The sequence below is a fragment of the Lutjanus erythropterus genome, chromosome 3 (genome assembly GCF_056507025.1).
Source record: "Lutjanus erythropterus isolate fLutEry1 chromosome 3, fLutEry1.hap2, whole genome shotgun sequence".
In the NCBI taxonomy this organism is placed as follows: Eukaryota; Metazoa; Chordata; class Actinopteri; order Lutjaniformes; family Lutjanidae; genus Lutjanus; species Lutjanus erythropterus.
The window spans coordinates 24,444,641-24,514,597 of record NC_139319.1 but is presented as its reverse complement, the minus strand read 5'-3'; the positions used below and the strand labels follow the sequence as shown (position 1 = coordinate 24,514,597).

The following is a 69,957-nucleotide window of genomic DNA, read 5'->3' as shown; positions in this document are numbered from 1 at the left end:
GAGATATTAAGGAGTATTATTAAATTCAAGGAGTATCTTATTGGTTAATCTCACCTGTACAATCCTGAGCCACATACACAGTCAGGTTGTGGACGGCTGATGTTTTGGCTACTGCTTTCCTGAAAGAAATGGCAGATGTTAAATTTATAACTCAAAGTGTGTCAACTATATAAATAATTTAAGGAAATAGCAAAGCTGACTAGTAAAAACAATGCCTTACCGTAGTATGTGTGCAACTATAGAGGGGCCATACCAGTCTCCAGCCTTCTTCCCTGAACTTTTGCTGATTTCCACCAGCTGGTGAATCCCAAAAGGTGCAGAGGGCTGGTCCCCGAACCAAGTGACCAGCCTGTGGTGGATGGGCTCTGCCTGCCTGTCTCTCACAGATTCAGGTCTCTTCTTCTGGCTGCTTCTGGGTGCCCGCTCCCTTGGCGGGGACTTTTCAGGGGTGTTGGATCCTCGTGGAGAGCCAAAGGAGGGGATGGGGACCCCTCCAGCTCGGGCTGGGGAACGTGGTCTGAATACCTCGAAGTCCACGTCCGTGAGCTGCTGAGCATCTGGCCAAGTCCAATCTGCAGAATACAAAGCCTGCACTTAGCAATCAAATAGAACCAGGCTAAAGGTCTTCAGTCTTTAGCTTTAAACAATTAGAAAGTAAATAATAGTATGAACACACAATGAAAAAAAAACTGAGACAAAGCAGAGAAGAGGGGCAGCACACAAGGAGCCACAAGACAGACTGACTGCAATGAAAGGAAACAGAAAACCGAATACATGAAGCATAAAAATGTGAGTTTAAAAAAAGATAAAAGCAGAGAGATGAAGAGCAGCAGAAAATCATTACGGACAATGAAAACTTCCATTTTGAGATATAAAAAAGTGCAAAGAAAACAGGAATTAGACAAACAGAAAGGATGAAAAGAGGTCCAATCTTATGTTAATGCCCTGGATGCAAATACTGTATTTTGAAAATCTCAAACAAGACTGTCAAAAACAAAAGAGAATTTGTCAAATCTGTCTGATTATCCATCACAAGACAACTCAATCACTTTGAATTTAAAGAAGTACTTGCTTTCTTCAGAGAGAATGCAATAATAGTCACACTACTGTACTTAAATATTCCTATCTTACTTGAAACCTTTTTATTTACATTTTTACATTAGCATCTAACCAGACATGCAGAAAGCAGTAAAGCGCAGAGTTTGTACATATGTATGGGGATAGATAACAGTAAGGGGTATATATAAATAGGCTAAGACATATGCAATATAAATGGTATTATCTGTATGAACAGAGTGAAATGAATACAGAATACAAAGATATACACAGCATGTGCAGCTGGTATAGTAGGTGACTGCAGTTTCTCTAGGTGGAAGTAAAACTGTGTGTAACTGTCAGAGAGACAAACCTCTGGGCATCAAATGAACCAGAAGTCCCTGTGCCAGCAGCATCTGCCCACTGCGCAGCATGCAGCCCCAGCCGCAGTCTGTAGTCCAGGTGGAGCCCTCCAGCTGAGGGAACTCCCTCCTGTAGGTCAGCCAAATCCTGGACACGAAAGCCAGACGAAACCGCTCCACCTCGTCTGAGAGGAGGTGAAAGGATGGGAAAAAAAAGAGAGAACATGTGGGAGAACTCTTTTACTGCCTTGATTCAAACAAACTGTTATCTGACATAAGATTTGTTTAAGTCTGCGAAATAAAAGGAAGGGGGGAAGCTGTTTTTTTCAGTCCACTGCTTAGTGTTCTCTTATGTAAACCGAGCAGCCTTTCACAGGAAGAGGGTTTTCACCACTGTGGTTTACCAAAACACACATCACTACAACACCTGGGATCTGCTCTCTTTCTAGAGTGGAAATACTGCTTCTACTAACATGCAATTTACCTTCGCTGTTGAGCAGATAGGAGTGTCCCAGGACACTGACTGGTGAGATCTTGTTGAAGGAGGTTTTAGACTTAACAGTCCAACCTACAGAGAGAAGCAGGGAAAATATAAGTTGATAAAGTAGCCTCTGCAGAAGGCTGATTGAGTCTTTGTTCAAACTCTTTTGTAGAACACTGACCATGAACTAGAAAATTTTGCCAGACTTCACAAAATATATACAAGAGAGAGGCACCACCACAGTCTTCCTTCAGGATTTTGAGTACCAACCATATTTGACATTGTTCCACGCTGACATCAGTTTGGCTTTCAGTTTGTCCATCTCGTCAGGCTCTCCAGTCGCCTCTCTGCTGGGATCTGGCGTCTGTGGTGCCCTGAGACCGAAGCTGCCCTGCCGCTCCAGCGGCTGCCTCCGGCTCTCCACCAACTCATCCTGCATCACTCCCCCTACGTACTGTGCTGCGCTTGGGGAAATGGAGTTCATGCCTCTGAGTGCTCAGAGCGGGACTCTGCTGCTCCTCATTGCAACACAGAACTGACAGGGAGAAAGGAAAACATTTTCCTGTTCAATGTTCTGTGAAGTTATTCCTTATCTGATTCAAGGGTTTAAGAAAAGAGGGTGCTGGATGTTGTATAGCTTGTAAGGCCCTCTGAGGAAATTTGTGATTTTGATCTAATTACAATATAGATAAAATTTACTTAACCTTTACTAGTTACGATCAAATGGCTCTTCTACTAAGCCAAGTATTAGATGGTGTTGTTTTGGGAAACTTTGTTGCTACATTTTTTCCAATCTCTCACTGTCCAGAAGGCAGACAACTTTAAAGTCAGGTCGATATAATAGGAATGATTCAGTCAAGATTCACTGATCTGCTACACAATTCTTTGCTCTTTTTCATTTAGTTTTTACCGAGATGGTGACTGGAATGATATTACAGATTAACTTGTACAGATGCTCCAGGTGATGCTGATGAAGATCGTTGGAGATGGTTGACAGCAGAGCTGAAAAGATTTGTCAAATAAGCGCACTGTTGCTTGACTCAGTGTTCAGTGTTTGGTGCTTTTTATTTTTCTTTTTTAAATGAGAGTGACTAGATTCTAAAGAGTGTTTAATTTGATTATAATGCAATTTGAATATGTAAGATTTGCAGTGGGCATTTTTCAAAATTATTTTCTAATATTATACAGTAGGGCTGAATGACATACCAAAAAAATGACCATATTGCAATTATTTTGACAGATATTGCAGGATTGTGACTGTGGAGTCACAGTTTTAGTGAGAATGGTAATTTTTGCAATTCTTTGTCACTGAAGAAAATATCAAGATGATGATCATGTGATTTTTGCTTAGGTCTATACCAAATAAGCTGGCCCCTTACCTCTGGGGCATATTATTTGTCTCTACATCTCATTTGTGGAGCTCCACAATACTTCATTCATAACGGTATACTATGAATGAGTGTGACACATTTGACCTTTATCATAAATTTGGATAGTGCACTTAGTCATATTGTGGTTTTGATAGTATTTTGATTAAATGTTCAGCCCAATTGCACAGACTAAATGACTGATCCATTTATCAAGACATTCTGAAATTAATCAACCCTGAAAACAAATGTTGATTGCTGCCAGTCTAGAAAACCTAGAAATTATATAGTCAAACTACTTTTCCAAGGCTACACACAAAGTGTCATGCTCTTTAAATCACACAGTTGTGTTACACTACAAAGAAAACCTGCACCACAACCAGTCTGTAAGCAAAAAGCAAATTCTCACTTCCTAGAAAATATAAATAAATACAACACTGTCAGTGTAAACGTAAGTCATTTGTCCTTAACTCCAGATTTCACAATACACAAATCACAAAGGAAAGCACCAGAGACTTTTCCATTCTGGACTGAAACTGATGAGTAGTAGTTTCAACAGGGAACAGTAACCTTGTGTGTAGTCACTGATTACACTGATGGGAACATTTCTGCGAGAGAAAAAAAACCCATCATGTGATTAGCATTTGACAACCGGCATGTCGGCTTTCTCAGTGTCTGTGAAAGTCATCTGATTATGGTGGCTGTCATTAATCATCGTAAATCAACCTGTCAATACAATTACTCACTACAGAGAGGAAAGAAATCTGTCTGTCACGACGCTAGTAATTATGTCGCAGGATCGAAAATAAATCAACAGACCTACTGACCAACATTCTCACAGCAATTTAAATATGTTTGTCTGGTCCCACAACGTCGATGTAAAATTCGATCCAAGTAATCAAGTGACCGCTGTACCTGTTCACCTGCTTTAAACATCGCTAAAGCTAATTCACTAAAAGAAAGATTAACAAGCTAACAGATACCCACCTGGAATAAATGCCGGTTAAGCTGGTCGGTACTTTGTAGTAGGTTGAATCATTTCCTCCCTTTTCACGCACGACTGCAGTCTTTACTCAGAAATTTAGCGTATAAACTCACTAAAGCTCGCTAGCTTTAGCATTTTTAGACGCTAGCGCTAGCCCTCGGCGTTAGCTATGCTACCTAGCATTCAAACCGGTCTGACCAAAAATGTTAACGACCTTTCAACAAAATACAGCTGACGTCAATATGGTCGGCATTCCTCCATTCAACAAATCAATCTAGCTAATTTATACACACTTTTGTTGCGATGATAATCCAGGGCATAGCGGGTTTTGTTTCCCTTACCGGACCAGCCGCCGCTTTAGCATCTCCCTCTGACAGCAGAGGGCATTTACTTCCTGTTGTCCTTTCCTGTCGCCACGCCATTGGTTGAAGTAATCACCGTGAGAATGCTGATTGGATAACATTCGAATAATGGACTTTGGCAGTGTGGTATTGGCTAATATTATGTAATCTGTAACCTAGGCTACCAATACATGAAAGTAAATAAATAAATAATATATCTTTGTGCAGAATTTCCTCTTTTTTTTCAAATTAATCATTGTTTTATTTTTTATTTTTATTTTGTATTTGTATATTTTTGTATGATTAGTGATATGAGTGACAATCAGGTGCTACATGTGTGCTACATGTTTCTCTCTTTTCTTTTCTTTTGTCATGCCACCCTTAGGAAGTCAAATAAATAAATGAACAAACAAACAAACAAACAAATAAGTAAACAATACAGTTTCACCCTTTAATGTAAGTTAAACTTGCTCAAACTGTTATCCAAGGGAGATGACTGGTTTACACAGTATTGCAGTGTTTGTACAGCAGTTATGTTTACACCAACAGTATTTTAACTATTTAAACAGTTTATAATGTTTTAATATTGAAAACTATACACTGTCTTGATAATTTTAGTTAATTTTCTCTGCATTATTTTAGCGATTTTGCACAGTCTTGTGCTGTCTGTCAACATCTTTAGGCCCAACCAAACATTTCACATGCTTGCACACATTCACTTCATGTAGTGGTGTGTAGGTTTATATGTTTATGTAGTCTTGTGAAGGTCTGTGTAGTCTTAGTCGGTCTCGTCAGGTCTCTTGTGTTCTATGTAGCACCATGGGCCTGGAGGAGGTATATGGTTTAAATGGTGATAGACAGCCCACAGTGACAGCTCTTATGATATATAAAAAGTGAAACCCAGAGGATTAGACCAATATATATACTTTTACTTCCTATCTATCTTGTACTTCTACCTTTTTCTCAGCAGTAATTTGATTTGTCACAGCAGGAAAAGGACAGGTGCTACTAATAACATTAATACTGGCTTCACTACAGCAATTATTGCTTTGCAGCAGCTAATAATGTTGCTTATACACCTACACCTGTCTTTGACAAGTCTACATGTTGTGGAAAAAGGTCTGTTTTTTCATATTTTGTCCATTTGATATATTATTAAGTGTAGATTATTATTCCTCATTTGAGGACCGATATATTGTTTGAATCTTTTTTCTTCATTGTGCTTTTTCTAATAATTATCTATGTTTATCTTTATCCAGTCATTAATCTGGATTGCATAGCTCTTATAGTTTCATGATATATATATATATATATATATATATATATATATATATATATATATATATACACACACACATAAATACCAAAGACCAGAAACAAATATCATGAAACTATACACTATATACATATATATATTTACTATCATGCAATCATGTATTCTTCCTGCTGTTGTTATTTGAACCTGACCTGTTTACAGATCGCCATTTCTGCCGTTCAGTATCACACTGATGATTGCTTAGAGCTGAAACATGTTTGTGTTTTTTTGCCCACAGTAAACAAGAAAACTGTTTGTCAGTGAGTGCCAGTAGTTTGAATGCCTTTGATGTTTTCTCCTTTGCTCAACCCCTGCTTGGGAAGGAAGCCATGCAAGTGAGCCAGAATGGACAATACCAACATCCTGAATGGGAAAAACCTGAATGGAATACAGCCGTGGTATGTTATTTGTTGCAGCTGTTATGACATGTTCATTTGTTTCTGAGAAAATGGGCCATTCATTTATAGTTACCTCCATGTATACTGTAGCTGAAACAGTGTTTACTGAGATAAGATTATATTAGGGCTGCTGCAGGATATTTATTAGAGATTATGTTTTTTTTTTTAAAAAAAGAGTGAGAATTGGCACAATTTGGAACAAATCTCAGAATTTTATTCCACATACTGCACTTCAGGTGTCTGCATTTGAATCACATCTATCACAAACAAAAATGCCCCATGGTACAAATAAATACACTTTCAGTGAACAGAGAAATGTGGAATGTTTTTATACTTGGACTTTTGTGTTCATTTGTAGAATCCATATTTGTTTACAGTATATTTACTTTTTCTTCAAAGTACCTTACAATACCAGCAAATTAAGATTCTTTTTCCCAAATAAAGTGCATTTATACTACTCTCTGTCAATCACAAAAAGAAAAAAAAAAGAAATCGTCAAACATGTAACACTAGTATAGACACTACTGTTTGGGAAATGGCCTGAAAGTGGGCATAATAGCTGTATAAGATTACATTACAGTTAGTTTTCTTAATCAGGTGATCGGAGCTGACCTGATGACTCATTTATTACATCAAGATATAAAAGAACTCCCTCCTGTCAGTAGAATATATAAGACAATATATTTAAAAATGTTAATCCCTATATTCCAGAAGATATAATTAACAGTCACGTGAAGAACACAAATACAGAAAAGGAATAAAATTCATGTTTCAAGTGTTCGTTTGATAATTACTGCAAATATTTAGTCATTAGAAACATAAATGCATATTCAGTTACCCTATGGCTGCAGTAGTTCGGTGGTCCGGGCTTCATTATAGAAATTCTCATCCCAGCGGGTTATTAATGAACATTTTATGGAGACATGTTTAACAGTGGGTATTTTGAACCACTAGAGGGCAGGAAAGTACAATGCTGAATTAAAAAAAAACCTCAGTGTTCAATGCATGTACTGTATGAGTCTTAAAAGTCCTTGTCAGGCCCTCAAAAAATGTTGGATGTGAGGACTAAAATCTATTTATGTTGCAATTGCATTTCTTAATACAATAAACATGCATTAAGAAATGTTTTTTTTAATATTAACGACAGGTTAGAGACTATATTGCCATCACCACGCAAATGAAATTCCCACTGTGTAGCTCTACATTGCTTTTAACCACTTCCAGCTAATTGCATTGTTTTGTTTTTCAGACAGGAAAAACAAAACAATGATGCCAGAAAACACAGAGCAAACTCGAACGTTTATCAAGTTAAAATTATTGTTTAAGACTAAAGTTCTAACTTGAAGATAAGTATTGGCAGTCTTTTAACTTCTACTTTGGTGTGAAGTTGCTGTTGTTGTTGAATCAATTTATATTTGTAGAGATTAGACTAAAGAATAAAAGTCATTATAATCAAATCACTGTCAGAAAATCAAAAACTCCATCTAGATTGTTTTGGTGTGAGTTGCTGTGTTTGGAGATATTGGAACTTGATGTCACTCAGCAGGTGATGCCCAAAGTGCCAAAAAAATACATTTGAAAAACTCAGCAGCCATCTCCCTTTACAGTTAAAGAAGATGTTTTGCCTCTCATCCAAGAGGCTTCTTCAGTTCTGCTTACTGAAGATAATCCACATAACTTGTTGCGGTCTGTTTCATGTAAGAGCTACTTTCTTTCTACCAAACTACATCTGCCAACCACATCAGAGCACTCGCTAACTCAGTGCTGCGTGACCGCTCAGCTGAGCACCACAAACCAAGTGCAATCCAGTTCCAATATATTCAACCAATATATTAAAGAAAAAACAGACATCTCTACAGCTGATTTCTCCAAAACTCTGCAACTCATGCTAAAACTATCTAGATGGATATATAGCTCCAGAGGAAAAGGAAAAATATGTTTGTTTGATTGGGGTGAACTGTCCCTTTAACAATGCATCAAATCAAAGCTGGATTAAATCATTAAAACACTTCTTTCTGCCTCATATCTCTCCGTAAATCAACTAGAAGCGGTATTAGTGACAGCCATGCTCACACACAGCTGTAAATGGTTTGCATAAGATTATGTACACTGAGAATAAAGATATGAATACGACCAGTGGGAGAAATAAAAAGTTGTTTTTCCTGTGAACATTTTATCCCTCTCAGCGCTCTACTCGCTGAGATTATTGATTCAAACACCTTTATCAGTATGTTACATAGCAAAATGTGAGCATTACATCAATCAGTCTTGACTACCTAAATTGTACTGTAACAACACAGTCATTCTGATTATACTGGAGATAACCTTGATTTTACAGCAGCAGGTTCATTGTGATATACTTTACCATGCCCATATCCACAAACCCTACCTCAGCTGTAGAGCCCTTTAACAAAATAAGCATATGCTACATCCATGACTGCCTGCTTCACCTGTTTTGGCTCAAAACAACACATGGGTTCACTGTATATGTGCTTATAATTACATACTACATCCACAAAAGCAATCACCACTGTGCCGATGTGATTTGTTAGAGCACTGAGAACTGTTACTGGATGCTAAATGCTGTCTGTTTATTTCCAGTTTGGTTTCCGTGGTGACCCTTGCTGAGTCAACCGTGCTGAGTGTAATTACCCCTTGAAAAGACACACACATGCTCACTCACTCTCTCACAAACACATTCATATCCTAATTCACAGACCACAGGGGTATAGATTTAAATGCATGAAAATCAGCTGCTGACACTGCTGCCTCCTGTGTTGATGTGCGTGTGCATGTGTGTGTGTGTGTGCGTGTGTGTGTTTGTGGAGGCAGAGGGAGGGAGAAAATGGCTGTGGTAGCCCTCCTGCAAAGATGAGATAAGCGCTGAGCCTGAGCTCTGTCAACCCTGCTTTCCTCTGCAGCAGGACACAGCCTTCAAGAACCATCAGAAATAGACCCAAGGTGGCTTCACACACACACACAAAAACACACACACACAATCCCTCGCGACAGACAGAGCCGAACAGTGCTTGACGTGACATCCGCTGACAGAGTGCCTGCTTTGGCTTTGTCTGACTATGCACATCGGCTCGGTAAAACTGCTGGATGAAGAAGAAATGAGCTTAATCATCTTGTTGCTTGCATGCTTCACCCGTCATATCCAAACTGAGGCTGTGTGTCATTCGTGTTGTTTGATGCAAATATTACAATTTGCCTCAGTTCATCCCCCCTGTTTCATTGTCCTGTTTGATAAGCAGTAAAAGTAGGAGAAAAGGGCTGGTTGAAAGACAAAATAGAGTGACTGGATTTGGTATTCACAGTATTCAGCATGTTTTGATCGGTAAAGCACTTTTTGACCTTCTTGTACCTATTATACATGTACAGTACATACCATATGACATGCGTTCACATAGACCCAACACACATATACATCTGATAAAGTGTTCCACGTCACATTAAAGGGATAGTTTAGATCATTTGATGTGGGGTTATAAGAGGTATTTATCGATAGTTAGTGTATTAGTGACAGTAGATGGTGGCTGACATTCCCCCAGTTTGGGGGGACACCAGAATGAAAGCTAAGCAATGTACCACTGAGGACAGGGTCAGCAACAAAAGGTATTTAAGCCACTTAAAAATATCCACCTAAATATATATATACATATATACATATATACATATATGTATATATATATATATATATATATATATATATATTAGTTTAAGTGTATGCTATACTCAGAATATTTCCACCACTTTACTTTGCCAGCAGGAAGCATTTTCTGACAGTAAATTGACATTATACAAGCTAAATATCACTCTTTCTCCAAACCAACCCAACTCCATAGGAAAAATCAGTGATTTTACCTTGCAGAAAATGGAAGCTGCTAATCTACCACTGCCTTAATTTGTTAGTTTGTTTGTGTTATTGTGTGACCTCAATGAATCCAAACTATGCTTTTATAACACTGAAGTCTGAGATTAACACAAACAAACGAACAGCTTGCAACTGTGGTAGTCCAACAACTCCAGTGTTCTGCAAAGTAAAAATATTTCACCTATTTTACCATTAAGTTGATTTAGAGAGAGTGATATTTGGTTTATATAACTGCTGTTTCCCATAAGAAAAAGCTGTCTGGCAGCAAAGTAAAGCAGTGAAAATATTCTAAATATAGCATAGGCTTAAACTGATATTAATTATTTCATTAGGTGAACCTTTTTAAAGTGACTCAAATACCTTTTGTTGCTGACTCTGTCCACATCAGTTCATTGCTTAGCTTTTGTGCTGGAACCCCTCTCTGCTGCTCCAAACTGGAGGCATGTTGATCAGATCTACTGTTAGTAGTCCACTGACTATTTATAAGTTCCTATTATAACCCCACTTCAAATACTCTGAACTATCCCTTTAAGAGTCTTCTTATTAAATACTTTATAATAGAAAATCAACAGATAATGCACCTTTACAGCAGATTATTTTCTCCTGGTTTTAAGTTAGAATCAGTCATTGATTGGAATCAATAAATAACATTTCATATACTCTGAAACTGGAATGTACAATGTTTTTAAGTGCTTGACTCCTGTTGCATTGATCTTCCAAAAAAGGCATCTTTTTTTCTACTAAAGTCCCATTTAGGGACCCCATGGGGTCACATTTTCGGCGGGCTTCCTCCTGTTGCAGCCTTCTCTAGTGGTGAACCAGCGGGACTCTGGGTCACAACTGCAGCCCCGACAACCACTCGACCTCCAGCAGCAGTGTCAGACTTTCCTGCTGCGCTTCCCTGCTTCTCCTCCGCCGCCTTAGTCTGCTGCTCTTTGCTCCTGGCCCCCTCCTGGGAGCCAAGCTTGATTGGCCCAAGGACATTTTTGGCCACGGTGGTCAGCTGGCTCACGAAGCTGGTCTTCTCGCCAGGGGAGACGGGCCGCGATTTACAGAGGGAAGGTCCGCAGAGGGAGGGGGTGACGGCAGTCGGGGAGGGAGAAGGAGAAGGCGAGTGCTCCTCCACTACCTCCAGGCGACATTTGTCTTCCCAGTCGAGGGTTCCCCTGTAGCAATTGACAGCCCCAAGTCCTTGCCTCACCTTGCCGAGGGAAAGCGGCTGGCCATGAGGGGGGACGACAGGAGCGAGAATGCGAGCTGGGAGTTTGGGGCTTTTGGAGCCAATATCTGGAGTCCTGGAGTCACTGCTCTCTGCTACAGCCTTTCTAAGGCTGTCCCCCATCCCTGATGGTTTAAAGGTTTTGTTCATGCTCAAAGGACTTGCTGTCACAGTCGCACTGATGCCAATGGATTTATCAGAAGTCGGTGCAGGACTCTTAGTGTAGACAGCACTAGATACACCAGGTCTGCTCTTATTTTCTTCCTGTTTTGGTTCAGTTCTGCCCCCTAGCTGCTCATGGGGATCTTTACTACTAGATAACACACCTTTGGCTGCCTGCTGTTTTGCAGTTAACTCTGCTGGACTCTTTTCAGGTGCCCTCTGGCCACCTAGACTTGCTGTAGTTTTGGTGGGGGTGCTTGGAGTTGTAGCTTTAGTTATTTCTGCACTTATTCTGGAGCTCAGCCCAGGCTGTGAGCTCAGGGGCAGCTCAGTATGAGGTTTTCTTGTTAAGGATGACGGGGACACTGTGGCTCCAACCCGACTCAATCTCTCCAGGACCGCCGTGGTATCAATCTCCCTCTCTTTTTCCTTCTCCCTCCCTCTTTCCCTCTCCTCTCTCTCCCTCTCCCTCCCTGCAGCCAGCAGTGTCTCCCTGCTGAGCGGTGACTCCTGTCTCCCCAGTCTCCTCACAGGCTTCAGGATCCCAGTCTCTGGGGTGGTTGAGGATGAGGGTAACGGTGGAGGATTAGGAGGCAGATTCTCCCCTTCTGTCTCCAGCAGGCTCTGGAGGCCAAGCTCACAGAGGAAGGCGTCCTTACGGTACTCCGAGTGCTGCACCTCCAGGCTGTGCTTCCTCAGCGGCCCCCCCAGCCCGCCTGTAGAGCTGGACTGGGTCAGAGGTGACCCCAGCTTCTCTGCTGACTGCACCCGTTTGAGAAGAGGTGATCGAGGGGGTTCTGCACTCTTGGGCCTGGGTCGCACCACCGGCGGCGAGGAGTGGAGTTTGGCAGGGAAGGACTGGGTGGTGTTGGAGCTTCCCACGGTGTGGCCCGGCAAAGGTGGTGGTGAAGACTGGGTGGGGGAGGGAGTGTGGGCGAGAGGGGACAGGGGGATGTTACCGGCAGACTTACAGCGGGCAGAGCGATATTGACGGTGGAGTTTAGGGGAGAGGCCATGCAGGGAGCTGGGCCTCATGTGCTGAGACGGAGCAGGGGAGTTTGGAGTGCTGGAGGCTGGGGAGCTGCTCTGAGAGGAAGCACCTGAAGGAGAACAGACAGCAGAAAAGATCGATTAAGTTATATTATCTCAGAGGAAAAGGCTCACTTTTGAAAAGTAAGGACAATTTTGGCTTTAAAGGCAAGTACAGTTTCTGTCTTCAAAAAGCTCACGCTATTTCTTAAATCAATTTGGATAACTCCCAATTCTATGTTCTAAAATTAAAGTGCTTGAACAGGAAAATCTTTCTAATGCGAAGGGATCTCAGACCATTTCTATTTGAACACTTGGGTAACACTTAATAATGTACTATACGACAATAGATTATTGTAACTGTAATTAATAAATGGTAAATTCATAGTTTATTTAAACTAAAGTTAATTGTAGTTTTATTGTTTATAAACAATACTATTGTTAAATGTATAATAATAAATAAAGTGTGTTGGTTGCATGGAAGCGGAGTTGCTAGAGCATTTGTCCCATGTTCTGTGAGTCCTCTGCAGCGGTCGTGGGTTCGATCCCAGCCTGTGGCCCTTTGCTGCATGCAATCCCCCTGCTCTCTCCCCCTTTCCCATCACATATTCAGCTGTCCTATCGGTCCCCTATCAGTTTGTTAATGGTTAATAAATAGTTTGTAAACAATTTATAAACACTATTTGGATGACTACTGTCATGGATTAATCCTTTGCCCATACATCAGAAGAAGGAAGTACACAGGAGTCCAGTATGTCTTACGCTGAAACTGGTTTAATAATACTTGATCAAGGAGAATGAAGGAATAAGAAGTACACAGTTGGTATTGATGTTCCCTTCAGTTCAGTTTCAGTCCTCTGAGATACTCTTTAAACATTCACAGACAAGGTCACGATGAACCTATGCCCAAATAAGGTCAGACTCAATACACTGAATTAGCCAATTGGTCTGCAAATCCAAATGCAGGAATTATGAATACACAAGGTCTGAGACAAGGTCTTCTTCATTCAGAGAGACAAGACAACGCCTCTCCAACCTCAGCCGCCATAGCAACACTATCAGGTTAGTTTGTCTGTTAAAAGTTAGTGTAAGTCTCTCAGTGGCTCCAAGGCCTTAGCATGTTGCCTAAAGATTGGAAAATGCCCTAGCTGCAACTGATGATTATAAAACCTTACATACATACCTTACATGCTTTACGTTACATCGGTGAGTAATATGTAATGTTTTTATTTTAACTCAAAGCATGATCTTTTCTTAAACCTACCCAAGTACTTTTGTTTCCTAAACTTACCCAAGTAGTACTTGTACCTTTACATTGAAAGTCTATAAACATTATCTGGATGGTTATTTTAAGTTGTTACTGATGTTTATAATACGTTGTAAATGGTTAATAAATAAACATGTGAAAAGCATAAATATATGGATCACCATTATAAAGTTGCAAGTGACAATTCCTTAATAAGCAGTTTATAAAGCCACATTAACTAAAGTTTAATTATATATCAATTTACCATTTATTAATTATGGCCATTATAAAGTGTTGCCAACACTTCTATGTGTACTTTTTCTTACCCAGGTATGAGGGCTCCGGGGTGGAGCGGTAGCCCTGAGTCGGGGATCGGGCAGACAAGCTGTGAGTTGGGGAGCCAGGAAGACTCTCACTGGAGGACAGAGACCGATTCAAAGAGGACAGGCTGCGGCTGGTGTGCAGCAGATTGGACTGCTTTGTGATCTTACGGAACAATGAGTTACGCTTCTTACTGCAGGACAGACAGACAAAGAAATGACAGGTAAGATTTTCAATGGGATTGACATATACAGGTTTCATATACAATAATCTGTTAAGAAACTTAAAACTTAATAAACTAAAAAGACTATACCAGTGGTTTTGCCATTAACATTTTGCCATTTCACTAAGCATACCAAGATGTTATGAATGCATCTTTTGCATGTTACGTTTTGTCCGGTTACGATGAGAATAAATTTAAAAGACACAAGATAATCCATCGCACTGAAATTGTCTATTTTGTAGGGAGGATATCAACATCTAGTACTGAACTGGTACTTGACCGGTCCCTTATTGGTCAGTACTGAAATATCAAAAAGCTCCTGGATAAATAATAGTGCTATCAGTATGTATGTAAAGTTATATAAACAGCAAACTGGGCAAACTGGTCTAAAGTGTGGGCTCACTTTACTAAATTTAATGAAAATGCAGCTAAATGCAATAACTCAGGAAAAACTACCTTGACTTGACTCCTGCAAAAAAAAGTAATAATAAAATAACAATTTAATTTTTTCACTTTCTTTCAATTAATGTCTTTATTTTGTTGCGCCATATTGTGGCAAATAGTAAGAAAATCATAACGATACATCAGTAACACTGACATTGCAGTGGTGTAGGTGTGTACGTTCCTACCTGTCTTGGCTGTCCTTTCCCATGGTCCTCTTGTTTCGTCGGGCCATCTTACACTTGTAGCTGGCTTTGCGCGCTGGACCCACTTTAATGGAGGTGTTCTCAAAAGGCGTGGTGGTCACTGTCACCTTGTTTCCACTCTGTACAGATCAATGACACTGAATTATTTCTGCACTGATGTTCATAAACAGTTACTGACAAGCTTATATACCTGCAGAAAACTGATCAACAAAATGTTGCATTTATTTACACAATTAATTAGAAAGCTTAATGCATATTTAGAATATCCAAAGCACTTTGTCTTCATACATGAATGTCTTTCCTTGAATTTTAACACTTATAAATAAACAACAGTGACATAAATACCAAAATTACACAGAAATATTGATATCACCAATACATAGTACACTTGACAGTTAAAGAGCCTCCCTTGATGCCTACCTTGAGGATGAGCTCTACCACTTCGGTGTGGACCAGACCGTGGACAGGCTCCCCGTTGACGTGGGTGATGAGGTCACCGGCACAGAGGCCAGCTTCCTGAGCAGGACCACCGTCCTCCACATGCTGCCAATTCACACAAAACATTGAAGTCCGTAACAGAGCAAAATCAATAACATGTAAACATTCAGCATACAGCATTTAAATCTTAAGATGAGCCTGAACTTTTTCAGTTCAGATGGTCTACAATTGTGTACTGTTAGATTAGAGGAAAACATTCATTATTTTCCCTTTAGTTTGGCTATAAATAATACTGGTAAATGTAATTATAATTATAGTAAATGTAATTAGATGTACTTCAGTAAATGAATATTTAAGAGCTCCCCAAACAGAATTTAAGCTATTCAATATTTTTAAGGCCTTTGTAGCTACCCTGTACAAGTTTCTTACCCAAACAATGTGATGCACACTGTAGATATCGCTGTCTCCGATGTAGACCCTGATGGCCCTGAGAGTGAAGCCGTACTTCTTTCCAGAGCGATGGATGGTGATGGGAGAGCGCAGCACGCTAACTGCTGGGCAGAAGTCTCTGCTGGGTGAGGAGTCACGAGATGAGGGGTTGGAGGAGAAAGAGTGAGGGGACATGGGGCTGGCCAGCGGAGAGAAGCCACCATGCTGCTCCACTGGAGGCAGGCAGAGAGTTCGGAGAGAAATGAGATTCTGTGTTAGTATATAACAAACTAATATTTCCAAAAAGGCTTTTACTCTTTCCCCGTGTCTCTCACCTGATGGTATGATGACAGACAGCGCCGTGGCAGAGGCCGACTTGATGACCTTGTTTCCTGGTCTGGAGCTGCGTTTCTCTCCATCACCAGACAAATGCTGATGGCGAGCCCTGCGGAGGACCAGGTCATTGGTTGCCCGGGGCCCCAGGGGGTCATACAGAGGAGTCATCACGTCACGACTGGCTGCTGCAGGACCTGGGGATAATGTGGTGACGGCCGTAGTAACTCCAGGTGTCTCTCCATGTCGAGGGGATTTGTCTGTGAGGTTGTAGAGTCAGGTGGAAATTATAGTTATTTAATTTACAGTCTTTAGTGTTATTAGTATTTAGAGGTGAAAATAGCAATGTTATGAATTGTCCAGCTGCCCACTCACTCCGCAGTAACCATCTAATGAGGTATTACAGCCTGCATTTTCACCACCTCTGCTATTACCCTCCTGCTTTCTCTATCTGATTTATTCTTTATCACTTTTCTTATTGCCCTCTCACTTATTTCCTCTTCTTCTCCATCTCTACCCTCACAACCCTTCACCCCTGCTAACACACCTGCTCCGTTGACCTCCTTCAGACTGTTCCTCTGCTCCAGGAGGCTCGGTGAGGGGACGCTGGTCCCATCCAGCGAGGTTCCTCGGACCTTGATGGGCACCTGGCGGGATAGGAAGTCTGGCTCACCATCTAGGGGTGAGGCAAAACGATGTGTGTCCATCAGGGCTGAGAAACGTCTGCGAGCACCAAGTGGAGGGCTTGCATCCCCCTCCATGTAGAGGGACTCTGAACAAGACAGACGCTTCCTGAAAGAGAAGGACACAGAAACAGTCACGTAAGATAATGCAAACAGTGACCTCTCTGCAAGAATCCATCAGCCAGCAGGGCTAAAAGTCTGAGAGCTAAATGCAATGGTCAGCATGCTAACATGCTCATAATGACAATGTTAACCATGTACACCGTCATTTATATTAAACTTAATTTTGACCTGATGATGGTGCTAGATGAGAAGGGGGTCAGGGTTCACCAAAGGTTTTGAAATTCATCCTGAGGAGGATATGAATGTGTGGGGTCCATCTCAACTTTTGCCAGTTAAATGGCACATAATCTGGGCACTAATTAACTTGCAATTCACAAAGGCGTTGTATTTAGTCTCCTAATTAATCATTGGTGTGTTTTGGGCGCAGCATGAATTGCACAAGATCAGAATGCCCAATACTCCACATTGTTATTACATGGCAGATTTGGCAAGTTGGAGAGGCAAATAGTGTTAAAACAGTGCAGGCACTGTGGTTAATCCGTGAGGTGGGCGGGCCAGGTCATAAAAATTAACACTGTGATTAATAGTGGATGGACTGCAGATGGGTGAAATAGAGTGAAGCATCTCAACATTAGTAGAGCGGCTGTGCAACATGATTTCATTGATTGTTTAAATCAGGATCAGGATCGGTCAGGCTCTACTGTTAATTAATGTGCTGTGTTCTCCTACACGTCTAAAAGACTCACAAACACAGATAAAGTTCATATAGTGAAATTTTTCATTCTATTTGCTGCAGTGACATTGCTGCAAGACTGGAACTATTTAAAATTATTCAAAGCAGCATCTCCAGTCATTTAAGTGAATCATTTAAGAAGCACAATGAGAAGCACAATGAGAAATCAACTAGGAAGTGCTGCTCAACATAATTTAAAAGCTGATTTAATGATTAGAGAGCCTACTTTTGGCCATTTTAAACATTAATCTAACAGATTAGATCCTGACCGACTCTGATTCTGTGTCAGGAGATTAAACAGTCACTGAAGTAACAGCTGCTGTGCCTCGTGCATCAATGTGCACAGCATCTCACTTAACAGAGAGACCCTTCACTCTATTTCACAAACCTGCAACCCATCGGCTGTTAATCAGAATGTTGATTTTCAAGGTCTCTGGTCTAACTGCAGATTTAACTGCAATCCACGCATAACAAGTAAAAGTGTGGTGACGTGGACACATCTTACTGTGTGAATAATGTGCCACTTGCCTTACACCAGGTTTTGTTGGTCAGTGGTGCAATTGCTTTTGACAATTGCAAATGACAATTGTGTTTGATGGAAAATAGCATTGAGATTTGTGCTGTGCTGTGTACCACTTTGCACCAGGTGTAGAATAGGGCCCTCAAACTTTTAAGGAATATCATCTTTGCAAACCTTTTATGAGAAAAGAAAAACATTCAACATATTTGTAAGGGCTCAAGGACAAACACAATGCGTTTTGGTGAGTAACAATCAGTGTCAACATAACTTTTGTTTGTTTACAAGAGAACTCCACGGGGCACCTTTAAATAAAGAGACGGATGAATGTAATGAGCTGTAGCTGAAAAATAATGACAGCTGTGAGATACTGATAATTCAAACTAGATGTGAAAGAAATAAAATCCAATATGTAATGTAAAAACTGATGAGCCACCTTCGCCTTATCAAATCTTCTAACCATTATGAAGGCAGAATGTATGAATGATTGATTTTATTTTACATATGAATGTGGAGCAGATTGAAATCCAGACATAAGCTTTATAAAGATTGAGGTGAAAATGGAGTTATGAAAACTAACGACAATCTGTTTCTGCTCTGTGCTCTCAATCAGAGATGTGTCAGTTAATAATATGTATGGACCCAGCAGGTTGTAGTCTTTGTAAGCTGCCTCAAAGCATGACAAGCATAGTAACTGAGCAGAATTATGTTTAATGAATAAAGATCCCAGGATGGGAGTAAATTTTTCATGCAGCTGGAATAAAAACTAAAAGCACTGATGCAAGATAATGGGAGGTCTCTTCATGTCTGCTAATAACTGTATATTAACAGCTTCACTATAAAGGGTACAAATAGCATTAAACCATCTGATTCAATAGTCTGAACATTACCTGTAATTATCCTTTTGTGTAAGTTAATTAGAAAATTACACACTGGATTTTAGTGAGGCAAGCACGCGGAAAAGCGTTTGCATTATTTATCAACAATTCATGAAAAAGTAGACACATATTGGGTTTCTGTGGGAAACAACCATACAGCTCCACTTTCCTAGTTTCCAAACTTTGGAGAGGTGAGATCTATTTTTCACTCAAAGTGAGTGTGAAGTTCTTTTTATATAAGAAGTGTAAAAACTGATGTCAGTGAGATAGAAGGCGGTTATTCAGGCACGCTGACAGCACACTGTGACAGCTAGACTGCTGACGAAAGAGGGAAAAATTTCAGGGAACCACCGTCTGAACACCGTCAGTTCTGTCACCCTGCCTCACTTACATACAAAAATCACAAACATGGCTCTAAAATCAATCATTCATTGACTCCCACTACCCACATTTCAGGGGACCCGGTCCTCCAGCTCTTGTCTCTCATGTTGAAGCTGCCCAGGCTCTCTCTCTTGGTCACCTTGTCCTCCCGTGGGCCCTTGTGTTCACGACGGGACACAGAGGTCGTAGCTTTCTGCTCCAGCTGAGACAAATGCTCCATGCTGCTGTACACCTGCGGGCGCACACAGTCAGATCAATAATCATTTCGTCTTTTAGCAGTTATTAACAGCTCTGGGAAAATACAGCTGCTGAGTGAGTGGGAGTTACAGCTATAAATTTGTTTGTTCTTTTTTATATTTACTAGATATTTGCTTTGTATGTGGCTGATATCTGCACTATCATTAAAAAATATACGGAGCTTTCTTGTGTGTTTTTTAATTCATACACTCTCTTGATGTGATGCTTTCTCTCTGTTTATTTCATACATATTTAATGTAAAAAAAACATTAATGTCAAAGACAGTTGAAGACAAAGTGCTTGTGCTATTCATTCAATGCAGAAAACAAACAAACAAAAACCGGTTAATAAAAGCAAAGAAAAAACTGCAACAATTAGAATATGGATACACAATTGTGTCCTTGAAATAAGAGTGTTTATTTCACATGGGATGAATTAAAACTTAAACCTAATTTGTGTAAACCTGTATCTCTAACCAGTGAGGAGGAAGTCACACTCCTTAAAGGGGAACTAAGTGAAAATAAGGTGAGATAAGCCTGTATTGATCCCTGGATGGAAAAATCAGTTATTGCAGCTGCACAAGGACAGAAATAAGTACAGATAAATAGAGAAATTAAAAAAAACACGGGGAAGTAAAACTATAAACTATTCAATAGCAAGAGCAGACCATAATCCACTACTGAGTGGGACTATAATTTCAATTAATATTACAATCTGTCATGTGCATTTTTGTGCCTATTAAGGCTAAACAGGCCAATGAAAACCGTGATATACAGACACAGGTTTGGAGAAGTGATGGTAACCACTGACCAGAGCAGTGCAGGAGTTTGGAGTAATTTAGACTGAAGATTTGGGGAAACAGAAACTCCTTTTGCTTGAATGCCTCCAACTAATTATACAACATCACTGGTTACAAAGTAACAAATACTCTTAGATTTGGAGATGAATACCCTGTACTTTTACTTACAGGTTTTTTTTAACAGTAGTAGTTTTACTTGTAGTGGAGTAATATTTACATGCTTCTACTTGAGTACAGATTTTCAGTGATTAATAGCAGCAAAATAAACAGTCTAGCATTTGTACAGTGTACAACAGACTACTTACTGCTGTCTGTTTGAATATATAAGGGATAATGTACAGTGATCCCTCACACTTCACGTTGGGATCCTGCACCACCCTGTGGGGGTTTATTTCGCAATAATGACCTGCTCAATCTATATTATCCCACTTATTACGTGGTAACCTACCAAAAAAATCAATAATATAACAGGAAATATTAATTTTAAAATGATTTCATGGATTTAAAAATCATCTTAGGGTTAGGGTTAACCCTCGTCTAAGTGCATGCAGAGCAATAGCCTGCTCTTTACAGAAGCAGTCTGTTATAAATAAAAAACAGACCTTAGAATGCTGTAATTGACCAATCAGAATCAGTATAACAATATAATATAAGATACACAGTTAGATGCAATACAAGGTGAAATGCACTAATGTAACATAATATATGCTGCAGCAACATAACAAAGAATAACAAATATAAAATATTATAGCATGAATAAAGTGTAGTAAAAGAACAGTTCTAAAACTTTTTCTATATCCTGACTAGGTTAACAGACCTCCAATCACCCACACCTTAAAAAAAAAAACCCAACATAGCCATCGCCATGGTGAATGCATGCAGATGTTTTACAAGCCGTTCCAATAATTTGAATTGAATGAACAAAGACAATTACACATATAGACTCAAAAACAGACACAGTAGGCTCTCAGAGAGAAAGATGCATGAATAGACCTGATAACCTATAATACTATTAGAAAATACCAAACTGACACCGTTGCACCGCCATTACGTTTTTCCTCTTGTGCACCCCCTGAATGGTGCATCTCAGGGGAAGCACCCACCCTGTGGAGAGAGGTCTGGCTATGCAAGACTACACTTTGAGGAACCCCGTAGTACTGTATGATATATAATAAATAATAAACATGGTATAATATATAACCAAATATATCAAATGATTAATGATCAAAATAGTTGCTGGTTAATTTACTATCATTGACTGATCATGACTAATCACTGCAGCGCTACATTATTAAATTATAACAAATCAAATATGTGCTGTGCTCACTGTAGACATCATTATGTGTGTGTACTCAGCAGAGATCTTTTGCTTGAGCAAGGACACTCGAAAGCCCTCAACCGTAGCTTCAAATACATCTCAAATTTAATTGAAATCAGCCCCTCAATGAGGCACTTTGGAGTTTTCTGAAGAGCTCCTTCACGACTTCACAACCCAAACATGAGAGGATGGACCAGGTGAGAGACAGAGGGAAGGCAGATGGAAAGACAGCGCAAGTGAGAGGGGATGGAAGTGGGAGAGTCGAGAGGGAGGGGAAAAAAAAAAAAAAGACAGCGTGAGGTGAGAAAATCCCACCCGAGAGGAGGAGTGTGACAGAAAAAGAACAAGCTGGCACGCTGAGAGAGTGAGACAGTCTTACAGATCTGAATTTAAAGAGATCTGGCCACGGACAGAGTGGATGTGAAAAATTAAACACACATCTGTAGAGAGGGAGAACAAAAGGCATTAAAGGGACAAGGACTTCTGAGTGGCTTCAAATAGAAACCGGAGGGAGAGGAATAAGAAGACATGATGCAACAGCCCAGTTAAGACTTTCTGAACTCCAGGTATGAGACCCAAGTTCAGTTTCCAAGTGCTGATTTCTGAACAGTAAGACTTTGTTTTATCTGTCTAAAAAGATTTGATGGCACTTTATTTTACAGTACGCTAATAAAAACTATAGTTTGCATTAAATTAAACAAAAACTAAAAGTAATATTTACTTATTAGTAAGTAATAGACAGTATTAGATCCTTAATTAGACCCTTATTACACTGTATTCAAGGATAACTGAGGACACATTAAAACAGAACTGTACTGTAAAGTAAAGTGTATTATTTCCTGCTGTTAGACCCTTATTAGACTTTATTACTGGGACACATTACAACAAGACTGTGCTGTAACCTAAAGTCAAATCATATATTTGCTACTTCCCCATTTAAAAACAGTATGTGAACCAGATCTACCACAATTATTGAGTTAGATGAATATTTTGTGTAAGGGTGACGGCACAGACTTATTGAAATACTGCAGGCAGGTAATCTGATTTGATCAAAGAAGTCTGTCAACGGTACAGGATCAGCAAAAGAAGCTCCATCGCAAGTAGCAGGTATGTGATTTTAGTTTTGACCTAAGTTACACTTTATTTCTTTTATTTTCTTTGGTGTAATCACAGACACAGATATCAGCATACTGAATCAACATCACAGCATTTACTGAATTGCATTTCCATAACAAAATAAAATCTATTATTTCAACAAAAGTGCTTAAAACGCAAATCATTGCATTACGTTTCATTACTGTAACACACTTGCAGTCACGCTCATACGATAGCTACGTACATTCACAATGACTACACACGGTGGCGGTGACTACAAAGAATTTCCATTAGCTGATTATATGATAAAACACTACAGTTTACAATGCAGTTCTATTGTAAGGTGTAATAAAGGGTCTAATACTGTCTAATTATATAGTTTTCATCTAATTTGACACAGCTTGTTATGACTTTTTAGCATACTGTAAATGCAAGAGCAACCAAAGACTCTTTTTTCCTTCCTCAGCTAATCCTGTCAAATAAAGTGACAAGTGACAAAATGTAACAGGTTGACACACTGAGAGAGAAAAAAGGAATCAAATGACAGAGAAGGTAAGACAGAGATGAAAGAGGAGAGACAGTCAAAGTCAGACCTTGCTGAAGCGAGGAGAACAGGAAGAGAACTGTCTGATCTCTACAGGCTCATCGTCATTGGTGTCATCCTCGTCGTACGTATTGATGTGATGATAACGATCGGAGCGGGCTGGCGGGGGAGGCAGTGAGAGAGAGGAGAGGAAATACATGAGCTGTCACATGGACATGAAATGTGCATTTCTGACTTGAACGGCATCAGAAAAGTACTGTACAACCCATAAACCTAATATTTATGTAACAGCTGTACGTTACAGACACATAAATCCAAAGGAAACATACTATCAAAGTAGCTGGTGTCCTCCTCTGACTCCAGGTGAGGGATGAACTCAGCCTTCTGTCTCAGCAAAGTGTTCCAGTCCAGCTCTGTGAAGAACGAGTGCTGCTTCACCTCAAATGCTCCACCTAGTGGCAGGGGCACGAACAACACAACCCATCAGCCTCACTTAAAATACAGCATGGATGAACAATACACTTCAATGTGCTTAAATCAATATTTTTATATTAACAATGGATCACATGGCTTTGTGTGTATGTGTGAGAGAGAGATATCTCCCATAGTGACAAACAAAGATAATTATCATCCCACTCTGCAGTTTCAGTTCTACAGAATGATTTAGAGATTTTCAGCTCAGCGGTTTGGTTTTCCGGCCCAAAACAAAACAACTTTACTTCACTCTCATGGCTCTCATTAGGGTAGAGTTTTCAGATGCAGTAGGCAGCTGTTTCCAGTGAAAAAGCTCTAAAAACCCACTGTACACTCTTATCACTCCAGATAGTCTGGACCAATCCCAATGTCCACCCTCACAGACTCACAGACTTTGACGTACGTACGTTCCCAGTAAGTCTGTCACTGTCATATCGCTGAATCCTTGAAAGCTCTCTCACACTTTCTGAGTCCTTTATGCACACTTTGCATAAGTCTGCATGTCTGCAGACTTTGCCCGAGGGAATTACCCACAGTTTACAGCATTGTGGTGTTAAACATGGGATTACCGGGGGAACCCCAAAAGCATTTTTATAAAAAGGGTTCATAGATGATAATTATTTTCATTATTCTGTATGCAATATTTTTTTTATTTGCAGACACACAATTCATAATTATTAAATCACTACCCAAGATCTCACCTTTTTTTTCTTGAACTGAATTCTTAAGCTTTAAGCAACAACAACAGCACCAAGCTTTTAAAACATTATAGAACATTTTTCCCTGAAACCTTTGGCTGAATATATTTGTATTTGTATATATGTATACACTTCTTTTTTATTTTTATGTAACTGTCTTGTAATATTTTCATTTTAAATTATATGTATTTGCATAATTTGTGTCCCTTTGATATGTCGCAAAGTGCTATCCCACTGCTAGTTGCACCATTCTGACCTTCTTGCAGCCTCTCATGATTGAGTGCTGCAGGTGACGTCAGCTGATGTCTTTAAGGTTCAGGGGTTAAGGGTTTAGGGACTGGGCCCTCAGTTACCTTCACATACCCCTTTTAAGTTATTTCTTTAGTCTATTATGATTATTTGGGTTCATATCACTTTTCTTGTCTGTGTGACATTTTTTGCTCCAGGATAATGACACTTTAGTCTGTGATTTTTTTGCTACTTGCTGTTTTTCTGTGTATTTGCATATTTCTCTGTGCCTTTAAAAGGCAATGCTCTTCCATTATTTTCTCTAAATATAGATGTATATAGCTCTGATATGAAGTAAATGAAAAAAGTTAGTACCTGTACCCAACCTCACAAGAGGGTTGGTCTGCAAGAGAGCAGAGATGAGGGCCAGGGCATCAGCGGGCAAGGCGTCATCACCTTCAGGCCAAACTATATTATCTAACAGAGACAACACAGAGAGAGCAAACGGTCAGAGTGAATGGCATCCATTTGAAGTAGTTTTAAAGATGACAAATCATAGGCTCGTCCAAACTAGAGCAAAACCGCCTGAAACACCTGCATGTTACCAGGGAAACAAGAAATACCAAACATGGAGGAAAAATATTTTATCTGGAACAGTGTTCAAAATCTTCATGTATAAAAACTACATTGCATGCATGTGATGTATGGCATGATCACTGAAGTACAATACAGATGATTTTTAAACTTTAGCCTCAAAACAGTGCAGTGCTATGAATCACTTACAACCCAGAGAGCTGGGGAGCTACTTGAATGAAAACAAACTACACGGGTTTTGTGGTTTGGAGATCTTTGAAAAAAAGTGAAGTACTGTACGTTTAATACTATTTCCACACCTGTGATGACCTGTCCAAACAGCTCCTCTGGAGTGTCTCCAAAGAAAGGCACACAGCCCACCAGGAACTCATAGAGGATGATGCCCATGGCCCACCAATCCACTGGCTTTCCATAACCCTGACGGAGAATCACCTCTGGTGCGATGTACTCTGGTGTACCGCATACCTGAGTGATGGAGAGAGGGAAGACAGAAGAAAAGGAAAGAAATGGAGGGGTAGAGGAAAATCAGTTGGAGATACTTGACAAACTTAAGCTGCTGGCATCCAGGAAATGTTATGCCATGAAATCCAACTCATCCAAGTTACAGTGCATTTATCACTGAACATTTTCCTCAAATATTCTTGGTTATTCTCAAGGTTACATCCAGAGAGGTTGTAAGGCATAAAAATAACCTTCCCTGCAATCTCTGTAGATATAAATGGCTCATTCTAACCAAAAGACTAACGAAAACAAACTTAAGAAAATTTTATTCCATTTCTGCCATATTCTCCTAAAAATGTCATCAATCATACACACTGGCCCTTTAAACTTATGAGTGAGTAAAGCAGTGTGAACTGCTCACAGAAATGTCTGTGGACCTTTCTGGCAACTGCAAGCTTGTTTCTGAAAAGACACACTACTGCTGAGTCGGTTTCAAATGACATTTTTAATGCTGAAAGAAAAGAACTAAAAATGACATTTCATTATTTCCTTAGTATGAGGGCAGAGGTCTCAGCAACAGAGATTTCAAAACATTTGTACGGCTAAATTCCACTTGTGGTCCATCAGAAATATTTTCTTCATTTCTTTTTTGTGATCTTGACAAACCAACCATTTAAAAGTACAGGCAGTCAGATGGAAAGCATTTCATTCTAATAATCATACATACAGTACATGCTGTTCAGGAGATCTGAAAGTGAGTATAAAACATTTCCACTTGTGTCTGTGCATGTGTGAGTGGTTACACAGATGTGTGATGGCTTACACAACAGAGAAATCATTACTGGGCAAATGAGAAACACTCTCCTAATCAGAACCTCCACTAGAAACATGAAAAGCAAAGCAATACTCTGTTTCACCTGCAGATGTGAGTTGATTACTGGCAGACTAACAGATGCCTGTTTCCACCCAGAAGGGCTGGAGGACACGTGGGCCAATCTGACTGATTGAGACTGCTTTAATTCACAGAATAAACAATAATTGCAAAATGGTATTGTGATGGAAATGGAGAGCATTAATGATTCACTCATTCAGACAACACAGGAAACATTGTAATGCAACGTCTTTATTTAGAGATTATTGATTTTGTCGGATGACTTGGCAGGTTGGCACGCATGGCTGGAGAAGACCAAAAGATGCTGTGAATGCCAGTCGCCTGTTCATCCAGCATATATCCGATCTTAGAATTACACTAATTTAGCAATACGCACACTTCATTCATACAGCTGCTGATTAAACATCTGCAGCCTTCCTTCTTTTATAATGTGGTGATAAAGCATGGCAATCAGTGCTGAAAAACCTTCCATTCATGCTGCCACTACGTCACAGGTACAGTACCTGCTTATCCAGGAACTCTCTGGCATCTTTTTCAATGTGTCCCTCATACAGGTTGGTGGTGAGGCTCATTAGACCCATCTTCGACAAGCCAAAGTCGGTAAGCTTGATGTGTCCCATGGACGTGATCAGGAGACTGTGTGGAGCGAGAAAACAGGCGTTTGAATTCAAATTCTGGTGATATAATCCAGATATAATGCAGTACATATTTATTTTGAAAGCTATGTCATGGTCACAGGTTGTCATTTGTTGTTTTCCGTTGATTGCCATTCTGAGTGGGGCAGGTCTTACCATAATACTTCGGGGGCGGAGTACTGGAGTGGAGATATGGACACATTAGAGTAGTGTGCTCGGGATGAATGCACAGAGCAACACTGTTTTGGTTTAGTTTCTGTCTAGGCCCTTTGCCACCAAATTAGCTCTGGTTTTGTTTAAGATTCTTGGAACTTCAGTGCTATTTAGAGTTTTTACTACTTTTGAGCAGAACCACTATAATCAAGGATGTCAGTGATGATGATGAATATGACACGTCCTCTTTGGTTCCCAAGAAAAACCTGTTAATTTTTGGTTCCAGCTGGGAACAAACTTTCATGTTCTGAACCAATTTATGTTTGGTGAAAAGGCTCTGAAAGGTTCAATATTAGTAAGCAAACCGCACACAGTCAGTTCTACTTCTGTGTACACTGTGGACAAGAGTGGGGCTGCCTGTTAGTGGTATCACCATAAACCCAACTTGTAATTAAATCTCCTAAACCTAAAAAAAAATTACCAGTATAGTGCAGGTTCCAGTATAAAGTAATTTGTCAAAGTGGACAAAACTTAAAAACGGAAAGAAAATGATAACTAATAACTAAAATAATCAACAACACTTGTTCAGATTATGAGTCTCGGCCTTTGAATTTTCAGAGCGTTGGGCACATACATGAAAGAAAACATGATGATAAGTAAAATGTGTCAAAATGTCTCTTACATGCACATTAATTGTTATACCTGAGTCACAGAACAACCCATGGAAGTTGCACATGACTGACCTGCTGACCGTGTTGTTGGAATAAAACAGAACATCATGAAACATCACAATCGATTTTGTCATTGTCATTTTACTTGGGAGATTTTTGCAAGAAGCGGCTGCCTGCGTGCCAGCTGACAGCACGCAATACCAGACGGTCAGCTGCAGCAGAATCTGATGCCAGCCAGCAGTAGCTAAACGGTTCTGAAAGGCAGCAGGGTTCCCTCCAGCAAAGATTAAAAACCCAGAAGTCTGTGCTGGGTGTAAACAAATTGGAACAATTTAGAAGCAATTTTTGAAAAAAGCAATTGTTGTTTATGTTTGACCTTACGTTTTCAGATGTGTTTTCTTGTTGGAAATGTGATTGCGACAGGTTGTTGTATGTGAGATTTGGCAGGCAGCTGCTGTCCTGTCTTCAGCGTACTGCATGCTGGCACTGAATCTTTTAGTGGTACCGGACCGTACTGGCCTACTTTCATCCCTGAAAATAACTTGCGCTTAAGTCGCTTCACTCTGTTCACCTGCTCATTGCTAACACTGTCTGTCATCTGGTGCTGAGCTGGCAGCTGATGAGAACACTGAGACTGAACTAAAACAGTAAGGTTGAGGGCTGTAAAACCAAAAATAACAAAACTAAAATGCTTGTAACAGCTCAGAGGAACCGCAGTTGGGTGATATAGCAACGTCTTTCACTTCATACACAGTCATTTAATCCAGTGTTAATATAAAAGATGTTACCTAGTGCAGCTTTAAACACTCACTTGTCAGGTTTGAGGTCTCGGTGGACGATACCATAGTTGTGCAGGTATTCCAGAGCCAAAACAGTCTCAGCAAAGTACATCCTCGCCAGCTCCACAGGCAGAGCCCCAATATTCTTCAACAAAGTGGCACAATCACCACCTGAGGACGCACAAACACCACAGGTTATTCAGAGTTTTTAAGAAGAGCACAGAATGTCTGATGAGGCCGAATGCGTAATCTTAATATGTGAGAAATTAGTATTCCTACTTTTACGATGTATCTGTGCTAATCAATAGGTATAAACATTTTGGTTTTGTAATTCTGTTCTTTTTTTTTTTTTAGCTTGTAATCCACCTTTGCCCCCACTAAGCCACATTCAGCAGTCATCCTACAAGTCACTCTCGATTACCCTTCATGCCTCAGTGTGTCTGTGCACCAATGTAAGTGGCTCTGGCTGTTGCAGCCGACACGACACTGTCCTGAGCTGCCCTCCAGAAAATTCAGAACAACTGGAGAGGAAGAGGAGGAGGAGGAGGAGGAGGAGGAGGGCTGGAGCAGGAGAGTGAATCTGCTGACCTTGTTTGACTTTCATGGTCAAGAATCACTGTGACAGTGAAATAAGAGTCTCTTCTGCCCTTGTGAAAATGTAAGTGAATGCCTGTACTTTCATTTCCTCAATCTGAGCAGACAAAGCTATCATCATCATCGTCATCATCATCAGACACTTTTATCCAGACTTAAATAAAGGGAATGAAAAGGTTGAATAAACTTAAACTTTACACCATCACCATCACCACAAGAAAAAAACTAGTTAATCTGGTGAGGTCAGGGCCACAGCATCGTGACAAAAGATTTAGAAGTAGGTTACTAATTTAGTGAAGATCACTGAAGGTAGGGAAGTGCTGGGAGCCACAGTGAAATAAAGTGATAATTGTAATTTTACAAATGAGATAGAAACCAGAGGCTGTGTTACAAAAACATCTTACAGATCCTATCGAAACTATTAAGTAACCATAGTAACTGGGACTATGACCTGATTTAAGAAAAAAAACAAAACATTACAGATGAACAGTTTGTGTAAGTCAATGTTTCTATCCCAACTTTAGATAGTAAACATGTATAGCACAGGCATCATAACTTCCAACAACTTAAAAAAAACTCTCCCAACTTTAGCTGTCTTAACCTTAACTTTTCCCCCTGTAGTAATAGCTAACTTACTTATAAGCTAACAGTAGCTAACTACAGAGTTTGCTAACAGTAGTATTCACTAACAGTAGCTAGAGGTAATGTTTGCTGACGGAAGCTAACTATCAGTAGCTAACAGTAACGTTCACTGACAGTAGCTGATGATAATGTTTGCAGATAGTGGCTAACAGTAGTGTTCGCTAACTTGTTTAATACATGTAGTTGCTCTTGTATTGCTTTTACACAACTGGATGCAAAGTACTGTGAAGCCTTTGCTAGTGAGTGAGCTGCTATCTTAGCCCGCTTTCTTTAATCTCCTGACTTAGCATTGCTTTTTGTATCAATGTATGTATCATTGTGTATCAATTATAAATAAAAACAACAGTCATAAAGTTGTTTAGCTTAGTGAAATGATAAAAGTAGTGTTGTTGCTAAGCAACAGACATAAAAGTGATGTTGGATTTAGTAGGATTTTCTAACCTGAGGTGAGATAAGATTCCCAAAGTAAGTTAGGATTTGCTTTTCTAATACAAAATTGGGGAAAATCCTATCTTAGACACTTCCTATCTTAACTTGAGACTTAAGACAGGAATTTATTGTAATATGGCCACTGATCTATTTCCTCAGAAGCCTCACAAGAAATTGAAGGGCAAACAGCAGGAAAAGACCAACTCACCCATTCAAAGTGGTCTCACAAATCCTAAATATCTTCTCAATTTGAGTCCAACCTCAGTTTAATTAAACTGTGCCAACAAAACCCAATCCGGCCCACTTACCCTCAACGTATTCCATGACCATGCACAGGTGTCTCCGTGTCTCAAAGGAGCAGAACATGGAGACGACAAACGGGTTCTCTGCGAAGGTGAGGATGTCCCTCTCTACGAACGCCTGCTGGATCTGGTTCCTCAGGATCAGATTCTGCTTGTTGATCTTCTTCATGGCAAATCGCTGACGTGTCTCTCTGTGGCGCACCAGGTAGACAGCGCTGACGAGAAGGTGAGACAGAAGTTTGAGAACTGAAGGGACAGCTGGTGCCAAGATGAAGTAAGGAAGACAGCGGGGTGAGACAATTATGAAGAGTGTATGAGCAGAACTAAGAATAGAAAGGATATTCCATCTGCTTTTAGACATGACTTTCAGACAGAGTAGCTGAGTGGATATTAAGGTGGATATTAAGACTTAAAAACGTCTGGCACAAAATGTCAAGCTGCAAGCTAATAACCTTTGAGTTTCTTTAATCCTGAACTGAATTTTTGAACTTAGCTCAGAAATGTCCTTTTTCTTTTACACAAGCAGATAATGGAGGAATAATTCAGGCTTCACAGCTGCAGCACTCTCCTCTCTGATCTAACCAAGCCAGCTTTAGATGGACTGGAAATCTTTAAAAATGCAGCAACATGAGGAAACCACATGTTACTGTTTTAAAATCCCTACTCTTTGCTTATTAGTTAAAGAGTACATTTGACAGCATTGGCTTTTAAAGTCATTACACAGACAACTGCCTGAATACATACATACAAAAATGCCTTTTAAACGTTTCCCCCTGAAAATCCCTTTGGATGTTGATGCCTTTAATTATTCTCCATGCCAGGTTTAAGGACTGGAACACTGCTTTTAGTGTTTGTATTAGTTAGTTAGTTATTTTTTTCCTGTGTCAGGCTAAATATATGGTTCATCTCACATTAGTTTATTACAAGATAAGATTACAGCTCAAAAGTGAAAAACATAAGAAGACATCCTCTAGTAACATTATACACACATATGCATAAAATTTCAAATAACCTGTGCAGCAAACAGCAGAATGGAAAAAAATGCTTCAAGTCCAAAGTGTAAAGACCTTTTTTCTCCAAGCAACTGGATAACCAGCCCAGGATTTATGGCAGCTCATTAAACAGTCAGCGTAAACGTATGAATGTGATCTACAGATTCATGTACATGGACTCATTCAACAAGACTTTCAATGTAATAAGGATGGTTGTAGTATAAAGAGTGAGACAGTCTGCATCAAGAGGAGGATGACATGGAAGGGTGGGTCAAACACAGGACTTTCACACAGGAGACTAGGGTTTGGTTTCTACGTGAGACTAATTAACCACAATCTTTTCCAAGTAGTTTTGGTGCCTAAACCTAAACAAGAATGTCACCTTTATGTGTAGAAGACGTTGTATATTGATTATTCATTATTTCTATCCATGGTGGATCTCTTCAGGCCAATCACAACCATTATTTAATACAGGACAGGCTTGATAGGATGACTGACAGAGGAGCGTCACTGGTCCAGATTTGAAAAGTCACATGGCACGTATTTTGAGCACAGTGCACCAGGCACATGTCAAAACTGTCAAACTAGGCAGTGCTGATCATATGTTTTCAGGAACACACTTTAGTGTACTGTTTAGCTGTATTTGAGAAAGTTTGCGACCTCCCCAACTTGCATGTGCCACTCAGCACCGCACCTTGCTTATTTTTGCTCTGATTGGTTATAGGTCTATCCAGTTGGTTAATAATGCCCCTTGGAAACTGAACATGAACTGAGAGATGGCAGACTGATTCACAAATGCCAGGCTAATATGTTACATTATCTTAGACCATTTTACACCACTGTATCTGAAGTTTTTAGACTGGTTCATTCATTACTATTGGTATTATTATAGTGTTGCTGTAATAGCAGCGGTAGTATTATTAACATAGTTTTCTTACAGTTTCAACTACTGTGTTGTGTGTTTTATCTATTTATTTTTTCATGTAACATTTGAATCTTGCATGAAAAGCAGTATATGATATTTATCATGAATGTTGATTATTGACATTGGAAAGAGTGCTGCATGCTGAACAAATCTTAACTCAAGGCTCACTTAATGTATTGCTTTTTCCAGAGCTTTTACCCATTTCACAGTCATCTTCATTGGATTGATGTTAAATCTTGTTTGAAACACTGCTGTACATAAATCATTGCATCTGATTTGGTTCCTGTTAAGGATCAATGAGGTTTCGATCCATTGCTTACCCATAAGCTCCATTGCTGATCAGTTTGATGCTCTGAAAATCTTCTTCACTCGGTGGCTTGATGGCTCTCGCTTTTCCCTGGTGACACATTCGACATTTTAAAACTGTAATTCAGATCAGCGTAAAGGTGGTTTAAAAGAAATGCTCAAGTGTCAGTCTGTCTTTGAGGATTTTCACAGTCGTATGTGTTTGAGTGGTGGTGTGTATATATGTATTCATACAGCATGTGAATGTGTAAATGTGTGTTTATTTGATCTTAACCTCTGCTGAGTCGTCTGTCTCTGGAGTATGTGGACCCTCACTGTCGTAGCTGTCAAGGCTCACAATTTCTGTTGAGAAACATGTGAGTTAACAAGCAAACCTGGTGTCAGAATGAAGAAAAGAGACATTTTTCATGCTAAAACACTGGGCCTCCCACGCTGCTGTGAACAGATAAAAAAAAAATGCAGCTGCTCAGACATCTTTAACAAAACAGCTATTCAAGTTTGAAAACAGCTGAATGTGTCAGATCACAGACAGAAAAACACAAGAATTAAAATAGCTTCTTCCTATTAATTTTTCTTGTCTTCTTCAGCTCTCACTTTGTACTCTCTCCCTCTTCGAGCAGCACTGGCAGCTAATTTTCAGTGTTCTTCCACTTTCGTATGTGACAGCTGCTAGAATACACTGATTATAGTACTGTTTAGTTAAAGCAGGAGAATAATTGAACGGTAATTAACTCTGCAAAGCCTTTACAAAGCTGCTCTGCACATATAACATCATGTATCATAAAAGTCACTGAGCTGACAATCGTATATTTCGTCGGTTTGTGTTTGAGGCTGAGAACAACTGATCTTGTCTCTATGAGGAGCCAAGAAAATAGATGAGAGTGTGAAAGTGTGGACGTGCAAGCAGCTACAGTACGTGGGTGTGCATGTGTGTCTCTGCATGACAATGAAGGTGCAAAAGAAAAGTGCAAGATCAAGATATCAAGTGGCACACTGCTAGCAGGAATTAGCTGAGAAAGACCCAGAAGGTCCGTATTTTTCATGAATTCAAAGATAAAACAGTTTATTGTGTAGAGTCATTTCAGATCGTTTAACCCATCAGCTAATGAACAGCTCCTGATGGATTAGGCCGGGAGCGGCTGAGCAGATGCGAATTAAAAGCTGTGAGTTTGGGGGCCGAGTTTGAGCCATGATGATTAATGAAAGACAGTGATGTCACCGCACCACCAGACAGCTAATGATCCAGCCAGTCCAAACTTTACATCATCCCCTATATCCTCATCGCGCTGAACAGCCAGTAATGCTGATCGATTTAAAGCAGGAGCGATTTAAAGCAGATGCACTCCAACAGGCAACTTTGAATTGTTCTGTTTCTACGTCCACAAGTTTTCAACACATGGCAAATATCTCTATATGAATGGGTGGAAGAGAGTGAATATTCATGGTTTTTGTAGCCCCTGTTTTTCTTTGTGTTACTTTGATAATCACGCTCTAAGAATAGATCTTTATTGTTATTGTGCTCAGAACAATGAAAATCTGTTTAGCAGCTCTTCAGCAGTCCGCAGCATAAAAGTTTAATATGTACAAGCGAATAAAAGCAAAATATAAAAAAAACAAGTGTCAAATAAAGATTTGGAACTAAAAAACCCATAATGGGGGGGCTTTGGTGGATGTAAACAGGAAGTATAATGTTGCCATGGAATCAACTAGTTAGCTGTGGGCTACAGCTTGAGCACTTTTTATATTTCTCTTCATTTTGTCAAATAGGTATCATAAAAAGTAAGCTGAACTAGCCATTAAGGGTTCCTTTTTACAACATACCCATGGACGTGCAGACAACTTACTGGATTACATTGATGCTATAGCAAACATAAAAATGTGATCATTCTCAGGCAAGTTCTGGACTTAAAAAGCAGTCTTTTTCAATGATTTCTAAGCAATTTTATGGTTTTATTCAAGACAGACATCAGAAATAATTATATCCTGGGAACATGCAAGAGACACTGAATGTAAAATTGTGTGTATCATATCGATGAGTTCAACTTTCTCCATGAATTAACTTTTTGATGCAAATTGTGGCCATCGGCAAGTACCTTAATTCATGTCTCACAGTCACAGTTTCTGTTCCAACTGCTGATCATGTTGATAAGCACTTCAATTTAAAAGAGTAGTTAGAGTTTGGGGAAAATAAGCTTATTTGCTGTCTTCCTCAGAGTTACATGAGAAGATTGATCTTGTGTCTGTCCATGAAGTATGGAGCCAGAGCCAGTTAGCTTAGCTTGTCTTAGTTTAGCACAAAAAAATAGGAGCATGCAGAGTAAGCAGCTAGCCTGGCTCTGCGTTTGAAAAATCAACCTACCAGCACATCTAAAGCTCACTATCTGTCCGGCATATAAAACACAAACTGTCATTCTTACGCTCCTGTTTGTATGGCGTAAACAACTTGTTAATTTCTGAGTTTTTTTGTTGGTGTTGTGTTTTCGGTTTGAACAGAGCCTGGCTAGCTGTTTCTCACTGCTTTCAGTCTTTATGTTAAACTATATTAATCACCTCCTGACTCCAGCTTCGTACTTAAATGCACAGACATGAGAGTGGAATCAATCTTCTCCTCTGACTCTTGGACACATGCACTTGGATAATGTTGAACTACTCCTTTAAGTATTTTTTTGTTTGTTTGTTTGTTTGATTGCTTTGCCTGTGGTTTGTTTTAATGCAGTACAATAAATACGTCCGATGTCTAATAGAAGCATTACAACAAATGAAAAAAAAAACCTCTTACCCTCCAGTGGGTCTCTGGTCAGCCCCAGCTGGCTGATGATGTATCGAGGGATGTCGGCTTTCATCAGTTGTCCCTCCTTGGCGTGATCCTCCGCTGCCTCCAGCAGATGGTAAAACTCTTCAGGGTTGAACTCCTGTAATTGAAGGAGAAAATTTTTTTTAATGCAATGGGAAGCTACAATAAAAAAATACATTTTAGAGCTTTAGCTGCCACGGCTGAAGATTTATCACGAGTATAAAATCATTTAAAGAACTCAAACGTAGTATTTAAATCTACCTTCAAAGGGCACCACAACAGGATTAAAAGTAATAGAATGAAAATGATCATTTCCATTTTACATTCAGCCATATAAAATATCTTCAATGCCAGAGTTTTAACAGCTTCAGAAAGGTCTAAAAACTGGTGCTGTGCTGTAACCATCATCATTTCTACAAGTGAATTCACAAACTGTTCAGCTCCTGCCAACATCAGACAATTGTCATTTGAAAATTAACACTTGATGCTGCTGCTTAAGTGTTTGATGTGTGGGATTATAAAAAGAAAAACTCCACTATCACTTCACTTACAATATCTAATTGATCCTCAAATAAATTTTCATGTGAATTCAAAGAAAAAGTTACAAGAGACCGAATGATTTTTAAGACTGCACTGCTGGTATGACTGCTAACTTGTAGGCAATTCATCATGATATAAGCATTTATTGCACTGGTCAGTTTTCAGTTTCACAGTAGGTTCATTTGCAAAAACAGATATATCCATTTTTTAAATTATTTTCCATAAATCACAGCCTTTTTTGTATTCCAATTAATATGAATCAAACAGGGTTGTTTTCATATTTGCCTTTCTCTCTCTCTTTTTATTTTCATAAATCATGTTTTTTATTGTGCACTTGGAGCAATGTGAATCAAACTGGTGTTCGTTTTCTCATTTCAAGAATAATGTTTTATCTGTTCTTGGAAATGAACTCCTCATACGGATATAACTAACGCTAATCTTGCAAAGGGTTCAAATGCCAAAAACTAGATCAGTTCAGAGTTCAAATATCAGCTGGAAAAGAAGGAAACACTCTGTGGCTCAGCAGCACAAGGAAGATTTCTATGGTATTGATGCTAGACAGATCATTTTGTTATCAGAATTTGCTAATCTGGTGCCAATGTGTTGATAACATGCTACAATAGAATGTATCACAATATTGATTATTTTTCCAGTCCAACAGCAGGGTACTGAACCAAGACAACTAACTTCATAGTTAGCAGTAACAACGGATGACCATTATGGAACTGATACTGTTATATTGTGTCACACCACTTTCATGCATCAATTTAATTCCAACTGTGCTAAACCTATAATCACAAAACTAGGATTACTTTAACCTGCTGCAAATCCATGCCCAACCCGCGCTATGGGGCTGTCAAACAAACACAATCAGTGTTAATACACCTCCAAATTTTAAATTGCTTTCTTGAAACATCTTTTTTTCCCAATGAAACAGCCTTTTGTGGTGTCCTGTGGGATTCAGTTTCATTCCTGTTGGTGGAATAACATTTTGATTAGAAAGCAGAGCCCGGGGCAGCCGGGATTGTTTCCTTCCTCCCCGGCTCTCTCATATCTGCTCCCCTCGACCAGAGAAAAAAGAGAGAAGTGCGGAGAGGGGGAATTAACCTGCCTCTCTGATAGCTCGCTCTGCTCCAGGATAATATTCCTGCAGCAACACAGCCTACTGACTGTGACATTTTCCCCAAATCACACCTCGCAACTGACTGGAATGCTAAATGAACTCTACGGCCGCGCACAACATTTTTATGTGTGTGTGTGTCTTCTCCTCTCTAACCTACGGGCCATGAGGATCTTAAGTCCCCTCCACATCCTGCCTGACCCTATCGACCTCTTCCGACGGTCGCCTTGGCAACAGAAAGACGAGCCGGGAGAGACGGAGGAGGGACCAAACCACTGACGAACATGTGAGGCCATCAATCAAGGAGCTGATATGCAGGTATGGGTGATCCTCCAGTGCACACAGAGGCTTGTTATACTAAGTAAGTTGAAGTGAGTTATGTTACTGTATGTATGTATCAGCATGCCAAGGACACGGCTCCGTCTCCCAGCTGATTTGATGTGCTGAGGAGAGTGGATGAGTGGAGGAGGTGGAAAGAATATTTTACAGTTTCAAGTTACGTTGGAAAAATATCCTGTGGCGATAAGCGTATTCTCCACTGCTGCCGCTGCTGCAGAGACATGCAGCATGTCTGATGTACTGAATGACACAGCTTACACAAAACCATGACCTCTACTGCACGACATCATAAACTCACACATCGACATCTCATTTATCAACAAACATTTTCTGGAAGCACATGTGTATATACATCAGCATTTCCAAATGTACGGAGGAGTAGTAAATTTAACACAAGTGCAAACAGGAGGTAAAGAGGGACTGTGTTTTCACATCTACTGCTTTTGATTTGAATGCAGAATGATCATTTAATGGTATCTAGTGTTTTGCAATCCTTTTAGATTCACATTTTGTCCTCTGTGACACAGACTAAAGTAAAGGCAGGTGCCTAACATAATAAAAACAGGAGGTACACACTGCACAGTACAAAATACAATATGAAATACAGTATAATTACCTTATAAAGTGACCTGGTGATCAGTGCTGGTGCCTTACATAATAAAAACACTAAGCAACACTGCATGGTCAAAATACAATATAAAATATGAAATATACAGTTACTACATTTTTAAGTGACCGAGTTACCAATGCCTATGCCTTACACAATAAAAATGGCAGGTATGGGCTGCTGTCGAACTCACAGCTGCTGCAGAGGACTGACAGCCTCCGTACATGGGACGCACGCTCCACCAACTGACTTGCAGGGGCGTCCCTACATTTCCTACTCCAAACATCTAAAGTCTGAAGCCCAACAATGATGACAATCAAGGTGATTTTTCAGATTTTGGAGCTTTCCTTCCAGAGCCACAGAACAGATTATACAACTGTTTTCACACATTCCTCTTGCAAGTACAGTGAGCTCCAAAATAAATCAGGTTATGAGATGGAAATACCCCCAATGAACTCTTGATGAACCTTTTACAAAGATTAGCCTCTTGTGTCGAGTGCAGAGTGTAGCTGAAAAAAATCAAATCAAATTCTTATTCTAATCTCTCCATAATAAACAAGGAGGGTTGAATAAAGACACTTAGAGCTTAGAGAGTAATCTTTTTTTTTTTTTTACCACTTGCGCAGCTGATTTCTTTTCTACAGCCATTAGGTTAAAGGTACAGGCATCACGGGATAGATGGATACTGGCTGTAGGTCTGTAATTGTGTTGATAATTTGCTGTAATTGAATGTTCTTGATTTCTATATTGCAAAGACCTGACACAGAGAGGTGGGCACACCTTGCCTCAGTTTTTAATGAGATTACATGCAGGTACTGAATGTTGTTACAGAGTGTACCTTCTTTGTGTGAGTGTATAAATAAATCTCCTTCATTTTAAATCACTGTACCCCCACCAAGGTAGGTGGGAAAGATTTAAAAAATGATCACAGAAAGAAAGGAAAAGACACCAGGTCACAAGTAAAACAAATGCAATGCAAAAGCTGAGTGACAGCACGGCTTCCAGCTGTGACATATTTAGAAAACCTGTGTTTCATCACTTCAGAATGAATACACAGCAGACAGCGTGCCCCACTTCTGCTTTTCTTTAACGCTATTTCAGTGTGAAGTCGACCCTCCATCTCCGTGTGGGAGGACAGGAGTAGGACAGGAGTCTTTCCCAGCAGATCAAGTAGAACACTCTCAGAATGTAAAAAAAAAAAACAGGCCTCAGATAAAAAAAAAAGATCCTGTCACTCGATTCAATAAAAGCTCATTTGGTGAATGTGAATCAGTGTGTGACTGCATTATCAAATCAAGGGTTACAACTTACCAAACACTCGAGGAGCCTGGCTGGACGAGATATGATGATGAAGAGCTTTTTGACCAGCTCGATCACAAAGGTGAGCTCTGAACTCTCTGAGCGCTCATAGGCCTGATAGTGAGGGAGAGACAGACAGACAGGGTCAGTTACAGACGTGCAGTGATTTAACTGAGACGTACTTATTACATTCCTCTTTTCACCTCCACAACTCACATCATGCAGCAGCTTCTCCAGGTTCTCCTGCAGCTCACAGAAGTAGACGCTGGTAATGAGGCCCTCACGTGATTTGGTCAGGCAGTCCCTGGACAGCTCAGCTATCTGGTGGTGGATGAAGCTGAGGACCCCATCAGCAAGTGGCAGGACGTTCTCCGGGGAGTAGTTCTGGAGGAACTCTGCCAGCCTCTCCTCCATCTGAGCTGTGGCCTGATTGAGTACAAGACGGTGGTTAACAGTCAGTTAGCACTGTGTTGAGAGGCTGGTGTTGAAACGTTAATGAAATCAACTGCCCCTTCACATCTGTTCTTCAGAAAGGCAGCAGTTTTATCACATGGCTACAGCTCTACACTGCCCCCCATGACTACAGTGGTACTTCTCCATTTCATCTGTATCCATAAGCTTTTAGAAAATGTGCACAAATATGGATCAAATGGATTCAGAGTATCTACAGAAGGCTCCATCCATATCCATGTGCAACAAATACTTATATAAGCCTTAAGCTGGTATGCTAAACTTGCTAGCAAACATTTGCTTATTTACACCTCCAGCAGTTACAGTGCAAAAACTATCATTTATTTAGAAACCAGCATTCCCTCTCTTTTAGTTCTGTTTTTGGTCTCCACCTGGAAATATCTGTTTAGCTGCTAAATGCTCCATTTTGTTAACCAGCTAGTCGCTAATTGAGTCTGCCTGCTGTTTGGTGCTGAGCAGGTAGTGAGTTTTTAGTTAATTCACTAAAAACAGTTGAAGCTGAAAACAATCAAAGTAAAGTTGTGGGCATGTTGAAACTTGCTCTTGCTACAGTGGCTTTACACGTCACACTGCACAAAGAACATAAAATGCTAAAAAAGCAACAGCAGTCAAGCAGTCTTTTGGGAAAAACATGAACCAGTCTACAACTAACAAACATTTTCAAAATACATGAGACATTATCAGAATTTATGCTCCCATTAAAAACCTATTTCAGGTTTGCAGCTGCTCATTATTCTGCTTGTCATGATGGTAAAAATACAGCATTGTTGAGCTTCATTCACAGTCCTGGGATGTGTGCATTAGTATGTGGGAAGACTTGTTAGTGCTGCTTCACGATGCATCACTGTGAATGAGAACAGAATGGTGGGGTGTGTGTGTGTGTGTGTGTGTGTGTGTGTGTGTGTGTGTGTGTGTGTGTGTGTGTGTGTGTGTGTGTGTTGAGTACAGGTAGGTGTTTGAGGAAACCTGCTTGCTGAGTGACATAGATTTCCTGGCCCTGTTCATAAAAACAGTGTCAGACACTGAGTCATGTCTCCACGTCTTTATAACGTATGTAGACAGGTTTAAGAGGTTAGGTTACAGTCTGGTTACATATTGAACTGGACTGGAGGAAGGTACGTGATCTAATTGATTTTGTGCTCTTGATCAATAAATCATAGGTCAGGTCTCAGCATCTCAGAAGCGGCTGACCGCCAGTACTTTTCACACACTGCGGAGTCAACAGCTTACCAAGAACAGTGAAATCAAATCTCAGCAGCAGCCCTCTGACTAAGAGCTGTCTTTTTGTTGGAGGTCAGAGGGGATTGGTAAGCCTCCTTCAAAGTAATAAGGGCGCAGAAATACAGAGATAACAGCTTAGTACAACAGAAGTGAGCAGGAGGGAATTTCTGAAAACACTTTATCAGGATGTGCAGTGTATACAGGACTACTTAAGGGATGTTAGTTTATTCTAGCAGCCTGTAGTTTGACCTTTAGACTAAGGCCATATCTTCAGGGCCTGTGTGATTCCAAAATCAATGTGTAACATTTCCAGGACTTAAATTAATCCAGGATTCAGAGTTTCTCTTGCCTGGTAATTACTGTTTTTCTTTAACTGAGTTGAAGTCCAACATATTTCAATTTCTTTATTTATATTTTTTGTTGAAAAGAGATCCTATTGCTGTGTTGACAGCTCTCCGTGGTTGCAGAGGCTTGAATTTCTTAACAGCTCAGTTCTCATAAAGGATTTCAGCTACCTCTATCCTGAGGGGGGCAAACTGGTCAAAATGCTTTACGGCACAACGGCAAACACTAACAGCTATGTGTTTGGTGAAACTGGGTCATATTTTATGGAAATAAAAAGGCTTTTGATGTCTTTTGGCTGCTCTGCCTCAAGTCTCAGTGTTTTACAGTAAGTTTCCTGATGGACAGAAAGCTTTACTTGTGCTAAGTTAAGTGAACTGCTAGCATTAACTGCTGCTAACTGCCTTCATCTAGTTAGCTCAGCTCAGTGGAGCAGGGAAGTCTTGGTGTTTACACTGGTAGGACAGGAACCTTGGACCCTCGGGAGGAGAGGGTTTTACCACAGCATTCTATAAGTGAACTGCACTCTGAAGCTGGGGAGGCAAATTTCCAAAAAATACCAATTCTTGCATAATGTTGCTTTAAGCTTAACAAGCCCAGATAATATTTGATCCAAATTTCTGTCATTTATTTGGGATATTAAACATCTTTCAGGACATGTGGACCTCCACCAATGTTTTCAGAAAAGCTGCAGCACAATAAAACAAGAATCTAAAATAAATGAACTGAACAAGGTCCAGTGTTGGTGCTGTCTACTTCTTTTCCTACACCGGATCACTGGTTGCTTTACATGGCTTTCTTTACTGTTTATGCTCTTTTCTTTGTACGTTATTTCACCGTCAGCGTGAAAGAGACTGGACACATTTGGAGATAATAATAATAATAATACTACAAGGTCCACTGGCCAGGGGTCAAACCATGGACATTTCCGTTATGTGGTAAGTGTTCTTACAATTAAGCTGCTGGGGAACCACTTTTACTACTTATTTCTGACTCAATCTTACTAAGACTGAGCTGCTCTTAGTTGAAGCAAAGGACTTTTGTGAATGATCAGTTGTTGTTCTCAGGCCATATGGTGGTTGTAGCTTTTTTTTCCTGCAGGTTTGTCCTTCAGGACATCAGCAGGGCGTATGTGTATCCTGGGATCCTACCTGGGAACCACACAAATCTGTGAGCTCTTGTTTCATTTGCTCTGGCAGATACATCTGCTCACCCTCCTATTCAGACAGATTTACACCTGTCCCTGATTTCTTCGGGCCAATCACAACTGTTTATTTAATATGGGGTGGGTTTCATAGAGGGACTGACAGAGGAGCGTCACCAGTTTGAATTCACCAGGCTGACTAAACTTATAATCAAACTGTCAGAGCTGATCAAATATGAATCAAGGTTCTGTTACTGCATCACCTATTGCTCACTTCAAATGTTTTCAGAAACGCATTCTAGTGCGCTGTTTAGCTGTAGTTTGACAAATTTTGTGATCACGCCACCATTTCTTCCTGCACCGCCCACAATTGCATGTGTCACTCAGCACTAAACTACATATTTCATTGCTCTGATTGGTTCTAGGTCTATCCATTTGGCAGAGGCATTTTGGTTTGCTCCTGCTGATGGCGCCCTTTGAAAATCGAACATAAACTTGTTACCAGGCTAGCTGCACACATTAAACATGTCTCTCTCTCTTACTGGCTTGCATTGTTTTGCAGGTGTTCAAATCCCTTTCTGTTCTTCACCTTGTCCAAACATCTCATTGATACACTCCCTGCATTAGCTTCTTAAAATGGATGTAAGTCTCTGATGTTAGTCTATAAGCAAGACTATACTGGCACCTGTATACTTCCCAGGCTATGGTGAAACCTTTTTATTTTAGCAAGAGCCTCAGATCTACTGTTCGCCTGGAGTTTTCCTCTTTCAAAGATCCTCACCACAATGTGGCAAGACTGTTCTTTGTTCTTGCAGTCATTAGCACTGTGGGGATCAGGACTGAAGAAACCTGCACATCTTCCAACAAAACAAATTCAAAATCCAGTTCAAAATTGTACAATCCATCGGAAATATCCTTCTACAGAACACAGGCTTAAATTCAAGGAATGTCATGTATTTGACAGTATATGTACAAGTGCCACTGTTTCCCAACCGAGCAGCATGTCCGTTACTGAGGGCAAATATCATGGGTTTTATTAACATTAGCACCATGCAGGCAGGCTTATCAGAATTTTCTTTGACTAAGAACCTAAATGAAAGCAACCTCTGTGCAAATATTCCCTCATTTCATCCATTTTAGATGATGACAGACAGAATGTTGCCACAGCCAGCTCAAGAATCAATAGGTAATCGATAAAGAATTGGACTGTTAAGCTGAATCAATAATGGCTTTGGAATCAGTAAAGTCCTATTGATTCCCCTAATTTTCAAAACTCTTTGCGTTTATTAAAACCAAAAAGACTCTGCTTAGAATTGAAGCAACTTAGGGTGCCATTTCCAAACCATGCACCCAAAATTGCGTGTTTTGGGGAAAACAGTGACTACAACTGTTCTAAAGAATGAATTTTACCTTGTTTACTAGTTGTTTGGGACACGTTTACCCCCTGGGACACTTAATGTATCTTCAGCTAATCACCAGAAACATCTGAAACCTGAATCTACTGAATGTTTTACATGTAAATGTAATTCAGTGCAGGTTATGAGGGGCCACTGACTATATGTTTGTGTACGTACTTGCTGTGTGTGTATGCATGCACAGTTCACACTTGTGTATTTGTCTGTGTGAGGCTGACCTTGGGGAAGCGCTCCTTGTAGACATGGTTCATCATCACTATTTCATTGTCATAGCAGGATGGAGAGCGCCCCGGGCTGCAGGGAGACAAACACAGAGAGCAGGAGTGTAATACACAGCACCGACTGAGAAAAACAAAGACGGCAGGAGGAATGAGGGGAGGCAGCCTGACAGACAGAGACCTGCAGCTCTGTATTTTTCACTTGAATGAAGGAATAATTCACCACTACCCCACATGTCGTGTCTTTATATTATGCTAATCGTGTACTTAAATTCAGTACAGTCACTTTAGTTCCTCTAATGGATCCAGTGTCCTCCTGCACGTCATATCACACTCATTACCATCATCAAACGTCAGAGCCACATGTGCACTTTCTGATGCACACATGCACAGATAAAAGGCTGCTCATACGGTACAGAATCAGACACTGACAAAAGAAAAGACGGTTATGAAATAATGTCTTATGGGCAAACACATTATAGCTTAGCTTCACAGAAAGATGTGATCTGAATAGTAATAATGAGGCATGTCAAGGAACACAATACAAACATTCTGTGTACTGAAGCCATGAGATAGGCTATTATCTAGGGCAGCCACTGCTGAGGAGCTTAATATGAAAACTGAATACTGATTAGTAGTGACGTGCAGTTGGAGTTGGGGCATGTTGCATCCAGAGAGGAGGGGTGGGGGGCTATAATAGGTGTGGTTGGAGGGAGTGTGCACCAGAGACTTCTGCTAATAGAGAAACTGCTGCGCTCTGGAGAGGCTCAAAGCACTGGAGGGTGGACTGATACTGATATTATACAAGTGGTGGTGAGTGGCTAAGTACTGTGCTAAAATATTAAGACACTTGCACTTAACTGGAGTATTTCCATGTCCTGTTACTTTCTACTTGAGAGCTAAAATGTTGTTCTTTTTACTCCACTATATTTGTGTGTAGATTTTATACATAAACCATGTCGTCACCTTATGAAATATGATATAGCTTCATCTACCCAGTAGTATAAAGCACTAGAAATAACTGCACTATATAGAAATAGTTTAAGCAGAAGTCTGGTGTAACTTTATATTTTTGTTATTGTCAGCAAATCTCATAAAAGACCATAACTAACAACGTAATGGTGCGTCCCTCAATACATTGCTGCAGTTTTGAGGTAATACCATTTACTACATAGATTTGGTGCAAAATTTAACCATTTTTGACTGTTCAAGAAAACTGTCAAGTATCCCACTAAAATACAACATTAAGACCCCAAGACTTTGAAGAACACCATAGAAAAGTTCATGCTGTCATTTCCTAGGGAAAAAAAAAACTTTTGACATTTGGAGGTTTCTGTAAGAATTGCATTTTTGCACAACTGAATAGCAAGCGCTCCTATTCTGGGATTTGCTCAGAGACCCCCTTATTGTCAATATACAAAGGAAAGCCAGTCATCCCTAGGATGGCCAGGGTCTCTAGTTTGTAGTTATGAAGTTTCATGAAGCTGTGATTATCCTAGAGGTCACTGTAGGTCATTTTATATAGAGAGATCGAGTTTTAAAAAATCCACAAGAGTCTCAACTTTCCAGTCAGACTCATTTTATGGTATTCCAATACTGTTTAGGAACTCCAGTATGCAGACATATTCTAATAGAAAAGGCAAAATAACATATATATTGCATTCAGTACAAAACTGTATGGGGTTGGCATGAAGTGTTCTGTAAAGGAGAGACTCATGGGTACCTATGGAATCCATTTTCATTCAGGTATCTTGAGGTGAGACGTCAAGGCACCCCTCTGAAAACTGCCATGCCAGTTTTAGCCTTGTTTGGGGTGTTATTTTGCCCCCTTCCCAACCAGCTAGCATGACCAGTGGATTCTAAAGGTCTTCTACTTTCAGATGATACCAGCTACTGAAATAGTATAATGTTGCCATAATGGGACATGGATGTCCCTGCGAAGCTGAAGAGGTTAATGAAAAAAAGAGTGAACAATCCGGCGTCTCTCGTCTCATTAAATGGCAGAAAATTAAGCATTCAGCGGCACTGACGCATACAAAGAAGGTGAATTATACAAGACAAGCAACAGAAAGGCCTGTGCTCTAAATAAATGATTGAGAGCCCTCTGCATCTCTTCATGACAAAATGAAGTTGTTCCTGCACACTAATTAAAGCTTCCCTTTCATAATCTTAATGGTACAGCTTAATGTCCCTTCATAAAAACTTGACAAACTGATTTTTGATTAGTTTTGCTATTTTTTTGTTTGTTTTTTTGTTTGATGGTGTGATGGTGGAGTGATGGTGACTACCCTTTTTTTTTAAATAATCAAAAAACTATTCAAAGGCATTGATGTAGCCAGAAAACAATCTGATGTTTTGAACAATGACTCTTGAATTTGTTGAAGAAATCTGAGGCACTTGGGAAATGACAACAAAAACAAACAAGTATAGATTTTTTTCAAATTATTTTGGTGGACTTGGGCTCTTTAAAAGCCAAAACATTGTGTATTTGACTTTCTGGTGTGTTTAGGAACATCTCGGACAAATCCTATTGATTCTATCTTTAAAAAGCCTTTATTAACTCGTGGCCATTCAGCAGTTGGCGATGCATTTTAAGCCATTAAGGCCTTCAAATACAGATGAGTTGTCAGTAGTCACATAGTCAGTATGGAATAATCACATGATTGGTGTCGACAGGTGAAGCCACATTCAGCAGAGGAAAACACACAAAAAATATTTTGTGTTGGCATTTCTCTTAAACAAAACAAACAACAAAATATTGTATTTATGTTTTTCACTTAACTGATGTGCACTTGTTTGATTTTAGCTGTGACAGTCTTCACTGCGTTTTGATGTTTCTTTCTAGTTTCTCTCCTCTCCTCTGGTCTGTGTGCTTCACTGAGGGTAGGCCTCCACACAAACAGAGCAGTGGATGACAACTTGTTAGGTTGCTGTAAGTAAAATAAAGCTTCCTAACAAGATTAACTTATTAAATCAGATGTAATCCATTTAAAATCAAAGATGGACAAATATCAACCCCGAACCAATCAGGCAAAAGCTAGCCAGCTAGTAAGATAGCTCCAAAGACATGTGTGCATAAGAATATTACATAAAGAAGAGATGAGAAGTAACTAAGTACAAATACTGTATTTAAATACAGTATTCAGGTATCTGTATCTGTTGACTATTTAGTATTCTGACAAATTTGTACTTTACTTTATACATTTTAACATAAATATCTGTACCCTCTGCTCCTCACATTTTGAAAACTGGCTTGTTACTTCAGTTTTAGTGCATCTGAGGGAAAAATAACACAAAGAACAGTTGATTCCCTGGTCATCCATCAGTGAACATCATAAATGACAGACGTAACAAGACGAAAATGACCTAAAAGACATAACAAGACCAGACGGGCAGAGAGGGAGTGTACTTTTGCCAATTCTGTGTGTTTGTTGTGTTTTCAGCTGTTAGCATGCTAGCTAACGCTGATATCTGTTCCTGTAGGTCTCTGTGTCGATATTCAGTCATACAGACCAGGTTCACTGAACTGATGTGTGGCTGCCAAATGATTGACAGTCGTGGATAAAAGCTGTTAGCCAGGCAGAGAGAAGTGTAGGGTAAAATTAGCAATGACAGCTGTCAGTTTGCAGTGCAGCAGCAAGGGGCTGCGTCAGTGAGTTAACCCATTGTATGAGTTAGTGTGGTAAGCAGTTAACTTAGGGGAAACACTGTGTTTATTTATCAGTTGTGTGTTTTTGCTAAGTTACAGACTGTAAACTCATTCCTGCTGCTCCTTAAATAGCTTCTGCTGTCAGGGACGAATTGCAGATGCATAGTGTGGGGGGGGGGTTCTTCATTTACTAAAACTCTCTTTTGCCCATGACCTGCCAAGCTCTCACCTGAGGCTTCGAGAGCGTGGCCGGACGTGCGGCGAGCGTCGCCCCCCGTCATCGTCTGTGATGCTCTCGGTGCTGCCAAAGTGCTTGGACAGGAAGTGCAATTCATCCATAGTTGGCTGGAAGGGCAGCTGGTGCAGACGCTCCTGGGATGAGCTGGATGACTGCAGAGAGACATGAAAAAGAGACAAGGTTAAAATGTGAACTGCCCTTTGTTAGATCCTCTCTTTTTAGAGCCTCTGTAGCAGCTGTAACATCAATAGTTTAAAAATAGATAGCCAGTGATGGAGAAATCAAAAACAACAAATGGCAAGAAGACCTTAATCGATGTGGTGACGAGAAGAGAAGAGAAGAGAAGAGAAGAGAAGAGAAGAGAAGAGAAGAGAAGAGAAGAGAAGAGAAAAACAAGGTATACTATGATGTGAGTGGGTGGAAACAACTGATACAAAGGAGCGACTAACTTAAAAGAACAAGGAAGGAAAAGAGAGAGGTGCAGAAACAAGAAAAATATCCAGAAGGAGTTGGTGTAGGAGGGCAAAAACAGAATAATGTAGACTGAAAACCGGAGCAGAAAAGACTGCAGGGAATGAAAGAGTCACTCCACGTGAAAAAGTTTACTGCTGCTTTAAGTGTCTGCAGCCTCCGGGGAGTTAATGGCAGCGCTGCTCGGTTTTAAACAAAAGACTTTTCTTCAGCGCAGGAGGGCAAAACCAGTCTGGATCAATGGGAGGTTTAATGAACACAGTTCCCAATGGGACACCATGGTTGGCTTTGGCCACATAACGATTTCTGCTATAAAAATCCATTACAAACTGCATTCAGGTCTCAGCTACTTGCAAGCTGCAGATAAGCACTGAAATGATGATTTTGTGAATGCAGCAAGTCCAGGATCAATTAAGAAGTTCCCTGGTGACACAGAGCACTCAGAGACTGAGCGAAATGCCACTGGATATGATGGTTATCAGAGATGAAAAACTGTCTCATATCTGTATCACTGCTTTCATGCAGTCACAGGGTGCATCTCAATTCACTTTTTATTGCATCCACTCGAGCGTTGGTCCCTCCCACTGAAGACGTAACGAGAGGTGAAAGGAAAAGACGCATAGAGAGGTATCACGTTTTCAGAAAAATTAATTGTCCTTTCCTCTCAATCTTCATCTGAAGTCAGTTTTCTGATGATGGCGGCACAGTTAGATCACCTGTCAGTCGGCTTCAACGGCTCTGGCGCCTCTTCTGATGCCTTGGAATTTGTATTTGCATATCCAGTATATGTGCTGTCCAAATAATACAGTAATAAGGGTGTACAGTCACTATTTCCAGCACTGTTAGTCTTCATCCTCCCACACAGAAAAACAGGATGTGAAATTAGTGTCTCCGTTTTCCCTTTACAAAACAGTTTGAAGCATCCACACATGCATCAAAACTTCATTCTGTACAGATTTAACCACAGTTTGTAAGTGGAGCTGTCTGCCCAGACAGAGAATGCACGAGGCATTTCTACAGCAGTAACACATAATTTCTTAAAGCTTATTTATTAATTATTTGCATCTGAATTGTGACTCTATTATTTAATAATCAAGGTTATGGTGAGAGTGTCTTTTAATTTGTAGAAATATTTAAGGCCAAAAAAGTGGCACTAACTCAAATCACAATATACTCTGCATACCTTTTCTTTATAGTTTTAGTACATACTGCAGCTGTCCTCACAAAGTACATACTGTTGCATGCAGTGTGCCTACAACTAGGACATACTACTTCCTCATAACATTTGACCCCCTTGCGCATACACCCATCACAAAGGATTGTGGGTCAGAATAGCCATAACAGCATGCTAAATAGCTAAATTATATGGTAGTCTGGGTTCACAGGGACTTTCAGCAACGCACATGATTTAATGGGATAGTTCCGATAGTTCACTCTCTCCAAACCACCAGACTCCTTTTGCAAAAACAGTAATTTTACCTCATAGAACACAGGAGTTGCTGATCTACCGCTGCCTCAATCTGTTGAGTTTATTTGTGTTATTCTGGTGTTTTAAAAGGTTGGTTCAGATTCACCAAAGTCACACAATAACACAAATAAACTAACAGATCGAGGCAGCAGTAGATTAACATCTCCTGTGTTGTGTGAGATAAAATAATTTTTTTGCCAAAGGAGTCTGGTGGCTTTGGAGGGAGCTATATTTGGCTTATCTAACAGCAGTTTCCCATCGGAAAAAGCTGTTTGATGACAAGATAAAGTAAGTGAACATATTCTAAATATAATGTACCCTTAAACCAAATTGATTTTTTGGGTGGTGAGCCTTTTTTAGGCGACTAATCCTGGGTTCACATTACAGGAGTTTTTAAAGTCTAACCTATTTTGACATCTAGTTGCATCTCACACATAAGAATAAATTTCACAGATTCTCTTTGTCCTTTGAAAAAAAAAAATAACACAATACAAACTTGGTAACACCTCTCTTTCACTTCAGTACTGATGTAATTATCCAGAACCGAAGTTGGGCCCAGATTTCTCCTCCGATGCTTGGGTGGGGTGAATCTGAGAGGCTTGAAGCCGGGATAAAATATGTTTGGCTGCTGACCCTGTCCACCAGTGCTCCTGTTGCTTCATCAGACTGGAAGCATGCTGTCCACCATCTACTGTAGGTAATACACTGAGTCTGAATAAGAACATCACACAACCCCACTTCAAATAATCCAAAACATGCCTCTAACTAAACGGTGAATAAGCTTTGGAGTAATTCGACATCTGGGTTGTATTTGCTCTTGTAGAAAAGTGCGGTGTTGTGGTTAAGCAATGTCAAAGCAGCTCGATCAGCTGCAGCATCTAACAAAGGGAAATTAGGATGAACCAAGTCCACAGTTTTATTCACCTGTAAGGTTTCATCCTTTGAACTTCCTCCGTCCTTATCCTGCCTTACCTCTACTTTCTCCTCAGCTTTGTTTACATTTCTGACTATTTCTGTAGCTGTTAAGCATAATTTTTTTTCATATCTTCCTCTTCATATAAGAAACTCCTCTACACACTTGCACACACACATCTTCTCCTTTCATCTGCTCTGTTCAGTATGCAAGGGTCCTGCTGTAACTAATCAAGCGAGTAATGGCCCATGTAAGAACCAGCAGAGCACTGAAAACCTGACAGGGGTGGAGGGGGGAGCATGATGGAGATTGAGAGGAGTATAGAGAGACTGAAAAACCATCTTCAACCTCATCTACCAGTAAAAAGAGATCAATCAGTCGCCTGCAGAGTATGTCTCCCTCTATATGTGCTGCTGTGAGGAAGAGATGCATGAGAGGCAGTCAATGGAAGAAATGATGTGTGAAAGAGCAGCACACATGCAGAGGAAGTGATTGTGTCGAAGATGGCACAGAAAATGTACAGCCAGTGGATTATGAGTCAACACCTTGCCTCCACCTGAGCATCATACACATTAAGGTCCATTTCTCAAATGGACTATTTACCAAATGGGCCTTGGCAGAGTTCATTTCGCTGAGTACCTTCAAACATCTTTCGCTCAGACAAAAGTGAACATTGTTGTTCGTCGTCTCTGTTTGCTTCAAAACACATTTCACTTCCACCTACACTCGCTTTTATTTGCCTCTGCTGCCCCTCCTTATCATCCATCTCTGTTTCTCCTGGGATAAAGTGATGGATGGAGAAATAGTTACTGGAACAGTTTGCCACTGGTGCTGCGAGGCATAAACGCAGATTGGTTACATTTCATTTCCATTATCCACGTTTCTGAAGAAAAGCCAAGTCATCAGCTGCAGATAAATCAGGTCGATCATATCTTAGCAACCGATAAGTTATTTTTAGTTCTGTTTTACATGTGATGCATGTTCTTCAGCACTGAAATAATCAGCCGAGACTCGCAGCAGCAAGTACAAAGTCAGTAAACACAGGAGCGTGTGTGTGTTTGTGTGTGCACAGCACTTAGCTGCAAGTGTGGCGTGTAATGATTTCAAAGCAAGTCAGTACATGCAACTTTAGAGCATGAATTTATGCACAGCATAGCAGGCTGATTTTATGCATGAAAATATATGCAAATAAATTCTTTGAGTAACATCCATATTCATGCTAAGGATACAAAACCCACCTCATCAACTTAGTACTGGATGAAAAATCTAAAATAAAGTTTTGTGTGTTGATTTCATGACTTGTGCAGCTGAATTATCAGGAGAAGAAGAAGCGGATCCCACACTTCAATGTCAGTAAGTTTTCTTTTGTTTGTCTGATAAAACTGGAAATGAAAGAAAGTGCAGTGTTTGATCCTTATGAGTTTTTACGCTACAAAGAGGGGAGACGTGAAGGATTTTCTCTGTGAAAACAACATAAACACCAGCAGAGACTTCAGGGGTGTTTTCAGGAGACTGCTGTCGCACTGTGCTGTGGTGTCCTGTTTGACAGCCACAAGTTTTGTGTTACAAGAACACACTTAGTCAGCTCTATCTTACATTTGAGAGAGCGGAAGATACACTGGCTGCTGCAGTAATAATACACGATAGATCAAGAGTTCTCAAACTTTTGATGACTCAGTGCCAATTTAGGGAGCTAGTATATGATCGAGGACTGCACAGGAATTGGTCTAATTATGGCATTTAACATTAGATTCCTTGAGCACTGAATTCCACTGTTTTCAGATCACTTTATCTGTCCTAGAGTCCTGCAACGGGTCAGGCACCTGTGGGTACACACCGGATGACCCACAAAAATGCTGTGTAAAGTATATTTATATAAATTTATGGGTGTGGGCATTGGTAAAAATGAAATAACTGCAGGTGGGCAGCAGATAAGAAAAATAATATAACACATGCAATAAAACAATGTTTTTTTTCCTTTGAAGGAATCAGAAATAAAATGATCATGCAGTATTTTTAATATTTCTATCCACTAACACAGTATTATCAAGTCCATTCAGCTGGCCAGGTTTTATTGTGAAAGCCTAAGATACAACCACTGACCCCACATTCTGCCAACAACAGGATGTCACTGTTTGATCTGAATGCTATGAAGGCTAGCTGATAGCTGGAATGGATGACATAAAGGCAAAAAGAGCCAGTGGAGGAATTGTGGACAATAGATAGTTGAAGGCTAAGTCGGACGTTTGGGACCAATATGGTACACTAACAGAATGTAAGAATAATATTGTGAGAAAAGTTACCACAAGGATAACTGGCTTGTGGCAACCAAGCATTGATAGCGACATTGCTTTTTGATCCTTCAGTGTCGGCTCTTCCTATCATTGTGAAACAGAATTCACCAAGTGTTGGATTGTTCACCCACTAACAGGGAACGTGAGCAGGGTTTAGACCATCATCAGACAGGTGAGGGTCAGGTCGCAGGGCTAATATTCACAGATCCGGGTGGTTACAGACTTGATTTAGAGATACTCATGAGTAACAGGTCAGTTATGGATCGCAGCTTTGTGAGTGGGTTTACAAAACTGGACCTGAGGTCCGACAAAGTAAGAGTTGATTCAATTTTCCTGAAAGCTCCTTTTCTCTGCAACCATGCAGCTTTTTTCCATTGTGGCTTTCCCATCTCACTTCCACATGAAACTGCTGAGTTGTCCGCTGAAATTATTAAACTTTAGCTAATAGCACTAGCACTGATAATAGAAAGTAATTTCTGCTACACTCGCAGGGTGTCACTAGTTACATGCAACCACTAGCATTCTAGGTTACACTGCTACACAGTAGCCGAATAATGTATTAAATATAGGGTACTGAAAGTGAAAGCATTAAAAATGGACCACATGTGATTAAAATATAATGCATTTCATGTGATGTTCAGAGGCTACACAGAATGTTTCCACCATTGGCATGAAGACCTCCTCTTAAGCTTTAAAATCAGTATAGGACAGTTGAGGATATCAAATGGTTGAGGTACTGGAAGAAAACGTAGGATTGTTGCATCCCAAGCACTGGCATCATCCATGGCGGGTGCATTGAGTTGTATGCATTCCCAAAGTTAAAGATGTGGGGAAACGCCTCAGCAATCCTAATGTAAAGCAGCAAAAAATGCAGAAGTGCCAAAGACTAATAAATTCCACTGGTGTTTGGAAGGACCAAAAATAATGCTTTATTGTACACTATATTATTCTTAATATTTAGTTTAAATGATGAGGCATAGTGGGTGTTTTTGTTGTTATTCGTTGTGAGAAGTGAGTCATGCAGTGTCTATGTTTGTGTGAAAGAAGTACTAGCACATTAGCAGTAGTTATGTTACTTTAGTCAGCTGTAACGTGTGTAGATAAGCTTGGGATGCAACATAATAGTAGGCCTGAAAGACTTTGTGTGTTAGCTGCCACAGAAGAGTAAAAAAAAGTTACTATCATGCAAGGTTGGGCAATTGGACAAATGTATCACCTATTTGATGGTTGCTGTTTTTTTGGGGGGGTGTGTGGGGGGGGGGGTATCTGTTATTTTACTTTGCTAATGTAACAGTCTGCAAAGTGACAGGCTCTGCTCCCTGACATGGTCTCATGCAGTGGCACAGCACACACCCACTCAGACAGAGCAGAGTGCACTGAGCTGAGGAGTGACAGGAAAACAGCCTGCAGAACCAGACTCTTTAAACAACGTGATGAATTGAGGATTTATTTCAACCAAGCAAGAGTTGGTGATTGTTGGGACAGTAGAAAGGGTAACAAAGATGGTTTTGGGGAGTTTTACATTTTTCTGTTGAGTTTGATTGAAGTGTGTTTTACGAGGAGTTAATGAACCAGTTGTATTTTTCCTGTTTAATAAGGAGCATTTCTTTGAGAATGTTTAATTTCTTGATACTCTGTGGGTTAATTTTGTTTATTGGATGTAGTGAATGTACATAAGATGACTTCTTTTGTGATTTTATTTTGCTTGTGGCAGCAAAATGTCACCAGCAGAAACATTGGTGGAGCACAGAGAGTCTCTTCACCTAACATTACATCAATTTTTTGCTCCCCAATGTTCACCCCATGTTGGCACTGTGATTACTGTCTTTTGTTTCCAAGAAGACAAACTGAGCCAAAATGCTGCAAAATAAATGTAATAATAAATAACTGCATAGACGGTCTGACTGTGTGGCTTTTCTTCTTGTTCCACAACTCACCGTTGAACTGGGTGTATTGGTTCCATATCCTGAGGAAGGCAGAGAAGCCAAGGACCATCTACGACCGTCAGCCCTGAGGACAAAATAAATACAAGTGGAAATTGGAGAACATATGTTAGAATCAAGAACAATAAGAACTGTTACCTCTACCACTTTCAACAGCCAGAACTGCAATATCAGTTCCTATTTTAGTCTCCAGACTACACAATCAGCAGCTACACTAAAACAATTCCACCACCTTCACTTTCCTTTCAATCTACCCAATTACACTTCTGCGCCTTTTATTCCTCTCTTCCCTCAGGCCATCTCCAGCCGTCCCCGAATCTGACACTTTTTCTGAGTGACTGATGTGGGAGACACGTTTGGGCAAAGTCCTGGCACCCGTCCTCATTCATCTTGGCCTGCTGTCACCCCTCTGACACACAAACACTCGGCGGGAGCAGTGCAGGACACTGCCAGGGCAGAGGCAGGCATTCAATTTGCATGTTTGTGTGTGTGTGTCTGTGTGTGTGTGTGTGTGTGTAAAAATAATCCAATCAACAATTTCCCTCTTCTTCTTCGCACTGCTCGGGTAACGTTGCGTGTGTGACTTATTGTGTGAATAAAGGCGGGATGCCAACCTGCGAGAAGAGGCGAAGGAGAAGTGGGCCGGTCCGCTTGGTGAGAAATTGCGCGGGCTGTCCAATGGACTGCTTCCTATTAAAATACATATGGACAGAACAAAGCAGAAAACATACACAATGATTTAATGCTCAGGATAATAACCAAAATTCATTTTAGGTAACAACACTTCACAAATCATTCCCATTTCATTTAATCAACCTCACTTTTACAGTTCAAACCAAAATCAAAAATACATATTTTAACCCTGGCTTGTAGTGCTATTTATCCATCTAGAGTTTTTTGGGTGTGAGTTGCACAGTTTTAAAGATATCGACCATAGAGATGTCTGCCTTCTCTCCAGTATAATGAGACTAAATGACACATTCAAAAACAGTGTCTCTTTCCAAAAATTCAAGACTTGGTTCAGTTCACATACCATGTGGTGAGTAGTTTCATGGAGGAACTACTTTCTTTCAGCAGTAGAATGTACAAGAAGTACTTGAGAATAAGTAGTTCCTACATGAAACTGCTCACAACAAGGTCTGTGGATTATCTGGCGTAACCAGGACATGATTTTTGGAAAGAGACACTTTTTTGTGCAAACAAACAAAGTGCTATTTAAAAAAAAAAAAAAAAAATGTGTATTTTTGATTTACAGGTTTGATTTACTTCTGTGTATATTCACTGTGACACCTAAATCCAAGCCACCTACAGTCATATTGCATATATATTGCTCAGCCTTCCACTCTCTAGGTAAACAGAGTTCAAAATTTAAATTTTAATGAAAGTTCAAGAAAATCTGAACAACTACGTTCGTACTGTAACACAATGAGAAGTGCACGTGAGATAAATAAAACATAACATAACGTGTTGTTATATGAATATGATGTAGGCCTACATCATATTAGCATCAGCTAATTCCTTAAACAAACAAAATCAAATCTTGATCCTGTCCTGCACTTTTGAATAGTCAGAGATTAACTTAAAGGACCAGTGTGTAGGATTTAGTAGAGCTATGTACTGGCAAGAATCTGGCAATATAAAACCTATCCTGATACAGGGGTATCATTAAATATACTGTCTTACTGTAAACACTGGTGATATACTGTTTTTTTTTAGTCTTTTTGAGCATTGATAAAGAATCACAAGATAAAATATCGCGATACACAAGTGTTTCAATATTTTCTTACACCACTAGGATTTAGTGGCAAAACTCAACAACTCTTATTTTCAGGTAATTATACTCTTATAAAAACAAATGAATACTGAATATTATATTCAATTTCTGACATATACTGCCAATAAATGGCTGTAAATCTTACACAATGAACCTTCAAATGATCAGCCATTAAGTTAAATAGCAACTGAACACCAGGAGGAAATCTTGTCCTCGCTGACCTCTAGTGCAGCGTTGCCTTTTCATACAACGGGTCAGATGAGCATGTTACTATGACAACCAGCAACTGAGAGCTCCTAAGTCATCAGCTGCTACATATTTAATAGAGTTTTTGATACTGTTATTCCAATGTTTGCTGCTTGTTTTTCCAGTTTTGATATGTTTGGAAAACATAATACAAAAATGTAGTTAAAGTACATGTCACATAATTTTTTTAACTGGTGAAAAACTATTGAATGGTCAATAAAAACACAAAGGAAAAAAATCTTTTGGCACTCTCGGACCATCCTCAAGGCTCTCCAGTGTGGCGACCACTGCGATATTGGGTTAAAGTCTCACCTTGCTGCAGTGATGGCACAGTGTACTGACACACCCTGAGTACACTTTTACAGCAATGCAGCAAGGTAAGATTCGAAGTGATTGGAGATTTTCAGTTGGTATCAAGCTGATATTCAAAGCTTGTAATTTTCTTTCTTTCTTTCGTAAAAAACACCAGGATTTTAGAAAAAGAAGTTTAAGCTACTTTCACCCAGATTTCATGTCCCGCTGCACCCAAAAGATGTTGTATTTCCTGATGCAAGTAGACACTGACCACTGCAATTTATAGTTAACTCTGTCCTTTTGAGACAAGTGAAAGTCAAGAAGAAACACAAGAAAATCCTTCAATAGGAAGTGAAAAACTGTGTTAACAGCTGTGGAACAACTGTGGTCCTGGGGGCACACTGCCCTGCAGGTTTTAGATGCTTTCCCGTTTCAACACACCTGATTCAAATGATTAGCTTGTTATCAAGCTTCTGCAGAAGACTGATAACAACCTGTTCATTTGAATCAGGCACGTTGGAGCAGGGAAACTGGCACAGACCCACTGAATGAATAAAAACGAGAAATATGCTGCATTTCATTAGTCGTTCAGCATGAACTTCTTTTTATAAATCATCAGAAATACCTGTAGACTCTTTTCAATAAGGCAAAAACATCTTCTGCACTTGGTAACAAGCTGCATCAGTTTCTGATTTAGAAATGTCTGTGATTTTGTGGCCTGTATCACGATTATCAGAACTACTGTATTATTGCTGTGGGTTTATGATGTCTTGCACAAAAAATGTTTAATGTGTGAAATGTTGATTAATATGCATTGTCACTGGTAAATAAATAAATATTTTGAGTGAGTGGCTGTTGCTGTTGACTTTGTTTTTCAGACAAATGAAACAACATTCATGATGGCAGTCGGGATTCTCCAGAGGGCAAGTGAACAAGGGCATGTTGAATGACTAATGACACACAGTATCTCAGGTGTATATCACCCACAATGCATTGCTGTCATGCATTTGGTGCAAAAAATATATATAACATTTGATATTTATTTACCAGTGACAATGCACATTAATCAACATTTCACACATGGAAAAAAAAAGCTGTGATACGTGCATGATACTGATCAAAAACAGACATTTCTAAATCAGAAGCTCATTACCAAGTGCTGAAGATGTTTACCTCATTGAAATGCTGTTATTTCTAATAATTTGTAAAAAGAAATATAGCGTGAACCTACAGCTGGTGGTTTTTAGGTGGTTGTCAATGTAACAAGGGTGACTATGTTTCAAGTTTTTATGTTTTTAAACTGAAACACTCTCGCCCTTGTTCACTTTGAGCTCACCCTCAAGGTTACCTTCCCCACCCTCTGCTCTCCAAGTGGCCTTCATGCAAAGCATGCCGTTACATCATATCAAGAGCTGAGGGTAATAGTGCTTTCATGTGCTCCTCTGATGCTCACAGTTTCCAAGATGGGAAGTCGTTATTCTGACGTTGGTGTGTTCATGTGCTTTTAAGTTGTAAAGTGAAAACATGGATGCACTAATAATCGGGGCTGCTAGTATAGCAAAGAGGACTTGTTATTAGGGTTAATACTAATAAATAACTTCTAATTAATGTAGGTCACTCTATGTGAACAGAAATTAACAATTACAGCTTTATACTATATTACCAATTACATCTGGTGAAAATGTTGCACAATACATGAAGAAATGAACAGTTATCAACCGAACATTTATTCTTGTTCATATTTCTACATATACGATGTCAACAAATAACAACTTGGCAACTCCAGTAACAGAATTTTCTCAGAGTTGTTCTTTTGACTTGAGGGGGCGGTTACATGAATTTTCCCAGTCAGGAAATAATTTTTCCCATGATTCTAACACTACATGATGGCACTATTAGTGAATGAGGGTTAGGGTTAGGGTTTTAAAAATATTTTACTTTTTTCACATTTTAAGTTCAATTTTTAAGCAAACATTGCTAAATTGTCATTCAAAAAAAACTTACTTAACTCAATATACCATTTATTCAGGCAGTGTATCATGTGTATAGCTTTTCTTTACTGACCTATGTGTCCGGGCAGTGGAGAGTGCGGCCGTGGCAGGGTGGGGGATGTACTGGTCAGGATGAGGCTTTTCCGGTTACTAGTTCTGCAACTAGAACATAAAAGAGAACAAAGAGCACATCAATGTTTGTCTTCATTATATTTGAGGCTCCATCGATACCAGATGGATGATAGCCAACACACACACACACACACACACACACACACACACACACACACACACACACACACACACACACATACACACACACACACCAGTGAGTGACCCTCAGGTTAATGAATATACTGTGTCTTTGTTCGGCTCTATGTGTGTACTTGTCACCATGAGTAAATGTATAGTCCACAGTACAGTGTGTGTACTTCTTTATCTTGAGTGCAGAACATGTTTCCTGTGTGTGTGTGTGTATGTGTCAGGCTATAACACAAGACTTTATTGACATCCATCCACCCACAGGGGAGAGCGACAAAGCAACAAAGATTTTTAATTTCCTCTAGGTCCAGCCCCACGACGGCTCCGCCATGAAATATAATGGCAGGAGTGATGATGCGATGGAGAGATAGACGGAGAGGAAGCAAAGGAGGAGGGAGGACAGGTATAGACCATAATGAAGAACTGGAATTATTGAACCATAAAGGCTTCACTCGGCTGCCGCCACTGGATGTGTCTTTGAATTTCACACACACGCAGAGGGTTTCTGTCTTACATAACAGCTCGTAAAAAGTGGGAAGTGGATTTTTCAGGTGTTATCTTCATGTGTGGATTGGAAAGGCCTTTTGTGCTTGTCTGCGTGCTTCACTGGAGCGCCTGTCAGAGCAGATTTTACACAGCAGGACCACATCTGACAAACAATACAAGTTTGCTCCGTGTTGCATCAGCCAGCATGCTGCTCTCCATCTGCACAGGAAGTGCAGTAAATCACAGATTCACACATAAAAATAAGACTCAACAGTTATTTGATTTATCTCTCTCTCCATCTACATTCTTTGAAATAACCCTTTTAGGTTCCAGGTAGAACCTTTTATAAAGGTTATTTATGAAGATTCCAGAGCGTTCTGCATGAAATCCACCAGAAAAGGTCATACTTTGAACCAACCGCGAAAGTCTCAGGGGGTTCTACAGAGAACTATTTGATATTCCAAGGAACATTCTTATCTAGAACACACTCGTGGGGTTCAACAAAGCACCTTGTTATATTCCAAGGGTTTAATCTAGAACCCACCAAGGGAGTTACTACTAATAATCTTTTTAGATTCCGAGGATTTAATCTAGAACAAACCCTACAGACAACCCATGAGAAATTATACAGTGAACCCTTCTATGGCATAATGATTCCTCCCAGAACTCAATTTGCCATCTAATAGTCCCACCAGAACCCACCAAGGGGGTTCTACAGAGAGCCTTTTTATATTCTAAGGGTTCAATCTAGAATACACCAAGGGAATTTTATCTAGAACCCAGTCACTCTTCAAAAAATGCTTCTTTGGATGAAAAGCTTTCTTAATCAAACCCTTACACAGAACCCCTGACAAACCCTTTCTTCAAACAAGGGATCTTCAGAAACAAACGGTTCTGGGTAGAACTTCAGGCAGAACCCTTTCAGGGCCCTTATTTTTAAGAGTGTATAATCTGTATCCTCGTCTTGCAGTCCTCCCACATCCTCCCTCTCCACCAGCATCTCTCCTCTCTTTTTGATGCCAGTCTTCTTCAGCACTTGTTTCGAGCACTCTGAGACATCAAACCCGGGGCAGGGTTTTATCGGTGGCAGTGCGCCTCTGTGGGCGCCGGCTGAGGGAGAGCTTGTACTCAACCTTGCAGAACAGAGGAGGATCATATTGAAATATTTAAGGGAAATGCATTAGCTTTGGACGGAGGGCTGGAAGTGGCTTAACGCCGCAACAGCACTCAGAAGATGAGAGAACAGAGGAGACAAGGGGGGAAGGGTGGAGGGAAGAAATAAAAGAACAAGACAAAAAAAAAGGGAAGAAGTGCTCACAGTTTATATTCCTCTCTCTTCTCTTTTCTTTATCCTGCCTGCAATCGTCCTTCCTTTCACTCGCTCCTTAACCTGTTGTCTCTCAAAATCCACATTTTACACTGGTGCGCTTCCTCCTCCTCAATCAAAAGCTGAATCACTCGAGCATACACTAGTCGAGATTCACTCCAGAACATATTCTTAGTTTCTGATTCATGATTCATCACGTCTACCAGCAGCCTGAATCCACCAACGAGTCATCAAATGGCAGTGAGTCATTTTTAGGTGAAGTGTTTCATGTGTCAAACCACGTATTACAGGGAAATCTTACCTGCATCGTTTCTGTGACCTTTTCTTAAGGCTTACCATTTTCAGTCACAATAAATCTCTTTTGATAACTCGTCAGTCAGTCTGTTTCTACTTTATGTATTCTATCTTTCCTCTGCACACTTAGAAATAAGGGTTCCAGACAGGTTCTTCTTGACTGGCTGAGGTTCTACACAGAACCATTTGTTTCTGAGGAAAGGGTTTGTCAAGGATTGTCGAAATCCTTGAAGAAAGTTTCAAGGAGGCTTTATACCATAATATGAAAGGGTTCTCACAACCTAGGTGGGTTCTAGACAAAATACTTGGAATATTAAAGGGTTTGTGGTAGAGCCCCCTGGGTGGGCACCCTTAGAAGGTGGAGACGTTTTCGGTAGAATCTGGAGAGAAAGGGTTCTCCTTTGGAACCTGCGATTGTGGATTCTGGGTAAAATCTTTCACAGAACCCTTTATGTTGGGTTCTACAGTAGGTAGAAATCCAAAAAGGGTTCCAAGTAAAACTGTTATAAGAGGTTCTACCAGGACAAAAAGGGTTCTACTATGGGGACAAACCAAACAATCCTTTGAGCTTCTAGTTAACATCTTTATTTCTAAGCGTGTCTATTTCCTCCTTCATGCGTCCTCCTTCAAAATTAACTCTCTGACTGATGAATAATTGAAAAATCCAGAAAACCCACCCTTCCTCCTCTTTTTCAGGTTATAGAGTTGACTAAACTGTGAAAGACAGTAACAGAATGAAAACCCAGCAGGGCAAAGCAATCTAATCTTTCCATAAAGCCAGAAGAAATATCTTGCAGCCACAATGCTTTATAACATCGTTATCTTAAACGAATGCTGCAAAAGGGCATCTTGCCCAAAGCATTTGTACTGTAAAAAAAAAAAAAAAAAGGTTAAATATGAGTGCTGCTCTTTACTCTATACTCCAGCAGCCAGATATATTTATCAGCAGTAAAGGTCACATTATAGACCTGCTACTTCCTGCAAAAGCAGCTATGAGATGCACATATACAATAGATAGAAGCAGCAGGGGGGAGAGGAAGCCAGAAACATCCATCTGTGGATGCTCTAACATCCACTTATATTCCAGTCTACGCTGTTATTTTGTAATGATTTGTATTCGCTGTCTCAGCCTGGCTTTTTGACTTCAGCTGCAGTCAGTAATTTACTACAGTTCAAAGAGCGACTTTGGGTAAACCTCAAAATCAAAGTCACAAACTTACATTTCAGACACAGGGCTTACAATACTGAGAGTAGAGAGAATTACACAATCGACTCAGCTCAGAGCCTTGTGGCTACATTGCAAACTGGTCTATTGGAGTCAGATTTGTTGGATGGATTGATCAACAGATGGGTGGCAAATTAAAGGAAAAACCAACATAGTCTCTTATTAATCCTTTATGAATTGATCTCTTTTTTTCTGGCCATTTAGGGGAGGCACAACACAAAAAAAACTGTTAACACTGACATCATCTTCTAAAGTTGATATGTGTTAGTTGCAGCTGCTTACTTACACATCCAGTAATATTTGAGCTGTGTTCCAAATACTTTTTTAAAAATTATTTTTACATACAAACATACATACATAACATACATACTACAGCTGCCTGTACAAAACATGTGCTGTTGCATTTAGTATCTATACAATTGCGACATACTGCTTTGTCATCAGATTGCACAGTGACTGTTGCTCATAAATCTGTTGCAGTCCGAAGCGTGAAAATTAGAGTAAAAAGAAAAAGTCTGCATTTTGAAATGTAGCTTTCCACTTGAACGCGCTGTCATCTGTCACTGCGACTTCTGTCATCTGTCAATGAGCTGTCATCTGTCTGTGCTCTCTCAGCTGCTCAGTCGATGTGGCATATCTTTCACTGCACAGAGGATTGTGGGTCAGAATAGCCAGGGAAGCATGCTGTTGCACAGTGTAAAAGTGTGATCGAAAACAGCAAGACATCCTGGTATTTTTGGCCTACTGCATTTGACATGCTACATATTGAAACATACCAAATCTTTTTGTGGCATACTAAATAGTGTTGTAGTATGGCTATTGGAACGCATCCAAGGACTCTTTAGGAGACATGTTTGTGTCCCCTGATGAACAGAAGTCCAACATTCAGTCTCCTTTTAGCTCTGCTTTGATGTTCACCACCTCCTGAGAAAATAATCTGTCTCGAGTTGTTTTTTTGTTGTTTTTCTATAAACACATTTACATATGACTGCAGCTAGAAAAAGGTTTGATCATGGTCAGATGATGGTCAATGGGTTCAATGCGTTCCGCTTTTGCTCTGCTTTTTGTTCTCCACAGTGTTAACCTGCACATGACCAAAGCCTCTTCAAACATGATTGGTCAATACTACCTGGACTACAAAACAAAACCAGAATGCTTCTGATTCTAAAATCTTGTCCTTTGTATACAGATTATAGAGATTATATGTTCTCGTACTATACTAGTGATGGATTAGTGTAATGTGACAGTAGGGGTAGGACTAGACAAGCATGTTGCTTTCTCCTACTCCTTTTCGGACATGAAACATTAGTTTAGGTTTCTCATTGTAAGTTTGTTCATTATTTATTGTTTTGTCTCTGTTTTGTCTTTGTTTTTTTCTCTACAAGATATTTTATTTTTTTTAAATGTTTGAAATAAATAAATAAATAAAATCAAATTAAACTGTAAGCAATTAATAAAAACTTAATGGAAAGATAAATCTATGTTAAGTAGATAGTTAACACCACATTCAAAAGTACATATTTGTTCCCTAGCTTATAGTGACACTTTCTTACTTTCTTTTTTACTGCAGTAAAATCTACCGAAACTACTTTAGAATCTACCAGAAGAAAATAGTTCCTACATGAAACTGCTCACAACAAGGACTGTGGATTATTTTTATTAACCAGGTCATTATTTCTGAAAATTGACACTTGTTTTGAATTTTTTCGAATGTATTTTTACGTGCTTTGAGCACCACAAGCCGAGCGTCACTTAGTCCCGTTATATTAAAGAGAAGGCAGACATCTCTAAAACTCTGCAACTCACACCTAAACTACCTAGATGGATAAATAGCACCCCATGCCAGGGGAAAAATATGTATTTTTGGTTTAGGGGTGAACTGTCCCTGTAAAATATGTCACTGTCATAAAACCTCCTATCCTAGTAATTGGCAACGCTTTTTATACTTTGTCGATATTTCTTGTTCCACCATCCTTCCTTCCCTAACTCATGAGAGATGCAGGACAGCATATTTAAGGAGAAGTCCATATTAGCCCGTCTTGTCGTGCCTTGCTCCCTGTCTTGCCCTGAAATCCTGGCCACATAATTAGCCGTCACAGTGGTGGAAGTCAGTGAAGGTTACAGGATAGGAGCTATAGGCAGCTGTAAGGAATTATGACTAACATGCTGTAGATTCACTCAGCTGAGAAAGCAAAGAAGATAAGAGAGGTGGAAATGTTCTGAAAGTGATGTGTGTGCAAATGTGACTTTAAATCATTCTGTCACGGTTATGGTCATGCAGCCTGGGCTCATCCTGCCTCAATCTGCTTAAGAAGATGTGTGTGTGTGTGTGTGTGTGTGTGTGTGTGTGTGTGTGTGCACATGTATGTGTGTAAGAGAGATTGAAAACAGTTAGTATGCTGCACGTTGCCATCTTTGAATCATAAATCTAAAGCTGTCTCTAGTTTTTGCGGTCAAATTCAAACACTCACTCAGTTTATAGCCAAACAATCCTGCACTATATCATCCTCCACCTCCTCTGTTTTCAGGCAGATGGTGATATTTGGATTCATTCAGTCGTCCACTTCCGCATAAATGAATTTTGAACAGAAAACTGAAGCGTCACTGAAAACGAGACACTTTCTTTTTAAATATTCAAACCCATTCAGATCCAATTAGCTCAATCAAGAAACAAATTCTCTCTTTCCATAATGAATTGACCGAGAAGAAGGGAGATGAGGAGGAGAGGAGAGGAATGTACAAGGTTACCATAGCAACAGATTTAGAGTCACAGTCAGAAGACGCAAACAGTGACATCTCCGACTGTTTTCTTTTTTTTTTCCTTTTTCCTCACACAGCGAGAAGTTGTGTTAGACAAATAAAATAACGAAGGTGAGCATCAGAGGCCAGCGAATCCGAAAACTATGATCTCACCCTGCAGTGAACCACCGCACCGTGTGAGTCATTGTCTGTTGACGCCACTGAGCCAAAGAGTGTTTGTATGTTTTTATGTGAATGCCAGTCTTATAATCCATCATAATCCATTGTGTAATCCATCATGCAGGCTCAATCTGTGTGTGACAGAGGAGTAGTGGTGAGGCGCGTGGTGCTGTCAGTCACACAGAGTATGATTCATTGAGGTCAATGGTGCATGTTGCTTTTGTGTGGGCCTCTTGTTGATGGACACCAGAGCTGATGAGAAAGCTGTGTGAGAGTGAGAAACAAACTTTTATTATGTGTGAGAGAGAGAAACAAAGCATGATAGTGTCAGACACGTCTGGCTGAGTCTGTCAAAAGGTACAAACCAAGTTAATGTTTTTCTGTTTGTTTTGCAGGATACAGGAGGCTTTTGCATCCAGGTGGTTGCAAGAAACAACCACTATAATGACAAACAGTGACAGGAAAGAGGAACGAGGGAGTGGGCAGTGCAATTTAGGCTGAATTATATTTGTTGTCCACATAAACGCATATATCTGTAGCTTTTAGGGGTTTCACAATTATCCAAATCCATGATTTGATTTGACTTCACACTTTAAGATCGCATTTGACTCAATTTCTGATTTCAACATTTTTTTTAGCACTGATGGTGATGTCATTGCTAAACTACTGAGTTCTCATCTGCAAAAAGCCAGCAGCCCCTGTAGGTGATCCAAACCCCAATATGTGACGTAGACTACAAGGTTTGTTGTAGGAAGTGTCTGCAGTCACAGAAAAGTGCATGCAATAAAGGGTAGTTATTCTTAATACCTGTCACTGGCCAAATATTCCAGGAGAATCACCAATTCCAGCTTTTGATTTCGAGTACTGAAATAGAAAACTAATTTTGACCATTTTTTTTATTTAGAATTCAAATGGTGACATCAACAATTTGTTGGGGGATGAAGGGGGATGCCATTGTTAGCAAAATGACCAAAAAGCATCCTCCATGTTAACCTACCAACTGTCCTCTTCATCTCCTAGTAGCAGTGAGAGTGCAGGGGCAGAGGGGTCGTTTAGTTGAATGTATCAATCTAGTCCACCTGATCCATTGATCTTTTATTTGATTGCAGTTTGTGGAAGGCAGAATCTATGGCCCTGACCATGGCTCTGAAATACCAGCAGCCTGGCTGTGTAGATAAATCTATGGCACTGTCTGTGGCAAAGAGGGATTTGTGACTGCACTTTAAATCAGGGCTTAAAACATTGTTATTTATTGCGGATTTCCAATTAAGTAGATACGTAACTTCTAGTTAAAGTAATCTACAAGCATTTATTTGTTGTTTCACTTTAATTGTCTTTGTAAATGCATTTTCTTTAATAATTAACTTTGTTTTGCTTTTTGTTTTTATTGCTTTTTTAATTTTTAATGTTTTCTTAATGTCTTATTTTAATTTATTCCCATGCTCTTGTAAAGCTCTTTGTCTAAATGGTGGTATTTAAATAAATTTGCCTTGCCTTTTTCTCTCAGTCTTTCAGTTTAGGTCATTCACCCCCCCTTCCTCATCCTGACCAGGGTGATCACCCCCAGTCCCCCATACCTTAAAAAAAGAAAGATTACCTATTCATAGCCATTGTAATGGTGGAAACAGCACTAGATGTTATTTAACATATTGCAACAATCTGAATTAAAGTGCAATAAAATTACACATGATCTGCCAAGTAAAGAACAAAGAGAGTGACACATGCATGGGCTCAGAGACAGACAATCGGCTGTCCCACTGATTGGAGACAGAGAGAGAGAGAGATGTGTGTCATTATATTTTTCCTCTCGAACCCTCTCTAGAGTCAGCTGGTGTACGCCAAGGGATGCACGCACTGCACTCTGGGAAACTCTGCTTTAAACTTTACACTAAGTACTGAATACTATACTATATGTAGTTTATATAGGTTATAGAGTAGTGTCACCTTCATCAAAGCGACAAGTTGCAATGTATAGCTGTGGATGAGTGAGAGGATCATAGACATACTGCTGTTTTCCAACAATATTCCGATAATATTTCAATAATCAATCAGTAGTTCCTATGCTGCACAAAATACACCCTGAGACCCATGATGAGGGTTAATCCTAATCCAGGCATGGATGACTAAAGAAAAAACATAAAGTAAAACAAAGTTAAATGAATATAATTTATGTAGGAGAGATAAACAAACAAGAGCTTTCTTTCATGCTGACCGTTATTTCACAACACACACACAAAAAAAAGTTTGGTAACCACTGTCTTAGCAACTAAGGCATGATTTTACCTTTTTCTGGTTTTGTTTTGGCAACTCAACAAAGAACTTTGCTCAGTTTGACTTAAATATTCAACAAGTCTAGACTGACTTGAAGTACAAGATGAGATTCTTCTTTTCAAACCATCAAACAAAACCAGGTTTATCTTGTCTTGAAACTGCTATAATCAATATTTTCATATAAAAAATGGACCAAATTAAGATATATTGTGAAGATTGTCACTTGTAGAGACCATAAATAACTATCACAGACTTTGCTGCTCTGCTCAGCTTTACGAAGCATTTTAGCATCTTTCAACTCTTATAAACTGCCTGCACTCCACCTGCTCAGCACCAAACAGCAGACAGACACAATTAGAAGCTAGCTGATGAATATTTAGAGGCTAAAGAGATAGAAATTTTTCTCAGGAGCTGGTGGACACCAAACTCAGAGCTAAAAGAGAATAAACATTGTTCTTACATTCATCAGGTGGTCTGAAACTCAACTCCAAATAACTGATAATGTGCACCGCTAGTTGTGTAAATTAGCAAACAAATAGCAAACAGATATGTGCTAAAACATTAACAATAAGCACTTTAGAATAAAACCTTGTTATATAATTCGTCAATGCTGTATTTCCAGTTTGTTCTGCTGCCTGAAGCAGCCAAAAAAATCGATCATACTGCTTCAACTAAGTGTTTTTTCAGTCTTAACTTGCAGGACATGCTTTGTATACTCAACTATCACAGTCCAACTTTCTCACTATGACCGCAGAAGCAATTACAATGCCTCCAAAACACATTTGACAAAACAAATTAGTGGTATACAGAGGTATTTTGTAGGTGACAGGCTTGCATGGTGACACCGTAAGAGGATAATATATACCGACAGTGTTAAAGGTAACCAACAGAGAAACAGAAAGAGCTAAAGCCACAAACACAGACACACAGATGTGACAGCCAACAAACCCCTGCCTCTGTCTCTCCTGCTCCCCATAATGAAACCCTGGGCTGTCATTGGCTACAGTGCTCCGGTCAGCCCGCTGTGGGGGGGTCAGAGGTTAAATCTGTGGTAATGACTCTTGTGGAAGCTTTGACGAGCAATTATCCCCCTGCAGGCCTTCAGTTGGCACCGGGCCATTACTCTCACACACACACATGCCCATGAATGTGCAAACACTCGTGGAAAAACA

General features: G+C 39.9%; 2 protein-coding genes across 3 annotated transcripts in view; both read right to left on the bottom strand.

Annotated features, from left to right (window-relative positions):
* Positions 1–4,624, bottom strand: part of atg4da (autophagy related 4D, cysteine peptidase a) — an 8,713-nt gene extending 4,089 nt beyond the window's left edge. Inside the window, exons 1-6 of one of the 2 annotated variants that reach the window (XM_084715534.1) lie at positions 4,572–4,624; positions 2,149–2,413; positions 1,882–1,965; positions 1,409–1,582; positions 221–572; positions 55–119 (exon numbers count right to left, since the gene is read on the bottom strand). In XM_084715534.1, the coding sequence (XP_084571660.1) occupies positions 55–119; positions 221–572; positions 1,409–1,582; positions 1,882–1,965; positions 2,149–2,362 (889 nt within the window). In that variant the 5' untranslated portion in view covers positions 2,363–2,413; positions 4,572–4,624. Of the gene's footprint in view, positions 1–54; positions 120–220; positions 573–1,408; positions 1,583–1,881; positions 1,966–2,148; positions 2,414–4,232; positions 4,300–4,571 lie in introns of those variants that run through there. The other variant, XM_084715535.1, reaches the window with a different exon arrangement.
* Positions 4,625–10,608: 5,984 nt separating this feature from the next.
* Positions 10,609–55,780, bottom strand: mast1a (microtubule associated serine/threonine kinase 1a). The gene is made up of 23 exons (XM_084715533.1): positions 55,692–55,780; positions 48,600–48,760; positions 44,722–44,797; positions 40,127–40,336; positions 39,923–40,024; positions 35,991–36,123; positions 33,486–33,553; positions 33,226–33,302; positions 30,995–31,203; positions 29,054–29,192; positions 27,287–27,419; positions 25,750–25,915; positions 25,232–25,333; positions 23,786–23,908; positions 23,506–23,615; positions 19,532–19,695; positions 16,756–17,000; positions 16,211–16,468; positions 15,876–16,108; positions 15,429–15,551; positions 14,991–15,127; positions 14,144–14,331; positions 10,609–12,642 (listed from the first exon to the last, which is right to left on the bottom strand). The coding sequence occupies exons 2-23, from the start codon at positions 48,707–48,709 to the stop codon at positions 10,931–10,933; spliced, it is 4,818 nt and encodes a 1,605-aa protein (XP_084571659.1). The 5' UTR covers positions 48,710–48,760; positions 55,692–55,780; the 3' UTR covers positions 10,609–10,930.
* Positions 55,781–69,957: the final 14,177 nt, after the last annotated feature.

Coding starts and splice junctions, on each gene's coding strand:
- mast1a (XM_084715533.1), bottom strand. CDS start 48,709: ATGGATGAATTGCACTTCCTGTCCAAGCACTTTGGCAGCACCGAGAGC. Junction 23,616..23,785: donor GGACACCAGCTACTTTGATA/GTATGTTTCCTT, acceptor CTCCCCCGCCAG/CCCGCTCCGATCGTTATCAT. Junction 16,469..16,755: donor GAAGGAGGTCAACGGAGCAG/GTGTGTTAGCAG, acceptor ACAACCTCACAG/ACAAATCCCCTCGACATGGA.